General features: G+C 37.6%; 5 protein-coding genes across 13 annotated transcripts in view; 3 read left to right on the forward strand and 2 right to left on the reverse strand.

The window, feature by feature from the left end:
- rbks (ribokinase) overlaps positions 1-4,268 on the forward strand; it is a 37,343-nt gene extending 33,075 nt beyond the window's left edge. For both annotated transcript variants that reach the window (XM_027168411.2, XM_047821217.1), the window contains exon 9: positions 3,132-4,268. In XM_027168411.2, the coding sequence (XP_027024212.1) occupies positions 3,132-3,314 (183 nt within the window). In that variant the 3' untranslated portion in view covers positions 3,315-4,268. The remainder of the gene's footprint in view (positions 1-3,131) is intronic.
- Positions 4,269-5,597: 1,329 nt separating this feature from the next.
- On the reverse strand, positions 5,598-11,637 carry mrpl33 (mitochondrial ribosomal protein L33). Its single transcript, XM_027168388.2, has 4 exons — positions 11,500-11,637; positions 11,271-11,289; positions 9,522-9,628; positions 5,598-6,197 (listed from the first exon to the last, which is right to left on the reverse strand). The coding sequence occupies exons 1-4, from the start codon at positions 11,519-11,521 to the stop codon at positions 6,148-6,150; spliced, it is 198 nt and encodes a 65-aa protein (XP_027024189.1). The 5' UTR covers positions 11,522-11,637; the 3' UTR covers positions 5,598-6,147.
- Positions 11,638-23,754: 12,117 nt separating this feature from the next.
- si:dkey-16j16.4 lies at positions 23,755-49,719 on the forward strand. The gene is made up of 5 exons (XM_027168405.2): positions 23,755-24,508; positions 38,654-38,735; positions 39,961-40,403; positions 42,069-42,122; positions 47,386-49,719. Exons 1-5 carry the CDS (start codon positions 24,440-24,442, stop codon positions 47,509-47,511), a joined length of 774 nt encoding a protein of 257 aa, XP_027024206.1. The 5' UTR covers positions 23,755-24,439; the 3' UTR covers positions 47,512-49,719.
- Positions 49,720-54,646: 4,927 nt separating this feature from the next.
- Positions 54,647-64,855, reverse strand: LOC113656923 (solute carrier family 4 member 1 adaptor protein). The gene is made up of 14 exons (XM_027168399.2): positions 64,082-64,855; positions 63,760-63,973; positions 63,391-63,519; positions 63,235-63,295; positions 62,685-62,824; positions 61,797-61,957; positions 61,557-61,626; positions 61,107-61,296; positions 60,799-60,907; positions 60,427-60,697; positions 58,740-58,835; positions 58,610-58,662; positions 56,719-56,788; positions 54,647-55,062 (listed from the first exon to the last, which is right to left on the reverse strand). Exons 1-14 carry the CDS (start codon positions 64,853-64,855, stop codon positions 55,013-55,015), a joined length of 2,388 nt encoding a protein of 795 aa, XP_027024200.2. The 3' UTR covers positions 54,647-55,012.
- Positions 58,734-70,556, forward strand: supt7l (SPT7 like, STAGA complex subunit gamma). Of its 8 annotated transcripts, none has more exons than XM_047821622.1 (7): positions 58,734-58,860; positions 59,520-59,569; positions 64,808-64,874; positions 65,748-66,226; positions 67,305-67,629; positions 69,036-69,273; positions 70,173-70,556. In XM_047821622.1, exons 4-7 carry the CDS (start codon positions 65,796-65,798, stop codon positions 70,433-70,435), a joined length of 1,257 nt encoding a protein of 418 aa, XP_047677578.1. In that variant the 5' UTR covers positions 58,734-58,860; positions 59,520-59,569; positions 64,808-64,874; positions 65,748-65,795; the 3' UTR covers positions 70,436-70,556. The 8 variants fall into 8 exon arrangements, with proteins under 8 accessions (XP_047677578.1, XP_047677579.1, XP_047677577.1 ...); XM_047821618.1 differs by lacking the exons at positions 58,734-58,860; positions 59,520-59,569 and adding exons at positions 61,874-61,992; positions 65,207-65,262; XM_047821621.1 differs by lacking the exon at positions 59,520-59,569 and having other exon boundaries at positions 58,784-58,860.
- The last annotated feature ends 1,533 nt before the right edge of the window (positions 70,557-72,089 follow it).

Here is a 72,089-nt window from a genome sequence, read left to right on the forward strand (position 1 = left end):
TGGCTCCTTAAAAAATATATGGAAAACTTTTTTTTTCCCCTTAATTTTTGTTTGTTCAAAAATTAAAAATTTAAAATTACTCACTTTTTTCCACATTATCACTATTTACAAGAGTCTGGACAAAAAAATATTACATTTTAATTTACGTTATACTTTTAATATATACATTAGACTGGCATCTGTATGCAACCAGCAGAGAAAAAAAATAATAAAGATATAATAATAATACTTTTGTGTGAGACAGGTCATCTTATTTGAAACAGATAAATGCATGTTTGCATGGATTTGAAGTCACAAGGGTTAAATGGCACCGTAATGATGGGGTGAGTTTAAGCAACGATGAGGATGGTGTCAATGCAGTCGCATGGTGAGGACGGAGGCGGTGGTAGATGATGCAAGTGTTGAAGGTGTGCAATAACGCTGGGGGTCTAGGGAAGAGCCATACGTATGAATAATCAGATGAGCTTCTGAGAACTGGTGGTGGAGTCATCTGTGGTTAAAGCTCAGTAAATTACAACATTCCTCATCGCTTTCCCATCTGTACTCCTCCCAATCCAACCCCCATCCGACTCCTCCAGACAGCGTTCTACACACAACAGCCTATTATATTTTAACCATTTTAGAATGAATAGACTTTGGCTTTAGAGCTTAGTGCCTGATAAATTTTGAATGTGTGTCTGTTGGCATCCGATCCAGGCTTTTCTCTCTCCTCGGTGTTCGCGGTGCAACACTACAATCCTGATCACAATAAAGCTCTTACTGAACATCACTGAGGAATGTATGAAGGATAAAAATTGCCTTATCCTTACAAAGTGGCATTGTCTGTCAATCAGATAAGCTAAAATCCACTAAATATAACCTTCAGGCCCAGAGCAATAGTCATGCCCTCGACCTCAACAAGTCACACAGGGGTCTGAGGTCTGTCTTTGTTAGACACTGACCTGAGCGTCCTCTCTCCAGTTCAGCCTTATTGTTCACTTGTTCACATTTCCCAACACCAACCGAGATGAGAACAAATGACTCAACACAATTAACTTCCAGTCATCATCAAGTGCTGCCATTCACAGATGGTAATGCTAATTTACTCATTTTTTTCTTTAACGTCCTGTCTGTGTTTTAAAAACAAGAAAAACTTGTCACGATTAACTTTTAATTGAATAAAACTTTTCCAAGTACAGATTTGCTGTTAGCAATTTAGAATATCATGTAACAATTTTTTTTCTAACTTTAGCTTATAAAGTTAGCTTTAGCTAATAAATAGACAATTAGGCTATCCTTAAAAATATTTTGGTTTGCAGTAACAGAAAAAAAAAATAAAAAAAAATGTAGGTAGGTCTATATTTTTTTTTCAAGTTTCAATGTAAAAAAAAAAAAAAGTACAATTTTGGTGAGGATGATTACGTAGGTATGACTTTTAAAAAATTAGCATATCGTGACGTCACTGACTGGGTCTTCAACCCGTGCCTTCGGGCGCATTAAAACCTTATTTTGATGCTGGACACAGTTTTTCCAGAACTTTGTGCCAAGTTAAAGCGGTGTCGAGCTGTTTTAATGCATTTTTTAGATGTATTATGGTGTCCGAACTCGTTAATATAATTTTATTTCATGTATTAGTTGCTTGAAGAGTTAAAAAAAAATTTTTACAACCGGCAAGTCGGCCGGACTTAAAGCAAAAAAATAAATAAAATTGAGTCGGTACTAAATTGACAGGGTCGGTCGGGTTATGGCAAACAAGAATATTTTTAAGGATGGCCTTAAGCCGTTTTTTTTTTAAGGAAAACACGTGTTAATGATTCTACGGCTAGGTTTTTGCTTGGTGCTGTACTTTTAGCTCTGGCCAGTGCTAGCACAGCAACAAAGGTGTTTATTAAGTAAACAAAATCTCTAAGTGATGAGGCAGCTTTTGCTTCCAGCTTCTAAAAACAAAAGCTTTATGCTTCAAATATTATTTTCCGGTGACATTCTATGGCATATTAATGAGAAATCTAACATAGTAGTAGAGGAGACAGCAAACATAATTCACTGAAATCCACAGCAGTTATATAAAGTAGTTGCGCTGAGTAATGAGAGAAACTCGGCTCGGCTAATTAACGACGTACGAGATGATGAGCAGGAATGTTACTTTGGAAGCTGATCTGATTGATTGAGTGTACAGATGAGGAGGTGAAAGAGCACTAAAGCACTACTGCGTCACTTGAAGAAGAGATAAGGCACCATTGGTCACACAGTCATTAGCTAGCCAAAGAATTAACCCACAATTCTGTTATCATTTCATGTTCAAAATGATTAATTACTTTTTGAAAATTGTTTTCCTAGTAATTTAATACCATCCCAGTCAGGGAAGCACTTCCGGTCTCTGAAAGATAACACAGAGAGAATAAGGAGGAGGTTCTTCCTGCAGGCCATTCGGGCCCTCAAAAAGGACAACACCTAGAACTATTAATACATAGACTTAGAAATCCAGTCTTCAGATTTCTGTACACAACACCCACACTACTAAAACTCCATTTTTTTGCCATCTATCTTGCCCTGTGGTTTTCTGTGTCTATGTAATTAAACATTGTTTTCATGTAAACTGTGTTTCATGTCATCAGACATTCCTAAAAGCATTACTCTACTAACCGCTTCTACTAGCACTTTGCAACTGGTCCCACCATCTTTTCTGTGGTAACGAGGTGGTGGAATGAACTTCCCCTAGATGTCCAAACAGCTGAGTCACTGGCTGGCTTCAAACAATGGGTGAAGGCCTACCTCTTCCTGAGACACTTAAACTAGCACTTATTTTCCCTGTTTGTTTTATATATTTTTAAAAATGCTATAATTTGTCCCAACAGAGTTTTAGGCTGACATCCTTAATCTGTGACCCAGTGAACCAGTGTTGATGTGTTCACGCTTTGGAAAAGGGCGTCTGCCAAATGCTGTAAATTTAAATGTAAATGTTATAGGCGTTTCACTGTAAGTCCTACTGGGTACAGTTGTGTGTGTGTGTGTGAACAATAAAATATGATACGTAGTCTAATTGCCATTGAAAGTCACGTTAATCGTGGCGGTTGATACGCAAGACATGAACTAAGACACGTCCAAACGAACACGAAGCGTTAGATCTCACCACATATCACACTTGTGTGCAGGGTGCAGGAGACAGCTTCCTGGGTGCACTGGCCTTCTACATGGCCCAGTATCCGTCTATGCCTCTGGAGGAGATGAGCAGGAGAGCAAACCTGGTAGCTGCAGTGTCTGTGCAGAGCGACGGCACTCAAACATCTTATCCGTTCAAGAAGGACCTGGCAACAGAACTGTTTCTGAAAGAATAATCTCTTACCTCAAACATAGCTCCAACAGAATTGCTGTATATAAATTTATACCACAGCGCTGTTTAATTCTCAAATCTGATTGGTCAGAAAGTGGGCAATATTTAGGGAATAATAATAATATAATAATAAATGATATATATAAAAATATAATATAATAATAAAATATAATAATAAATGATTTGCAGGGACTCTTGTGTGTTCCACAGCATTACATCTAACAATATACTGGTAAATGTGCAATTTGTCATTCATTAATAAACTTAATATTGTAATCTTTGGCTGATTGCTCAGGTTTAAGAGGAATAACACTCTATACACTGTGGTGTTATAAACAGATAATCCATTTCAGGGTATTATGACCAACATGGATTATTCCATATATTTACTGCCATTCTTAATCCACAAACGCTTTTGGGAGATGTTGGACCAATTGGTGTTGGAGTTCAGTTAAGGTGAGACACATTAAGGGCCAGAGCATATGATTTACATCACGCCATCCGACGAGCCACAGTGCACCACTGATGTGGGCGGAGTCATCCTGGAAGAGGCCACACCTATGTCCATGTTTTATTACAGGATTGAGGTGAGCAGTTGTCAGAAGAACTCTGCATTTATATACAGTGATGGTAAAATAAATGACTTTGAATGAGTGTAACAGTACCTGTACTAAAAATCATTTAAAAATGTAATGTTTATGGAATGATTACATACAAAACTAAATTATTAAAGAAAAATAATTAAAGATATGTACCAACTGTGTAACTTTGTTATAATAATAGGAACAAATAACAGGACTTCCAGGGTCAACGGTCAGTGTTGTGTCGCTTTGATTAAAATGTTGGTTTTTGTCTCCAATGATATTAAAAACAGTTTTTAGTCAAGTGTGTGCTTCACTACTGTAAAACAAGCGGTGTGATGATATTCTGCCATTAAAGTAAAGCGTCTTCACTTCCATATGCTTTCATTTTGACATCAGCACTTTGGCGAGACAGTTTTTCCTCCTTCGAAATTCTTCACTTAAAATCTAATAACTAAAAGAGTTTTATAGTTTTATTACTTACTGCAATGAAATTCAGCAAATCAGAGTGACAGGTAACATCAGCTAGAGAATCTTATTCAAAACAACACACACACGTGTGTGTGTGTTGTTTTGAATAAGATTTTATATATATATATATATATATATATATATATATATATATATATATATATATATATATATATGTGTGTGTGTGTGTGTGTGTGTGTGTGTGTGTGTGTGTGTGTGTGTGTTCATAAGTTATGGGTGTAAATGACATCCTCTTTACTAGGAACCACGCTGGTGACATTTCTAACAAATATTTCATTCAATACTGCTGACATTACTCACTTGACTAAATGAAATAAATTAATCATAACTGAATCCACTCCTTGAGCCACAGCCAATGTTTCAGAAAATGATGGTGGAGAGAAAAAAGAGGACAAATCTGTTTTGTTTTTTTTTTCTGGAGAAAATGCCAGCATGTGGTGCAGATTGTGTAATTTTGGAACAAACCGTTCCTTATGGAGGGGTTAAATAGGTAACTATCATTCAGATATAAAGTAAATCATTTTACAATAAATACTATATTTACAACAAATGTGTATTTGCCATTTCCTGACTATTAAAAAGACTATTAAAAAAGCTTTGCATGAAATCAGACTGATATACAAGGTTTTATTGCCTATATTCATTTTTGTTGCTTAAAATATGTAATTAGGTTATTTTATAGGTAGAATGTTTATGTATTCGTATATTTTATAAAAGCAAAATAAATAAAAAATAATTTTCTCATATGTAGTGACATACGATCTCAGAAAAGTCAGTAATGTTGTACTTCAGTTAGACATTTTAATAATTTATTTAGGAGTTCTGTTAAATATTTTTTGTATGTAATATATTTTTAAATATCCAACTGATCAATTAAATTAAAACCTGGACAATATAATAATTAATTATCAAATCTAATTGTTAGGTACAATCTTAGTTAATTGTTTATAAATCAATTTTAAACGTATTAATAGGTCACAGAGATTACTACAAGTAATCATTTTTTCTGATGATGTATTAAAGCCTTTAACATATATTTATTATTATACTCAATGCTGATGTAAGAAATTATTTTTAGACTCACGTGATGACTTTAGGTCAGGAAAATATATTAAGAATAACTTCTAACACACACACACACACACACACACACACACACACACGCGCGCGCACTATGTACACACACACACTATGTACACACTCCTGGTTCAGCATTTTTTAAATACAAAGCTTTTATTATCTTAACTCACTAGCTAGGAAGGTTGCAAGACTTAAATACATAAAGTAACTTAAGTAACTTGAGATTTTTCTTTATATTCTTGAAAATTCAATTTAATTTTTTTTAACAGAAAAAGACTAAATTAACAGTGTCACCAGTCGATTTCATTGTTTTTAAATGTCTTTAAAAAGAATGTTTAATACACCTCTGTGATACAACCTTTTTTTTCTCTTTTCTTGTTAATTTTTACACAGTTATGTTTAGAATCCCCCCCCAAAAAACTGGAAAAAACAAACAAACTACTAAATATAAATGCTTAGCCAGTGCAGTATTTCTTCTCAGAGCGGTGCTTCTCACTCCGTCATAGGATTTGGACGTCTGGATCCACTGTTACATGTTGTCATGCTTCATGTAATGCTGATCTGTCAGAAGGGTTCAGTGTAGATCAGAGCTCTTACTCATAGCTGCATCAGAGCTACTTGCTATTTGAAACAGTTTATATTTAAATCCACCAGACTGAAATTCTTCAAGAGAAAAGTCCAGGTTTAAAGAGAGCGAATCTTCTTCTTCTCGAGGAACAGGACATGCTTGTTCACTGTGAATGGAAATAAAAACAATTATTATTAAAATGACATGAAAGCAGCTACATGGAAATGACTATTTATTTTTACACCACGTTTTGATTCACTAAAAGATTTGATCCAATAAAATGTTTTTAAAAACAAACTAGTTTATTTAAAGCAGAGACACTGAAACTATATCGAACAGCTCGACTTTGCCATATCTAAATATTTAGAGAAAGCCAAGTTACAAAAGGTGAGATTAATCATATGAGAGGATTTTACAGAGGAGGAAAACGTTATGAAAGATTAAAGAAAAAGAAAGATTAAAGTATTTAAATCTTAATTTAAAACAGTGAAACATATGGCCATGATTCACTCAACAGGGCTAGTAACTAGACGGGTATTTTCTGCTTAGTCTTCCAAAAAAAAACCCACAGGAGCAAAAAAAAAAACTTCTGAATTTTTCACATGCTACTTAAAAATCTGTAGGAGTTTAAAGTTTTAAAATTGTGAATCTTAAAAAAAAATCATTTGTTGAATAATTAAGAATGTTAATTAAAAAAATGTTCTTTTTTTTAGTACAGGATTAAATCTATTTATTTTTAAATAAAAAACAATTCATATGAACAATTGTATATTGCACTTTAAAAATATAAAATTTTTCCTGTTCTCTTTTATTGGGTTTTCTTTCAGTTCCACTGACTGTCATAAAGCCCTGAACACCCTGGATTTTAATGTTTTCTGTAAACAGCCATCATATTGAAATATTATAAAATCTGGCCAAACAACAGGTAGCAATTTAGCAGTGCGTAATCTTAATCCCAGTGAGTGTTACAGTAGCTATTCAGTACCAAAATAACTAAATATATATTAATGTTTCATGACCCTTGTATTTCATGTACATACTTAAAGCAAATATTTGTTGACATTAATAACACTTATTCCTAGTTCCTCCACAGTTATTGTGATAAATCTCTGCCCTTATCCTTAGTATTGATTCACTTGTAAGTACTAAGAAGCTAGTAAGTGACTGATTGCTGGTTATTGCTACTGGTAGTATTTATTACATTCATTCATTCATTCATTCATTCAATAACATTAATATTATATTCATTATAAAAACAATTATAAAAATATAATAATAATAATGAATATAAAATATTATTATTATTATTATTATTACTATTATTATTATTATTTCAATATTATTTCAATAATATTAACATCAAGCAATTAATTAATGAATGAAATTAATACAATTTAAATTATAGAATTAAAATACAAATATATAATAATAAGCTATTAATTGCTTGATGTTAACATTATTACATTAATTATTATTGTTGTTGTTGTTGTTATTGTTATTATTATTAATAATAATTAATTATTAATCCAAATGAGTTATATTGACAGAAAACTGATTTGGAGATTTTTTTTTACTAAATTCAAACATCCTGCGGCTTTAAATAAAGAGCCAGAAAAACAACACATTACCACAATAATCTATTGTTTACATGCAGACTGTAAAAAAAAGTACATTTACTCAGCTACTTTAATGATTAATGAATATTTCAATTTACTTGTATTTTACTTGAGGATTTCCTTTTAATGCAACTTTCTACAATTTCTTAGTCCCAATTTTTCATGGCCATCCTGTCCAGTGAAGTGTTCCCGTATTTTCTTGAGAAAATTTGAACTCTAGTTCTTAATCTATATAAACCATTAGATATACTGAGAAATTTTTACAAAGCTTAAACAGTCACAAAGCTGTAAACAGGACTGTTTTCCTGAATGCTGTGAAAGTTCTAGTTCAACGTAGTATAGAATATGACACACAGCTGTAGATGAAACACTAAATTAGATCAAATGAGCTTAACCGTAAGCAGTATAATGCAACATACACACGAATACAGCAGTAACATTAATCCAACATCATCAGATAATCTAATAGTTAATCACTGGGTATCATTGAATTACTAAACTATGACTACTGAGGCAACAATGTAGTGTATTATAGTCCTTTTTTAACTATTCCTATGGTGCTTATGTGTTAATTAAGGAACCATACTGTGAAGTGTTAGCATTAAATTACAATGATCTGTCATAACATTAAGAAGCCAGCTTTAATTACACCCTTGTTTACTTTGCATAGGGAATGCGTTTTACGTTTGAACATTTTATTAATTAAAATTAATTAGTTTGTTGGAAAAAACCTAGCATAAGGCCACAGCATACAGAGCATCTGATATTTTCTACACTTTCACCTACAGAGGTTGTTGAAACTCCAGAGGACTCCAGAGTGTCATGAGAGGTTTTTAAAATGCAAGCAACAACTCATAATAAATAACTAATAAGAATCTTGGTCATTGTGGGCAATTTAATGCAGTTTTGAGAAAACAGAAGATGCGAAACATTTATAAACATCATTATCTGATATCTGATTATCTGTTGCTATCTAAATGAATCACAGTATTCTAATATATATTTACAAAATATGTACACAGAATCTCTACCAGACTCCATTGAACGCCATTTAAATTTTTTTTTTGTAATTTTCTGAGTCAATATAGAATTATTATTATTATATAATAATTCTATAAATTATACGCATCATGCAACAGTTGTTGAAAACTATGTTCTAGAATTTTATTATCAACATAAAATAAAATTAAAGGATAAAATAATTTACATGTAGACATAATAGGTTTTTCTGTATATGTATTGGAAGATATTTATTTATTAATTTATTTATACAAATATATAAAATATAACATTTATAGGACATTGATTTCAGAAAACCAACTTCATTTTTAAATGATTTAATAATGAAAGGATTAAATGTGCCTGGTCTTTGGCCTGCCTTTCCATTTCAAAACATTAGCACATAAAATCTGTCTTTGATATTTGTGAAACAAGGGAATAAAAAAAAGGGTGTTATGGGTTCAGCTTGAGAACCTGTTTGTAAACCAAATGTCTCCATGTGGGTTTACTTTCTACACCCTAGATGATTTTTTCCCCCTTCTCCAACAGGTTTGAATCAATTTATAAATAAATCCTTGATCATGACAGGGCACACAAGATGTATTTTGTAGTGCTATTTTGAGCTGAAGATTTTCAGTTAAACCTGACTTTTATCCCTTATAAACGATATTTTTTTTTATCTCATTACAAGTCTTTTTAACCTCTTTCAGAGCCTCAATATAATATATTCTTATAACTGTAACACAACAACAAACAAATATGCCTCAGAACTACAAAACGCATCACAGTATAGTATATAAATAATTTTTAAAAATCCCACTATTAAATTTTCCTTTAAATACCTATCCCTCGTGTCACAACTTTTGTAATTGTACCTATAGGGTCGTGTTTCCTCAACACTAGTTTTTCTCGGAGTCGTCCTCTCTTGGTGTTGAAGCAGTAACCTGTCCCTGCAGCACTCATCATCTGCACCAAAACAGTCCTGAAATCCAAAAAGAATCCATAACTTTTAGAAGACCTACAACCTATTTGTCTCTACAGCATGAGACATAAAATGTCAACAGATCAGATCGATAGATAGATCAATAGAAAGATAGACAGATAGATCTTTATTGCATAGTACAAATACACAGCAACGAAATGCAGTCTGGCATCTACCAGAAGTGCAATAAGTAATGACAACTGTGCAAATAGACAAGTGCAGATATATATGTAGCATATGTACAGCATGTAGATAGATAGATAGATAGATAGATAGATAGATAGATAGATAGATAGATAGATAGATAGACAGACAGACAGACAGACAGACAGACAGACAGACAGACAGACAGACATGATATGGGGAAAGTCGTGGCCTAATGGTTAGAGTGTCTGACTCGTAAAACTAAGGTTGTGGGTTAAATGCGTAACCATATTTAGCTATAGGTCCGGTCACTATATATATGTAAACACAATGTACAGCAATGTGTGTGTGTGTGTGTGTGTGTGTGTGTGTGTGTGTGTGTGTGTGTGTGTGTGTGTGTGTAAACATATGTACAGTGAATAAATATAAAGGCTACAGCAGTGCAGAGATGTGTGGACATTGTAAAGTAACAACAAGTAGAAGGTTATAAGGTTTTGGCATTAAACAAATGTGCAAGCTGAATAAACAAGCCCACTAAATATTATATATATATATATATATATATATATATATATATATATATATATATAGATATAGATATAGATAGATAGATAGATAGATAGATAGATAGATAGATAGATAGATATATATAGATATATATATATTACACAGTACGGACCAAAAGCTTGAACACACCTTCTCATTCAAAGAGAACATTTAGTTCATAACAAAAAAGTGTGAAACAACTGAAAATATGAAAATATGTCATATTCTACGTTCTTCAAAGTAGCCACCTTTTGCTTTGATTACTGCTTTGCACACTCTTGGCAATTTCTTGATGAGCTTCAAGACGTAGTCACCTGAAATGGTCTTCCAACAGTCTTGAAGGAGTTCCCAGAGATGCTTAGCACTTGTTGGCCCTTTTGCCTTCACTCTGCGGTCCAGCTCACCCCAAACCATCTCGATCGGGTTCAGGTCCGGTGACTGTGGAGGCCAGGTCATCTGGCGCAGCACCCCATCACTCTCCTTCATGGTCAAATAGCCCTTACACAGCCTGGAGGTGTGTTTGGGGTCATTTTTTTTTCACACTTTTTTGTTATGTATATAATTCCACATGTGTTAATTGTTAATTCATAGTTTTGATGCCTTCAGTGTCATGAAAATAAAGAAAACTCTTTGAATGAGGTGTGTCCAAACTTTTGGTCTGTACTGTGTATGTATATATATATATATATATATATATATATATATATATATATATATATATATATATATATGAATGTAAAATATTAGTCAGAATGTACAGTGTGGTGTATATAGACAGACAGACAGACATAAATAAAGTGCAGATGTATGTAAGGCACAATAATATGTAGAGAATGATGAGAATAAAACCTCCTTGCTGATGTAAACAGTTTGTGATGCTTTACACAAGCAGCAATATAAATAATACTCAGACAAAATGTGTTGCTGTTTGTAAAAAACTGATATGACTTACTTCGATTTGGCCTTAGCGACTAAAAGTTTCGGGAAACAAACAAGAAAAGGTATGAGTTATTAAAGCTGGCATCACATAACACCACATAATAGATTATTTACATGTTTCATGCACGTGCGCAGTTACATATATAAAGCTGAAGGAGCTGAATTAGGATAATTAGGAGCTGAAATTTTAAGACCATCATGTATTTATATATGAGCAGCATTTAACTTTCGTTTTTACTCACGGTTCACGGCGGTGAGAAACATTTTATCTTAATATTTTGCAGAAATGTTTCGATAAAGTCACATTGAACTGAGGTGCAAGAACTTCCGCAAGCAATATCGAGAACTTCCGGGTTGTTTAGCTCACCCGTATTGCGACGCATTTTAACAAGTAAAAATGGTCGTGTCTTTTTTCTCTTACTACCCGTATTATGTATTCACGTCCTTGTGCACTGAGCGTGCTACGCGTTCACGTCGATTGGTCAGTTTGACAGGCTGTCAGAATTTTGTTGGCCAATCGGAGTTTAGGAGGCGGGGTTTGGATGAATAAAGAAGTTTCTGTCTACAACTAAACCTTAGGAGAAAAAAAATATATAAAAGTAATATTCGGGCTAAAATATCCTGTGAATACAGATTGTAATATAATATTTGTCATACAATTTTATATTATACAATTTTATATTTTATTAAATCCAGTATATACTTTTGAAGTTCAAAAAGGAATAGATTGTAGGTCAATTAGTTTATTATTATTATTATTATTATTATTATTATTATTATTATTATTATTATTATTATTATTATTATTATTATTATTCAAATTTTGCCTATTCACTTCAATTTGACCAAAATGTTTGTTTATTCCTACAATTTTTTAACTGAATTGTTACTATTACATTATTTTAATAATTTATTGTTCAGGTAGTGTGTTTCTCCATATATTGGGGAAAGTGTTTGCTTTATTCTGAAACTGAATAAATTACCCAAGAAGTAGATGCATACTAAAAGCACTATGACACCATTATGCATCATCATTATCATCATCATCATCATCTTCTTCAATAACTGCTTTCCTGATCAGGGTCATGGTGGATTCATGGATCACTTTAAACACCCTGGTTTGAAGTCCATTGCAGGCTGCCATGAGCTCGTGCGTTCACACCTGCAGACAAATTAAAGTCACCAATCCACCTACTGGCATATTTTTTAGAAATTGGAAGGAAACCAGAGAACCCAGAGGAATCCCTGCATTGGGAGAAATTGTGAAACTTTTCACAGATCTGGGGCTTGTCAAGATGTGACACAACAACACTCCCTGCTGTGCCTCTATACATTCAATATGCATCATAGAATCATACATTTCTTTAAATATAAGATCAGTAGATGATTTTATATTACAAAAGATGATGAAGACCCTGACTTATAAGTTAATTAATGAATCTACTACATTCAGTATTGGACAAGAAGGAGACTGGGGAAGAGTGAGTGGAAGTGATACTGCAAAAACATGCACAGCGTGCTCAGGAAATGAATTGTTGGACGGAGCACGAGGTGCCACCAGCTGGCAGGAAGTGTGTGAAATAGCCTGCGTCACTGAGGCCGAGACACAACACCCACGGCCTGCACTCTCCCATTCATGCTGCTAAATTAGGCCATGTTCTCCTGCCTCTTTCTCTCTACCACTGACATCAGCAGCACGTCATGAGGACTTGAGGTGTGATGGAAATTTGTAAAAAGTGCTGTAAAAAGGTCCAAGTATCTGCAAGTAGAATCATTTGTGCAATATCAAATATTCCCTTAGCCTTGCTTAAAAATAGACAAATGGAGAAATGGAAAAAAAAACAAAAAACAGACAGCTTTAGTGTCCATGATGGCATATGTTCTGGATGGCTAATAAGTAATGAAAACCCTACCAACTTCCTGTTTTTCTCAAGTTATTTCATTTATTTATATGTAAAAACAAAGGAAAACAAAAAAAAAAAAACAGGACAAATGAGTAAAATGGATAATGGAAAAATAGAGATGTTTTTGTTTTCTGGCAGAAATACGTATATATCCAGAGTCTGTTCTTAATATAAGCTGAATGGAAATGTGTATGAGGTGTCAGGCATTTCTCACACTTTTCTTGCTCTGAAATCCCACTCAGGCTGTTTGTGTGCTCGAGCTGGCCATGATGTCACATCCAAGTGCATCATGTTGCCATGGAGATGGTAATTCACATGGCCAGACGATTATGCTGTCACGGCCTCTCCTTGAGCTCTACATGTGCAACAGGTTTTTAAATTAGAGCTCTGGCATGTTTAGGGCTTATTAACTTATTGACAACCTGACTGTATGATTAGGCCATATTTCTGGTAGAGTTGACTAAGTCCTGACTGTTGTGGCTCTGGTACTTAAATCAGGCTATTTGTACAACAGTCGTAGTACAAGCTTGTCAAATACAACACTACAAAATGAGTCGGTTAAAACATCTTGCATTTTCTTTTTTTTACAGTATGCGTACATGTCGGGGTTTTTCAGCAAACCAATGGACGTCCTGCTGTGCTCAGCTCTTAAATTAACATTCATCGATGTGTTTTTGCACGGAAGCGCCTGAATTACAGGCTGTGCGAATCTGTGTTTTTCAGTAGAAAATAAAGGAGTGACGCCACCACTTGCCCATCTGGCCTCTACTTTGGGTAGCCTTTCTGTTCCGTGACGCAATATGGAGTGGGAGTGGATTGCCTTGTGCTCCCACAGAGAGGTGAGGAAAGAATAACGAGAGAGAGAGAGACAGAGAGAGAGAGAGAGAGAGAGAGAGAGAGAGAGAGAGAGAGAGAGAGAGATAGAGAGAGAGAGAGTGTGTGAGAGAGAGAGAGAGAGAGAGAGAGAGAGAGAGAGAGAGAGAGAGAGAGAGAGAGAGAGCACTGATCTCTGACATCCACCATGTAGAGGAAGAAGGGAAAAGGAGACCTAGAAAAAAGAAGTGAAAGAAGAGGAGGAATGGTCAATAGACCATAAAATGTAGGAGTGTGGTATAAACAAAGCATGAAAGGCAGGGACGGGAGAGGTGACGTTAGCATAGCTGGATCTAGGCATTGCAAACATAGCAGCTGCCTACACTAAAAGGATCTTCAAGGGTTCTTTGCACAGTTGAGGGTTCTATATTTTCTCAAGGGGTTGTGTTGAAGGATTCTTCTTAAGAGATTAGTGGTTCCACGCTGACTGACAAACCAAACTTTTAATGGTGTTAGCTGGAAGAGAGTAATGTTGGATTACAATATGGCACCCGGAATGTGAATGCACCTACTAATATTAGTATGACTACTAATACTAATGCTAATACTAATAATACAACTACTAATATTACATTAATTGCATTTGGTAGACATCCTTGACACTAATACTTCTATGGTGATGTAGCCTAGTGGATAAGATGTTGGACTACTGATCAGAAGGTCATGAGTTTGAATACCAGGTTCACCAAGCTGCCACTGCTGGGCAATTGAGCAAGGCCCTTAACCCTCAATTGCTCAGTTGTATAAAATGTATGTCACTCTGGGTAAGGGTGTCTGCCAAATGCCATGAATGGAAATGTCCTATGAATCCTGCCACTATGAACAAATCTAATACTCTCCATCTATTCCCTACAGCGTTTATCCTACTGGGTCACGTAGAACCTGGAGTCTATCCCAGGAGACTCAGTGCACAAGGCAGGGTACAGCCTACAAGGATGCCAGTCTATCACACACACTCACTTGGACAATTTAGAGATGCCACTTAGCATACAAATATGTCTTTGGACTGGCGAGGAAACTGGAGTGTCCAGAGGAAATGGCTAAGACAGGAGTCAGAGCCATACAATAACAATGAACACTTTATGTTCGTTGAACACAATGAACTATTACTATATTAAAAATACTAGTGCAATAATTACTGCTGCTGTTACTATTACAACACAAATATTATTAGAAATATAAATATACACATATTAGTACCAAAATTCCCAAAACAAAAAAATGTGTACATGTATTTTCTGTGGGGTTGTTTTAAATAAATGCGGTCGGCCATAACAGTTGTTTACAATCTGTTAAAATCTAGCTTAAATACAAGCAGCAAAGTCTGTGTCGTGTGTTTAGTGCAATTAGCCTGAGCTTTGATGTAAGAAAAAATGAGGTGGAACTACTATTCTGTTTTTACTGAAAATGACTAATTGAATACATCTCTCTCTCTCTCTCTCTCTCTCTCTCTCTCTCTCTCTCTCTCTCTCTCTCTCTCTCTCTCTCTCTCTCTCTCTCTCTGTGTGTGTGTGTGTGTGTGTGTGTGTGTGTGTGTGTGTGTGTGTGTGTGTGTGCTTGACAAGCAGTGCTATCTTTAGAAAGCCCACACTCCCGTTTCAAATCAGTAAATCTGGTGGTACGAAAACTGGTTGCTCCTGTTTGCATGGTGTTGTTGGTCACCTAGCAGCCACTGGCAGTGTTTTGCAGGAAATTTCACTCCCATACACAAGTGTCCTCCAATACACCAAGTCTACACAATAGTATAATCAGGTCCAGTCTGTTCATCATCTGTTTATTCAACTCTCTCTTATTCAGATGTGAAACACCTCACAGTGAGATCTTGGGATCATTTGTAGAAAAGAAGCTAGGACATACCGAAATTTTCCTTCTACACACCGAGACTGATTTGCAATGATGATGATATGAAGACGAATCACTTAGCATTGCTGTAGAAACTATAATAAAGCGGTCACACAATCAGTAAGTCAGTCTAACTCACAGGATGATGTGAACTTGTAATTTTTTATATTTGTTTTAAATCAATTATCATTAAAAAACAATGGATGGGAAATGGATTCCATGGTTATGTAGGTTTAACTCTAAGCTGAGGTTAGTGTCCGTGTTGAGTTTTTCATGCCCTTTCTATGTCTGCATGGGTTTCCTCCAACCTCATGGCACAACGATGATGACACCAAGTTATTTGTCACTGTTTTTTTTTTTGTTTTTTTTTGTCTCTGCCTTCTTTCTGACATCCTGTTTGTTGTTGCTCTGATCTGAATGTCTTGCATTTTGGATTATTGGATTTCATTAAACATCGCTCTAACCTGCATCTCTGTCCTTCTCAGCTTTACTGTTTTGACAAGTGTGTAAGTTTAGAGCAGATATACTGTATGCGCTGGAACAACTCTATATTAAATGATTAAAATAAAAGTGTCAGGATATTTATTTCCCTTCACTTTTCTGTTCTACAGTCAAACCCACTTCCATGCCATAAATTTACACGAATTGATTTAAATACTGCTGTTAAAATGTTACCAAAGTAAAAAGAGACATTATTCAGTCCCTCAGTGAGTGATATCATGCTATCTCTTTTCGTCCATTATTGCCTCAGCATTATGGTTGACCTTTCAAGGCTAAACTGACCTCATCTGTGTTTTACTCAGTTCACGTGATGTTTGTGCAGTTCATATTGCTTAATGTGTGTACAAGTGTGTAAGCATGTGTCATAATGGAACATATTGTCTTCCTGATTTGTTGTTATGTAGCAGAACAGAAGATAATAAATTGTCATGGGAATATTTTGATTTTAATTAGGCCCTATTTATACCCACAAGCTATTTACAACCAGATGATAAATCGGTCTCAAAGGAAAGAAAAGACATTTTTTTCTACCATTTCTCACATTTACTAATAGTTCCTCTTTTTAATGTCTTGATCGTTTAAAACAAAACTCAAATCAACATCTGATACCAAAATCAGCTTGCTTTGGTTTCCTGTTTGCTAACCCATGCCTTATATCCTGTACGGTTCCTGGATGATGTTTTATGTAAGCCGATGCTCTTTTTAGAGTGTTTGGGGAAAAAATAACCATCTGGCACTCTAAAAGAGGCGTCTGTAATGCTCAGTGCCCACGCTTTCCACCAGTGGGTCAGTGGGTGAGAGAGGGAGGGAGTCTGCAGGGAGGAGTGAGAGTGAACATGCAGCGGAGGAGGTAGGTGGCGTGGGCTCTGAGCACCTGGAGGGCCATCGGCCACCAGGACAAGTAGGCCGAGGAAAGTTTTCTGTTCACACGGAGGGCAAGAAGGTCACACTTTATATTATGTCATCAGGTTATTTTTTCCCACTTCGGAACTAAGGTGGCCTGGAGCAAAAGCATTCACATGGACTTCATAGATAGTGTGATATTTTTGTCTCTCACTGCACACTGCTCACTGACTGAGCAACTTTATTTGGCGAAAAGAGGTGTTATGCCACTTTTTTGTGCTAAAAAGCTCCCACCTGCTTGCAATCAAACAAGCTGATACTTGTGAAACAGATTTCCGATCTTTCAGACGTACAGGAATAACAGAAAAAGAATCTGTGAGATGCAGATGCTTACAGTACTTTAATAACGCATACACTTTTAAAAGAAATGGTTCTATATAGAACCCACAAAAAGGGTCTATCAATTGCTTCATATATGGATCCCTAAAAGATAAAACCATTTTGAAGGGTACATTGAAAAGAAAAGACAATAGAAGTCAAGTTAGATGGTTCTTTTAGAATCATTTAGGGTTTTTTTTTCAACTATTACTATAATTATTGTTGTTGTAATTTACAAAATTAGACAATAAAATACAATCAATTTAAAAACAATATGATAAAAACATTGTATGTGGTATTTATTACAGAAAAAATCCCCTCCCTTTTATCATTTCAGTTTGAATTATTTCCACAAATGTAATACCCTTTTTAGTGTTTTCTAAAATATGTCATTTCAAAACATCTCTCAGCATTATTTACATATAGAGAAAATTCAAAGAAGTCATGACACTGATTTCACCTTCTTTACACATTCTTCAAATTATAGAAATGTTTTATTATAAAAGGTTCATTGCTCTCCAATGGATTATTCATAGAACCATTTATTTAGGAAAATATTCTATTGGCCAAGTACAGAACCTCAGGGCTGTATAGAGACCCCAAGGAACCTCTTGTTGAAAGAGCATGTTGTGGAATTTGGGGATATATTTGGTTATACAGTATGTGGTTTGTCTACCATCTAACATGGTGTTTGTCAGTTTATTCGTCAATCTACTTCCTCCATGATTATAAATCTATACATTTTTAACATAATTTTTATTAAGCACAATGTTACTACATGTCTCAAATGTACTGAAAAGCACAACATGGTTAAATAAATAAATAAATAAACAAACAAACAAATAAAAAATAATAAATAAATAAACAAATAAATGTGTGAATTCATGGATGGCCTTTCAGCTGGGAACATATACCACATAACGCAACATCTGATTTAATATTGCAGCTGAATTGCAAATCCAAACAGGCTGAGGATGGAAATAGAAGACGGCTTTTTCTGTGCCTCAAAGTCTCAAACCCCCTGAAAAATTCAGTATTGGATTGAATTCTGTAATGCTGTAATGATCAGAGTTTATAATTCAGTTTTGGCCATTAAAGTAACTTAATTTTTTTTTTTGAGAGAGACCTGCCCAGAGTTAACACTGTCCAGAATGATTACTAAATAATCCTCAACATCATCAGCCACAATGTGAGCAGAATCATCACTAAATATGTTTAAAATGACTAACAACTACAGACGGTTATTTATGTTGTCTAATTTGTAAATTATGTTTGAAGGAACACTTTATTGGTTACTGGTTGTGTGCTTGAAAGGCACACAGCGCCACCTGGTGGTTGTTCTGTCTGAGAGCAAACCTGTTGAAATGCAGTTTATATTAGAGATCAAATTATTTACAGCTGTTGAGACTTTGTTTTAAGGTTCTGTCTGCTATTAGTACTTAGCCTAAATAGAACCTTATGTAATACTAAGCTTATGTTGTTATGTTGTTTTAATTTGTTAAATATAAAAAGGTTATCAATTAATAATGGTAGAAATTAAATGACTCTGCTACCATTATTTGTCATATAACCAGACCAAGAAAAACTCAGACCTTTTGCAGCCAAGGTCTCTTTTATGTATAGATAAAAAAAACTCCTGCTGGTCCCCAGACTAAATTTTAAAAACCGTTGCCCTGGTTTGTATAATTATTTAGACCCACACTGCCCTCTAGTGGTGATATTAGTACATATTTGCTGCACAATCATTATACACCAGTCACTTATTTTACCAATATTTCTTTTTTTTTAAATAGTGCATAAAATACTATGTACATTAAACTACACTACAAACTAAACTTGCTGAAAATCCCAAACATTTTTGGTTTGAGTTCTATTTCTTTATCTCTTCCAAAACACTATTGATTAATGCTATTCAGGATTAAGATGTTAAGATTATTAATGTTCTCATCTTTTTAATAGTAGATTAAAGAGATATTATTTTCTTAATAAAAAAGACGGGTGGAGATAGAGCGATGCCAAACTATTTTTGCTTCATTTAAATAATCTTTTATTTCACAATTCTTATTATTTTACTCCGACCTCTTTCAAAATAACTCACTGGCTCAAGATTAGCACATATATATATATATATATATATATATATATATATATATATATATATATATATATATATATATATATATATGTAGTATATATATCAGTATATATATATATATATATATATATATATATATATATATATATATATATATATATATATATATAAGAATATCAGTACGCCATTTGTGTCGTACTGATATTCCATTTGCAGATATGTATATAAAATAAAAATGAAAGACATTTTACAAATATTTAAACAGCAACTTTCATGATTCATGTTCATGATTCATGATAAATAATTAAAACATTAATACAACCTAACTTCCTGTCTGAGTCTATTAAAGCCAGTCTACTTTGAAAAATCATCACTAAAATGCATTGAAATCATTATTTTTACACTAATGTGTGAAACTATTTAACATCTCACACTCAAGTCATTCAATTTCTTTGAGTCATACATTACAGGATATGAAAAATATTCTTGCTATCTGTGCCGCACAACATTTCAATCAACCCTGTAAGCAGAACATACTCAACCTCATGAAATTCCACAAGTCACAGTTCAACAGGAATGCATTATCTGAACTTTCTGAAGATCATGTAAAGGACCAAAATATTCTCTGATTTATTTCCAATTAAAAATCTGTGAAGGTCATTTTGAAACTATAAGCTTGTTTTACATATTATGAATAAATTGAAATGTTCTTATTTCCCCTAATGCCATTAGTAAGTATGCTAATGAACCACATTTGATCTGTTTGATTTCATGCATAAAATGCAAAGCAAAATGCAGCCATTGTAATCAAAGACATCTTATAAGAAAATGGGCTATTCTTGACTGAGATATAGTAAAATATTTTTAGTAATAGTACATGACATATAAAGTCCTCTTAGACAAGTGGTGTCCAATCTTATCTGCAAAACGGCTGGTGTGGCTGCATTGTTTTATTACCAGTAAGCAGGAAGCACACTTAATTCTTATTCTATCTATGTAATCAGTTGATCTTGAGGTGCTTTCCAAACTCTGGAATGTTGGACACCTTATCAGGGATGTCAAGTGACATTGAGAGTGACAGTCACTCATGTCAGTCTTTTCTCACGCTCTCCCACCACACATTGTATTTGTCACACAGAAAAACTTACTATTTATCATATATTTAATATGCCGCAGCACCCAAAATGTATCTGTCCGCACCGCTGTCTCTACGGGACAGTGCCAAAAAACATCTGAGTAATGGAGGCCCCTTGTTCCTTTTTTCAAAGGTGACTGGATTGAACCAATTTGGAAGGTTATCAAAGATCGCAGCCTTGGTTTTAGTGCTTCCACATTCTAATGCTGATGCCCAGAGGGGATTTTCGATGGTCGGTTTGAACAAAACCTCAACACGAAACAGCTTGTCTTTGGACGGGACATTGTCCTCAATCATTACCCTAAAAATGTCTGGGCCTGACCCGAACTGTTTTAAATGGAAGCCAACATTACAAATGATAAAGGAGTCCAAAAAGGCAACAAACAATTACAATAAACAGCACCAATCATAATTTCTCATACACACACACACACACACACACACACACACACACACACACACACACACACACACACACACACACACACACACACACACACACACACACACACACACACACTGTATTTGGTTAAATTGTGCTCAGTGATCTTTATACCAAGCACAACACCTTCAGTGTCACGTTATATGTGTTTGAAATTATTTGCCGTTTATTTGGAAACAATGACAGACTGTTAGTGTTCAACCTGAGACAAAACCTTCTAAAATTCATACACTCAATTATAGAGTATACAGTGCATTCGTGTGGCTCTAGCTTGGTCACAATGAAAACCTGGAACTCACTAGTCTTTTATATATAAGAATGGATAAACTGGACATTTTTAATAGGTATTCATAATACAATGGTCTCTAGATGTTACAAACACTTGTACCTTAAATACAAATATACGTACATGTATCAGTCACCATTACTGTTAACATTTTTAGAAAAAACAAAGTTAATCATTTATAAAGTTAATCATTTTGCAATAGAATTCAAAGATGAATTGTAAGTTAAATCTCATTCATCATCAAAGTGTTGGGCTATTTTCAATGTAGTCATGAGTTTCCTACATTACCCACAATGCCACTTGCTGCATTCCAAATAGATTAAGTGCATTTTCCAGAGTTCTACATTCCAGTGCTTCCTCTTGAAAAAACATGTATATATAAAGCAAGGTTATATTTGTAAAAAGCAAAATAAAACATACATATACATAACTATTTTATTTACCTGAATTACTTCTGTTCAATTACTGATTAGAAGCAATGTATAAAATGGGTCATGTCCTGTATCTTCTTTATGCTTAGTTAAACAAAACTGAGGAATTGAAATGGAATTAGTGTTAAAACACCTTTTCACACGACAAAAACTACATTAAGTAAAAGTTTTGCAAAGTAGTAAATGACACAAAGGGAAACATTCACGACATTTTTGCTCTGACAACAGAAAAATACATCCATGACTAGGAATACTGAGTTGTTTGACCATTTCATTGCACCTTCCCATGTTAGGCTTTTTTTTTCTTTCTGAGTTCCAAGTACAATAGATTGCAGAATTAGCCTTCAGTTCATCTCTGTCTAAGAGTGATGCAACTGCACTTTAGTCTATCTAGCTTTCTGACCTCTTTATCTGTTCACTCAGCTCCTAAATCTTGTAGTTCACAGACTGCTAACTGAGTCAAACATTTACATACCTGTCATTTAGGTGACACCCTTATCCAGAGTGACTTACAATTTACAATTTATACAGCTGAGCAAATGAGAGTTGCTCATTGGCCCAGCAGTGGCAGCATGGTGAACCTGGGATTCGAACTCATGACCTTCTGATCAGTAGTCCAACAGCTTATCCACTAGGCTACCACATCCCCGTAATATAGCCATAATGTAGTTTAGTGTTGCATTTTGGTATTCTGAGTTAAGTATTTAAAAATGGTCAGTAAGAAAAGAAGCTGTTGTTTTGTTTTGGAGCTAACAGTGATGTCAGAGTGGCACATAATTGCTAAATTCTATACTATATGGCTAAAGGTTTGTGGACACCTGACTATCACACCCTTTGTGATGTGACCCATACTCAGAATTTGTTCTCTGCATTTAACCCATCCAAAGTGCACACACACAGGAGTGAACACACACCCGGAGCAGTGGGCAGCCATTTATGCTGTGGCGCCTGGGGAGCAGTTGGGTGGTTCGGTGCCTTGCTCAAGGGCACCTCAGTCGTGGCCGGCCAGAGATTCGAACCCCCAACCAGGAGTCAAACTCTCTAACCATTAGGCCACAACTTCCACTTTGCTGTAATAATCTCCACTGTAATAATCTCTAGTGATAAACCTTCCCCTTCTGGGAAGTTTTATCATTAGAGTTTTTGAAACATGGCTGTGAAGATTTGTGTTCATTCAGCCACGAGAGCATTAGTGATATCGGGCACTGATGGTTGGTTTGGGTGTCAAATGTGTTTCGGTGGTGTTCAGTTGGATTGCGGTGCAGGACATTCGTGTTCTTTCACTAAATCTGTGGTAAACCACGTTGTTGTCATGGAGTTGCTTTATGCATTGTGGCATTGTCATGCAGCAGCTGGTTGGAGCTTGACCCCTTAGATCCAGTGAAGGGAAACACACACACTGGCACCAGATAAGGCAAGAATCAAATATGGATGTGATGTTCAGGTGTAAACAAAGCTTGGGTCATATATTGTGACTACGCCAAGAAACAAATCAGCACCAGACTCATTAAACACGCCACAAACATTTCACTATATATTTATATATTGTAATTCAGAGTCCACTTTTCCTTTAAGAAGCCTCTCCATTACATTATAATGTTGGGATTGGGAGTTTCTCACGAGCCCTTTAAGAAAAACAACACGGTGACGTCACAGTGCCAGGAACCAATAGCGATTCAGGAACGGGTGAGCTGGAGAAAAGTAGTGTGTGTGTGTGTGTGTGTGTGTGTGTGTTTCTCCCGTAAGCGCCTCTGCCAGCGCGCGTGCGTGCGTGTGTGTGTGTGCGTGTGCGCATGGTTGTATGCATGTGCGTGTGTGAGAGAGCGAGAGCGCGCGTGCGTGCGTGAGTGAGTGAGAGTGTGTGTATATGTGTGTGGGTGTGGGTGTGTGTGCGCTCGTGTCACGTGAGGGAGTGATGTATGGATTGCGAGTGAAAAAAATAGAGCAAAATATGATCACAACTTTTTTCGGAAGTAGTTTTGTTTTCAGGGCAAATTTGAGCTTCGGATAGGTTGTTGCAAGGATCTTCAAACACACACACACACACACACACACACACACGCACACACGCACACACACACACACACACACGCACACACACGCACACACACACAGTCCGGCTTGTCACACAAGATCTCCTGCAAAAGTTTCCCATCGGATCTGGGGGTTGAAGATGTCCTGCTAAAAGGAGTTTCCAGCTCATTTCTTTGTGCTGCTGCTGAAGGCCATAAACAGGAAGAACAATCCGGGTTGTTGTGATCCATCTCTGCTCTGCTTTCTCTTTGGGTTTCCTTTTAATATCTCTGTTGCAAACTGATGATCATCTGGGTTCATAGATGATCTATGAGCTGAATGTCTACTCCATACTCCAAGCATGGACGTGTTGAGGCAGAAGTTTGAATAGGAGCTTAAAAACAAAACATAAAGAAAGAAAGAAATCAGGATCATCAGCATGCTGAAGACTTTAACCAAAAAGCTTAGAAGACATTCCCTCAATGAAATCCACCCTTTTCAGCTTAAGGTAAGTAAAAAAAATACAGATTGTTTTGAGCAATTACGATGCTTTGGCCTGACAATTTAACTTTCTGCAGTCTTTAACTGTAATCCATATAATCCATCCTTTTTATTATTGGGCATATTACTATTAAAAAAAAAGTGTACAATACTTTTTCAGTTACTTACTGAAACCATACACCTTCAAATAAACAAACTGCTTTTCCTTGCTTCTGTAGTGGTGCAATCAAGGCTGCACGTTTTTTGATGTATCCCTTTAAAAATATAAGCATTAAGGCCACATTAAAGATTTACTTTAAAAGGTAAAGCTCATATACCTTCCCACGTTAAAGAAACAACCCCTGAGAAACCCAGAAATGAAGACCGGTCTAAATGGGTACCTTTATTTTTGTTAAAACAAAAACAACTCTTTATCCAAATTGTCATTCAATTTGACATTATTTCTATGCGTAACCATTTAAATAGTTTGATAGTGATTCTATCACTGTAAGGAAATCACACACTCCACATTTAACACAATAGGATATCAGTTTGTAACTACAGCACAAACATTTAGGATTTTTTTCTCAGTTTAATAATAATAATAATAATAACAATAATAATAATAATAATAATAATAATAATATTGCTTTACACAGTGCAAGTAGCTACTTAAGCATTAAGCTTGATTTGGCACATTACACAATTGGTCTAGCTCCTAAAAAAACAGGTATCTGGAGACCCCTTCGACTATACCAGTAACCATCGAATGCACAAGCCTACACACATAGCACTATTTCAAACAGTTTATCTATTTATATCAAGCTATTCTAAATCCATCACCGTATTTGTGTAAAGAGCAAGCTCCGAGTGGGTTGTATTTTCTTTTGAGAGGTTATATTTTATTTCATCTTGCCTCCTGCTCGCTCTGATTCTGCGAGCTAATTCTGACGTCGGGATAGGGATGGAAATCTTTATGTCGACCCGCTTTCGGCGTGAACACTGGTGACTGGTGCACAAGGGAAACAGACCTTATTATGTTTGATGCTTTTAAAGAAAATGGCTGGCCTGGGGTTGGTACATTCTGCCTTTTCCAAAATGAAAGCCATGGCTCAGTTTTACCAAAAAAAAAGCCTTTTTAAATTTTACTCTTATCCATTTGCTCCACCCCTGAGTAAATAAATGACCTTCCAGGTAGATGTGGTTTGTGTATGCTCTGGTGTTGCTGGAAAAGTGAAACACATGCACTTCATGGCCGATTAGCTATGCGTGCCATCATGATGGAAAGTGGTAGGATGCAGCTGCTCAGGGCCTCTTCGGCCCATTGTAGGATGTGTTTGCACTCTTCGTGCCATCATGAGGGTGAGAAACATTGGCTAGCATTGTCATGCTTGAGCCTGCTTTGCCCTAAATGTCAATAGCTGCGTCATGTTTGAGGGTCATAGCTGTGACTATTAATGTTCTGCTTTTCTGCACAGATGCACATGATCCATATACTTTATTGATCAAGAACCTAGATAACTATTCTTTGGAAATAAACTCAGAGGAAATAGAACCATATAAGAAACAATAATGAATACATGCAATTTTGCCCACGGTCATTAAAAGTTAATGATGATTGATTGCGCTATGTGTGTGTGTGTTGGTGTGGTGGTGTTAGAACAGGTTCTGGTTTAGACTTTTAAGGGTGTGCCATGTGTACTAGATAGGTCTAGAAAATTTTCCAAAATTTTCCAGAGCGTGCCTGAGCACACCCAGACTAACTCAGAAAGAGCTTGGTGATAATGTGATGATTATAAAATAATGAAAAATACTTTTACAAGCTTTACAATGCTGTGACTTATTAGAACACCTGCAATCCTGATCACACTAACAGTCTGTACTGTATGATATTTATTATATTGTTCTTGGAGCTCAGTGTCACCATATGTAAAGCTCTGCATTTACAACATTTAGTCAGACTCCGTTATATAGAGCATCTTGCATTTTATTATTATTTTTCTTAAGGAACTGAGCAATTGATGGTTAAGGGCCTTGCTCAGGGGCCCAACAGTGGCAGCTTGGTGGTCCTGGGATTTGAACTCACAGCTAGACTTCCACATCCATTGTTCATCAAACAGACTGTTGTGCATCATCTAACTCTTGTGGTTTATTCCATAAATTCAGTGAAGTTGAAGAGTTAGAGCTGTGTATTTTCTTTTTTCTGGAGTGTTATTGGGGTATAAATTATACTGAAAATTGTACAAACACGGCCAAAACAGTGCTCTCTCTCTCTCTCTCTCTCTCTCTCTCTCTCTCTCTCTCTCTCTCTCTCTCTCTCTCTCTCTCTCTCTCTCGCACTCACACTCACACACACACACACACACACACACACACACCACACACACTGCATGGTAAACTGCATACTTTAATTGTAAACAGAAGATTATTCCACTTTATTACACACCACTTACTCTAATTAGTTCTTTCTCCACTAAATTCTAAGACAGGGACTTGATATGGTAAAGTTTGTGTTGAAAGGAGCCTCCAGTGTCAATGGTCTGTAAAAGCCATTTAAAAAAAAACTGTTCCTTTAATTTTTCACAGGAAAGCCTTCAGGGTGGAGTGCTTTGTGGTTTCACAGTAATGTGAAAGCCTGCTTCTATTTTTTTCCCCCTCATTTACATCTAATTTGTGAAAAGGCTTCCATAGAAACATTAGTTAACAATCTGTCCTAGCTTGTAATCTAGACTAGAGTATCGGTACATTATTATTCAGTTATAGCGGTTTAATAATGATTGGTTGAACTTATGAGATTATTTGCCTTCAAAGTAGATTCAGAGACAAAATAAATATCCAGAAAATATGATGTTCTGGTTTTTAGCTTTTTTTGTAGCCACAGTTACATAAAACGTCACATTAATGTCTGGTGAATGTCTCATAAATAGCTAAGACGAGTATCTTTAGTCATATTGCCATGCTGGAGTGTTGGATATTTGAAATATTTGATTGAACATGTCAAAGTTCATTTAATACGAGTTTAACTAACAATCACATTTGGGAATGCCAGCAGTATTAGCTCTTGCTTTGGAAATGTCTCTGTTTATATGTTGGAAATGCTGATTATTTGGGAGGGTTATAAAACAAAAACCAGTGAATGCTTGCCCTGCTTCAAGGATGACCCCTTGGCTTACACTAATGAATACAATTATGTTAATTGGAGTCCATGGTCATGCCAAGCATAGCTTTGGTGTTGTTAGTGGAGAGCTGACGAAGGCCACACGTCTCTGTGTGTATCGGATTTGATCCAGTGCACACGAATGAATTCCCTACCAAAGACTAGCTCTGTAATCATAATTTGTAGGAGTGTATCACACACATAACACATGCACTGCTGTGATCCTACATGCCAACGTTTACCCGTGGCACCAAATCGGAAAATGTAGAGCGCTTGAGCGTGGGAAATGAATTTAAAACATGTTTAAACATAGATATGATTTCTCATATTCATACTTTCACTAATTTGCTTTCTCTTTCTTGCTCTTGCGTTTTTTTTGCAAAGCAGACATGCTCGGATACATGTTTATCATTTGCCTTCCTGTGTTTGTTTGGGTCAGTGCACTCTAGTCATTACTGAGAAAACCCACAATGGATTTGGGACTTGCTTACTAGACAGAATATAAAGTCCAGATTTCCAAATTTCTTCCAGGCTTGACCTGACAAACATTAAACCTTCCCATGGACAGCATTCTGACCTTACAAAAGAAAGAAAGGACAATTTTGAATAGTCACATTTGAAGCATTTGCTCTCTGTGATGTTTAAACGAAGGCCATTAAACTATAATATGAACGTTAGGGACAATTTCAAGCTGGTGGATGATATTTTCGACGTTGCTGGGAAACTGGTTAAAGTGTCATGAAGCTTGTGAATAACTGGCAGGGCTTCCCACTTAAAATGAGTGTGTTCATTGTGCTGTGAATCCTACTGGCACGCAACATGCAATTTATGAAATGTTTGCTTTTACGCAGGCCAGGAGGAAAAGGATGGGACTTTCTAGCCAGTGATTATTACCATTCTGGTTAAGGAATGCTGGTTCGGAAAGTGAATCAAAGTCATATCCAGTCACAGGGGGAAAATGTTATTAGTAACGATCGAGAAGGAAATGTTGAGCTTATGTTGTGTTTAAGATAAATCTGGAGATTAACCCTGTATTAATGTTAATGTTATAACTAGAATTAATCTCTTGGTTATGCAGTTAAACTCTTTCGACCTGTTAAAGAAGATTTTTTAAATTATTTTTATTTATTTATCTGTGTCTCCACATAAGGATAGGTTCCCTTTTGATTTTTTGCCCCTCTCATAATGTCTCAGGTAGTTTTTCCTTGGCCTCATCATCTCAAGCTTGCTTGTAAAGGATCATTAAAATTTTATAATTTATAGTCTGTATTTTTTCAAATCAAATTGAATATTAATGATGAAAATTAAATGTAGACATGTTGCTTTAAATAACCAGACTCTTGTTAGTTACAATACAGTGTGAAACTGTAAATGCTGTAAATAGCGTGCTGAGAAGTGGAAAACAACCACCTTCCTTTTTTTTTTTGCTGGTTCACGCTTCTTTAATGAAAACATGTTCATTGTTTTATTCCAGTATTTACTCTTGATGTTATTGGAGCTAATGACGAGGTGGTATGATATCACAATGTTATCGCCCTGAAGTGGATTTTTCATATATACAGTATAAGATATTCATTCAAGTGTTTCATTTCCTTATACACCAAATCAGTATGTCACCACAATTCTTTTATTTATTGTATACATCATTCCATCGTTTTTATCTGTTTATAGTTGCATTTAATTATTATGGAATGTCTGTGGAACAAGTTGGTTCCTGTTATCACTTATGTTATAGCAGATATAATCAGCAGTTCCAACACCGGGCTCTTTTTTTCCCCCCTTTCTATCAAAGGTAAGCCAAAAGCATCTTTAGGTTTTCTTATTTCGGAAAACTTCAAGGAACAGCATGACCACTGAAAGCAGAGACTCCTTTGTTAAATGTAAAATAAAGGTCTCCTTACACACATCCTAAATAACCTTTGAATATATAGAGCTATACAAGTACCTGGGAATTAGATGGGTGTTTTAAATACAACAAATATGTGATTTGTATCAACCAATCAGAAAATATCAAGAATTCAGCAGTTTTGGGTAGAAGATTGAGCTGTGGCAGATTGTGAATATATGAACAGCTGACTTTATTGGTGCAGAGGAAGCCTGATTTTAGTGATAAACATCTTGACTTGTCGGCTGGTGATTTTAGTTTACACAAGACACTAAACAAGAGCTGCTGTATTCCATTTCTTGAACTCCTGATTATGAAGCATTGTCCTCTAAGTATGATTTGAATGTATGTTATAAGAATATGCCAATTATTAGACAATTATCAGAAGGTTTATTCCCAGGGGCTTGTACAGCAGACATCTAGCCTGAACACAATATAAACAAAACATTGTGATGAGACATTTGTTTAAGATTTATGGAAGGAGTCTCCAGTGTCAGCATCTTAGTTTAAAACATCAAGAAAACTGCAGGTTTAGGCATTTGCATTTTAATTTTTTAACTCAATTCATTCCTGTTGCCATGATCACACCAATCATCAACTCCTACAGACACACACACACATTTGCCTTAGTGGCAGAATTGCGTTTGATTCCAGAATGTTCAAAGCATTAATGTCTCTGACACAATTGTAGGTATATAATTCTCTCTCTTGTTTGCAAAATCGTTTACAATATAATGTGCTGAAGTCATCAGTGTTGTGTGTGTGTCTGTGTGTGTGTGTGTGTGTATGTGTGTGTGTGTTTTCAATATGACTGTTAACTGCCAAGCAGGAGCTGACCCTTGACCACTGTCACTTCAGTTACTCCTACTGTCCGCTGTTATCCTTTTTATCCCTACATCCACACGTCTAACTTTGTCCTGTTTAACCCATGACCATTTTTATTACATGAGACGAATCACTTTAAAAATCTAAACACTGTCTGCGTATTTGGCCCTCATTTTTCTCCAAACATAGCTAGGCAATAGAGTACACACAATACTGCACAGCTACATACATGAAGAGTGAGTTCTTTATTCTAGTACACAGAGTAACTGGGTAAAATCCTTTATTAACATATAGTCCTTCATATTATCACATTATAAGTCATTAAGCTACAGGAAAATACAGATTATGTATCCTGTTATCAGATGCTTATACCTCTTGTTCTGAGGTAGTTTAGTCACATTTAGGGCCTTTGTTTCTCGATCACCTCATGGTAGCTAGCTAGCTAGCGCTAGTTTTCTCATGTGTGCCTTTGAAGTTTTCTCTCTCTCTCAGTCTGTAGAGTAGAAAGCAGACAAACGTATTAAAATGACAGAACTGTATAGTATTAGTAGTAGTTTATCTTATAACATAAATGCAGATGATTATAAACATCCAAATCAAATCACACTGAAAAATACCTTCAAGGTTTAGTATTCAAAAGCATGCTAATGTAAACAGTGGAAATTCCAGAAGAAAATTAGCTTTAGTTATGAAGAATGAATCCAAAATGGCTTCCGGTTCACTATGTATCCTCACTACACTGGCTACCTAATTAAAAGTGGAAATTGTACATCCTTCCTCAGAATACTTAAGATGGATACGCTAAAATAATCAGACTGTCTGAACATAGACAATTAAACTCAAACTCTGAGGAGGAGGTAAACAGAGGAGAACACAAAACACTGTAATTATCCTAAATATGGATAACACAAATGAAAACCTCTTGTTATTTCCTACCGGTAAGAAAAAACAGAGAGCACGGAGAGCGCAGATAAAAATGAAAGCTTGATCCGAGCTATCCGATACCCATCCCAGCTATCTTCACGTCTCTATAGCTTGATACCAGGCTACTTACCCCACACAAGTTTCCTTCTTGGATCTCATTCTTTTGCACATTAGAGTGTGATATGTGAATGTGCTTTTACTGTGGATGTGTTATTTTAGACTTGGCAGGCTGCATAGTTCCTTGCGAAAACTTGTATTCATGTCTTTAGCTTTCTTTATTTTTTTCACAATTCCATTCTTTTACTGTTAGCAAACAACATCTCAAAACCAACCAACCATCAAAGCAGAGTGATGTTGAATTCACAAATGGGATTAATCGAAAGGTGTTGATTAATTTTTTTTTAACAACCGCTCTGACGGTAGTTTATATTATTGCAGTTTTTATATTATTGTGATCTGTGTGGCCAAAAGTTTGTTGACACCCCACCCGAGCATCCACATGTAGCTCTTCTTCAAACTTCTGCCAGACATTTGGTAGCACACAATTGTATAGAATGTCTTTGTATGCTGTAATATTACAATTATGCTTCACTTGAGCTAAGATCCACAAACATGTTCCATCATGACAATGCTTCTGTGCACAAAGTAAGCTCCATTAGGATTGCCAAGGTAGACCTCAACCCCACTGAACATTTTTGAGATCCCAGACTTCCTCACCTGACATCAGTGCCTAATCTTATTAATTCATCATCATTCACAACCACACTCCAAAATCTAGTTTAAAGCCTTCTTAGTACAGTAGCGAGTGTTATAAGAGCAAAAGAAGCAATAAATCTGCAGTAGGGTGTTAAAAAGCACATATGGTGTGATAGTTCGATGTCCACGAACCTTTGACCATTTAGTGTGTCGTGTCTATAATACATCTTACATTTATATAGGAAACAGGAAACATAAACAGAAGATGATGAAGTTTCATGTGAAGTGATGTTTATTTAGCATTTTGGAAAGAGTCTTCTGTTTCTGACATGAGAAAGTTTTCCAGACAGACTTGTTGGTAACATGTCAAGTTTTCCTAGTTACTTGTTGGTAACATGTCAAGCTGTATTTTTTCCCCCTGTCATATTAACTTTCAGCGATGCTCATGAAGGGATGACTGTTTCTTGGGAAAGACTTATTTCACAGATGCTTCACAGCATTAAACATAACTATGACCAGATCAAAAATTATGACATCTAATTTTATAATAAATTATTAATCAAATTTGGATTACATAACAGCACATCCATTTACACTGTTTCTCTTTGTTACGATGCGTTTATTTGCAACAAATGTTTACAAAAATTACAACAGTGAAATTATCCCCTTTGTTTCTGTCTGCCACATAGACGTTTGGAACAGAAAAAAGGGTTTTCAGTTGAACTCTAAAGACAGCTGTGGAAAAGGAAATTGGAAAAATCCAGTCCAGTATGAGCTAAAACAAGTTAAGGATTACCATGTGAGACACTCGGAGAGGTTGAGAACAGCCTCTTCTATGGCTTTCTGAATTTCTACAGCACACGTTAAGCTTAGCACAGGGTTCGAGCTGTGCAGAAAGAAGCAGAAAAAAAAAACATGTTTCACTTATTACTCCCTCCACCTCATTCCTGGATATTTATAAAGACCAAAAAAGTGTCTGTAGGAGTTTTTCCCTAGTGTGTGGCTGGCGTGATGCGCTGCAATGTGTATCAACAGATGTTTTCCCAGATATCGAACTTAAATGCTAGCATAGCAGTGCATCACATGATGCACGTGAAGCATTACACTAGATAATCTCTCTGTGCTTGTCAACAGTAACATGATTGCCATCACAGCAAATCAGCCCTCAGTGCAGTGAGCCAGTTCCCAGGCACGTACACACACCGTGACCTTGTGCAGAGTTCTTCTTACTGTGGGAAACCTTACACCCCCCACCACCCCACCCCGACAACCTCTCGTATGCTCTGCCTGTGCCACAGCACTCTTTTTCCACAGTCTGGAGATGAAATATAGACAGTGCAGATGTGTAGAGATTGGAAGAGCTCCTCTTTAAGTTAGTGGCTTTGATTCACCATTGAGTAAATGTGAATAAAATGGATGTTTGTATTAATTTGAAGGTGAGCTAAGCACTGTGTTTAAGAATAATAGAAAAAATGGGGAAAGGGTAATTACATAAGTTGTTAATTTTAAGCGAACTAAGCATATGGAGCAACTTGAAAGGTTAATAAAGGTTAAAGCTCTGACAATGTTTTTTTTTTTTTAAATATTTTTTATATTCTAATTTTTTTTGCATTTTGCCACATTGTACTTATTGTTTTTTCATGCATCGCTTACATTAATAAAGAGGAACTAAAGAAGAAAGAGGACACACCTTCATTCTCATGGTAATTTTCTGTTTAATCAGTCCATCCAGGATTTTCTAGCAGAATCTAGCAGAAACTGTGACATTCACAGGAACCTGCGATATTTTTGAAAATTACTGCAGAATTTCCAGATTTGGGCCAAAGGAGTAATTTGATAGCCACCATTCTCATTCAGCCTGAGTACTCTCCGATGTGTTTCCAACATGAGAAAAGTAATCACAGAAAGTAATTACACGTGTCTTTACAGGTAGTAGCTTGAAATTTTGGCAACTCAAGTAATTTTCTGAAAAAAATAAATAAATAAATTCTCCGCAAGTGGAATAAACAAATTTAAAAATCAAGCATTTTAACTGCAACAATCAGGAAAACCTCAGCATAATCATGAACGGACTGATTTACCTGTAATGTATTTGAAGTGATTTTTATAAGGTTATCGATGGGTATCTCAGTATATATACAACTAAAGCACATGAACTCCACCTTAAACACATTTACGGCAAGGAATTTTGTTCGACTGGAATTTTACAGATTGATTAAACAGCAAACTTTGCATATAAATCTAAAAAATTGATGTTTTACAACTGCTATAGTACTCACAAGTCATTTATTCAATACAGATAAACATGTTTATTACTTCTGCATTTTTGTGGGTTTTAGTTTACTAGGAAATTGTAACATTTAGATTGTGGTGACAGCTCAAGAAAATTCACGTCACAGTCTCTGTTACTGCTGACTTTTATAATACTCGATGTACTACAGACTATACATAAGGAATAAATACAGTTTAACAGGCTATATGTGAGGAATAAATGCAGTTATATGGAAATGTTCAAGTAAGGGTGTTTTGCAGCCCAATGTGAAGCAAAGTTACTCTTACCACCTAAAGTCTTTTAAGTTCATTAAGTCTTTTATGCCTATTGCACCATCATGTAGGTCATATACCACATACCCAAAGTCTCCATACACAGCGGACTATGTAATGTATGACAGCCCCGTGTCAGATGTGCTGTCCAAGTCTTTTTAAAATTGTTAATAAGTTTGGCAACAGTGTCATGTGAGTGTGTGATCATGCCATGTTTCCTGTTGCAGTCCATCCCAACCGTGCAACAGCTTCCTGATTCAGCCCTGAGAATAATTTCAGTAATTTATTTGGTCAGAGACATTCTTAATACTTCTTACTTTATAATCTGGTATAATTTCACATATAACTAAGTATGAAAGATGTTGGAAGACAATCAACAAGACACGATGAACAAGTATTCATTTCTCCAATGCGAAATGTTGTGGAACGTCACCTGTTCCCTAACCTGAAAATTTTTTTTCTCTCTTGAAGTTAATATGAAAAAAAAACGCTACTTTCCATGTTCCAGAGAAACTACAAATAAAATATTTATTATATGTATAAAATAAGATACATTTAACTCATTCTGGATAAGGCGTCTACCAAATGTTGTAAATGTAATTAAAAACATCACCATATATAGATAGAATTTTATCATGCAAGTCACTGTAGTTTACTTTAATTTATTACAATGTTCACATTCCATGCAAACCATTAAGTCTACAGTATTGTCAAAGCTGCTGATATAGCAAAAGAATCAACATCATCTGACCAATCAGAATGGAGAATTCTGAAAATGACTGAGTGTTTGATAAAGCAAGAGATCCGTCATATAGAATGTGATCTCTATAACCAACTCTAACAACTCAGGCGTGAATTTATAACCAAAGCAGCTTTTGAGTCATTTACTGATGAACTTAGGAGTGAAAGTTGCAGTTTACAAGGTCAACATAGTCATGGCTTGTTTTCTCCCATCTGGGGATTGTTTCCTGGGAAACTGGCCTCATGGCTTGGAGAGAATTTGCTTGTCAGTGGGTTGTGAATGTGTCCGACGTAGTGTTTGAGTCTTTACCTGAATGATGGGTTGCATTGATGTACAACTGAATGACACCTAGCTGAATATAGGTGAAATATATTTGGATTATGATTTGAAGTTTTTTCTGTAGCATGAATGGTGGGAGTTTTTTTCTCATTGTTTTTTTATTTGGTATTATATTATTATTAACTTGTAATATTGCACCATTTTTAGTGTGATAGTACTGTTTTTAGTGCAATCAAACCTCAAATCTCTCAGTTCTTTCTCGCACTTGTTTCTCATCATTTGGTGGAAACTTGGAAACTCACTCTTGCAACACTTAAATCTCCGTCACCCTTTTTCACGGCTTCGTGCTTGGATCGGCTTTTACCTCACTTGGCAGTTGCTTTTGATAAAAATGTCTGTCAAATATTTGAATGTAATCTTTGTTCTTCGTTAAGAGCTTGCTCAACGTCTCTACGTAGTATTTCCTTACAATTCTTTTCCTTCTTTCGGGTCTTTTACAGCTGTAGTGATTTAGATAGAAATGGGAATATTGTAGAAGAGTGTATTAGTTTTCAGATAGTGAGTGTCTTAAATAAACATCAACTTACCTTCTTCATGCTGTTGGATTTGTTCACAAAGTATTTCAAAATTCTACTTGTGCATCATTGTGTAAGTAAGGAAAGTAACATGATGGAGCTCTGGAATAATCAAGAGCAATAAACAGTCATTTCCTCATCAGCCTTCCTTCCTCCTCTCTCTCTCTCTCTCTCTCTCTCTCTCTCTCTCTCTCTCTCTCTCTCTCTATCTCAAGACAAAAAGCTTCAGCTTGTCATGTTACAAAGAAACCCAATATGCAAAGTTCTCTTTTCATATGGAGGAAAACGTACAACTCCGCGTTACAAGCACTGACACTGGAGACTCCTTCCATGAATCTTTAAGAAGTGTCAATTAATGTCAATTGAACGAAACGTTCCTGTATCAACATTGTACATTGCTCCTTGTTTATTAATAGTCATCTATTAGCTGGAACATTTGCTGTACAAGTCCCTGTGAATGAGTTGTTACTATAGAAACAGTAACGTATTAGAACAAGAACATTAACATCGTCAGACCAATCAGATTAGAGAATTCAAGAACATAGTTACCACATAGTGGTAAGCTGTTATTGTCTACACAGTGTACATAAGGAGGCATTTCAATGGAAGAGTGATAAGTGGTAAAGGCTTAAGACCGTTCCTCTGTCAGAGCTGACTCTCTTTAGGCCCCTGGACTTTGCTTGTTTCCTTACAATCCTTCAAGCACAAGAAAGACCCATTCTTGCACAAGAAAGACCCCAAGTTTCCCTGCTTTTCGCTCTCCCTCTCTGCTTCGTCTTTCTGAGTCTCTTTCTTTCCGGCATTTTCACCTCCTGTATGCTCAGCAAGAGGCTATAGAGAGAGGTGTGTGTGTGTGTGTGTGTGTGTGTGTGTGTGTGTGTGTGTGTGTGTGTGTGTGTGTGTGTGTGTGTGTGTGTGTGTGTGTGTGTGTGTGTGTGTCTGTATGCTTGCTTGAGAGCAGATGGCAGCTGGTTGGCTTGGATGAGGCAAGGTAATTACTCTGCACTGGGTTACTTAACTCTTTAGGAGCCGTCTGTTGTTTTTCTTGCCCCCTACTCTCTCACTCTCTCCCTTCTCTTTCACTCTCTCTGAGGGGGTTTTACTATTAAAGAAGCAGATTTGGCGGAGGAAAGGAACCTATCTTGCAGCACGTGTTTTTACAGCAGTTTAGCTGGGTGTGACTCTCCATCATTGCAAGAGTTCCTCATTTTGAATTTGTTGTTCGTGTTTTTTTTCTGACATTTAGTTGGCAAAACTGTCTGCAGCATATTTATTTATTTATTTGTTTATTTAAATATTTAAATATTTACTAATTTTCAGATTGAATTTGCCCCTTGAATTTTTTCTTTTTTGTGACCCCTCTTTTTTGGTGGACCTTTTTGTGGCCCTTTTTGTCCCCCCCCAAAAAGATAAAAAAAAAATTATTATTATTATTATTATTATTATTATTATTATATATTATAATAATATTATTATTAGCCAAAAATTTATCAAGAGTAACTCCACTGGGTATTATGGTGACGTGTAGCCCCGTCACGTGTAGCCCCGCCCCCAAAACAAGCAAAATCAAAAATTTGCACAACATGGACATGTGACATATCAAAACACTCAGCACAATGAGGGGAACTGCCCCACAGGTATTCTGCTCACGTCATGTGGGGCAGTTCATGTGGGGTCACATCATGTGGGGCAGTCACGTGACATCACGTGAAAATAAAAAATTTGCACAACATGGACATCTGACATATCAAAACACTCAGCACAATGAGGGGAACTGCCTCAAGGGTATTCGGATCACGTCACATGCTCATGTCCGCTCGCCTCAAAAATTAACACTGACCCTTATGTCCACTCGCCTCCAAAAAGCACCGGCCTTTGTGAATACTTGCACCATCAAAGCCAACATCAAGTTTGTTGCGACGAACTTTACAAATCTAGTTTGTCTTTACTCTATTACAAATGTATACTTTAAAGATTTAGTCCCACTATATGGTCTCACCAGGGAGTGTTTTTCTTCTTGCTACTGTTGACTCTTGGGTATCTAAATCTACAGCTGGATTTTAGTAAAGTTGTTTTGTGCAGTGTCTAATGTCAAAATTGCATTTCAAATAAAATGCAATTGAATTAGTCAACGTGAGCACATCACATTATTTTCAAGATTCTAAGGACTGCTCTCTGTGATACTGGTTAATGTGCGTCAAGCATGGAAATGCAGTGTAAATACAACACCAACGCTGCCATTTATTTATTTATTTATTTGTTTGTTTGTTTGTTTGTTTGTTTGTTTGTTTATTTATTTATTAAAAACCTCCTTTTTTAACTTTTATTAAAAAAATATCTGGATAATTTCCAGCTGGGTCCCTTAAGTCGTTTCCGATGTCATGAAAAGCTGTGCTATGTTTTCATGCAACAGAGTAGAGAAACAGATGTGAGGCTTTAAGAGGCATGGCATTTACCCACAAGCGCTTTTTGTGTTAGGATTGCATTATCATAACTTGCATATTGGACGAGTCATGAGGTCTGTGTGTGTTGCTTTACAAACACAGATTTCCTACCATGGCAGTGAGGACGGCGGAGAGAGCGAAGATTCTGAAGGAGAGAACCAAGAGTTGGCACAGATCGACCGAGGTGTGTATGTGTGTGTATGTGTGTGTGTGTTTGTGTATGCAAATGTCTGAATTTTTATAATTTTTCGTTTTTTTAAAAAACACACTCATACTTTTCTTTTTTCTTTGGGTACCACATCTAAACACATACTAGAGTGTGTGACATACAGACTTATTAAGGATTATTTTCATTTTGACCTCAGCTGAATTTGGTCCACATGCAGTGTTTTCAACATTACAGCATTATTCATAGGTACACATGTAGATGTAATGTACTCAGCAATACACTACATGCAAGACAAAAGCACATGTAAAGTGAAAACAACGCTCTTAAAAGTACATTCCCATAATAACACGTGCCATTGATGTCATGCTAACGCTCACTGTCCACTTTAATTGGAACTCTCTTTAACATCAAACCTCAGAAATGGGAAAATATCATCACTTTGACCCTGGTATATTTGTTGGTGCCATAGAAGGTGGTTTAAGTATCAGGAACTGGAGACCTGGGATTTTTACGCACATCAAACTGTATATGTTACACATTATGGGACAAAACAAAACTATTACAGGCAGTTATATGGCTGAAACACATCACTGGTGAGAGAAGCATCAAAGAATTACTAGACTGGTTTTAAACTGACAGGAAGTCTACAGTAACCCAACTAACCACTCTTTACATCCACAGTGAGCAAAAATGTAACTCAGAACATGCATCACATCAAACTCTGAACGGAAAACCTGGCTGGCTATTTTGAAGAAAGTGGCTAAAGTGTTTATTTTTTTCTGTAAAGCCAGGCCTAACTGTTAGCTGTTACTTGTATTTATGTGTTAGGTAAGCAGCAGGGGAAGAAGCTAACGCTAATGTTTACATTATTTAAGTTTTTATTTCCAGTTAATTCCATATCTCTGGTGTCGATAAAATTCATTAAAACGACTAGGATCCAAAGCAGTGTTGGATGTTTTGTGTTGGATTCATGTATGTGTTCAGCCAGCATTATTAAACATTCTGTACAAATTCTGTTTCTGTACAAATTCTAAAAAAATAAATAAATAAATAAAAATAAATAAATATTTAAAAGAGATACATCATGACCCCAATTGATTAGAAAAAATGATGCATAATTGAACGCATGTGAAAACTTTGAATGGTATCTTAAGGGTCATCAAGGTATGTATTGTGAAACTGTTTGGTTCTGAGAATAAAAATTAAAATCGGATTAACCGATGCTCGTTTTGTCTTCCAGAACGCCGCAGGAACTGTGTTTTAACTCCTCTGGCAACCAGTCAGCAGCCTAATCAGGGCTTACTTTCTCCCAGCCGTGTTTGCCGTGTGCGGTTGCTACTAGAGCCTTCCATGGAGCGCCATAGCTCTGAAGAGGAGCTTGAGCGTATAGCGGGCATCGCAAGCTCTGCCGGTGCCGATGCAGGATGCAGGTGGCACAGACACGGCGAGCTCAGCAGCACCTCCAGTGACGAGGAGGTGAAGGACCTGTGTGAGCCAGGTGCTTCCCCTAGCCCTGTGCTGTTCAGCTCGTCTCCACCTCGAGGCCTCAAACCCACACACACCTCTACACGAATACACAACAGACCCATAATCCTCAGCCACTTCGAACAGCCCACAGTGCCATACTGGAGACATCGGAGAGAACCCGGGCGTCCGAGTCTGGACCTAGAGAAGATGCAGCAGGTCTGACAGCACTTTTTATTGTTTACAGATTAACTTTGTCATTTCTGTGCATTGTTTATGCTGGAATTGCATTACAAACACTATACAGTAGATATATATTTGTCTTGTAACATGGAGGGATTAATAGTAAATGAGTTAGTTATTCATTTTTAAATGTGAAATTTTAAATTGTTCTTGTTTTTGAACGTATGCATATATATCAGTTTCCACTGCTGCTTATTACACTTCGTGATGTTTCAGAGTACAGCTCTTTGTATCCTGGATTTGAAAAGGTTCGCTCTCACTCACACACACACACACCCCAACATTCTCACATGAGGCCCTTGTGCCAGCCACCTCCAGAGAGAGGAACGGATGACAGATGTCACTTCACCCCTCCTTGTTCTGTTTCTGTCCCCCTGAAGCCAAGCTTGTGTATATATGTTTGTGTGTGTTGGAGGAGTAAAAAAGGACAGAGAAAAAGAAGAGGCAGACATGTTTAATATTATTTGGACAGACTGTCAGAGTTTTCCTAAGATGAAGAACAGGCTGTATGGGAGAATACAGTTGAGGGTTTTGAAGGAGGGAGGAATAGAGAGTGGTATCATACGGAGGGCCTCCATATGTCCCAAGGTTTCTGTGGTGAGGGCAGATTATAAGAGACAGCGGGGGCTTTGAGTGTGAGTTCATGAACGCCTGCTCAAGTGGAATAGGCGGTGTTGGATAGCTGCTGCTGAAGGAGCTGCCAAAAACTTTTCATTTTTTAACCCTTTGAAATTGCTTTCACATATTGTTTTCTTTCACCCATGCCAACTTTATTCATTCTGTATCCTTAGAGCATGGCATGAGTCATGATTTAACTGCCGGAAATTTATAAATTTATATTAGTGCTGAGCTTTGTATTTTACTGCTGGAACAGCTGTTCTGTGTTAGGATATTATTCCACATTGGGTCAGTCCAATTTCTCTATATTACAATAATCCATACAGACCAATCCTAAGGACATGCGCAGCTGCCCATGTGCAGCACACATGGCCGAGGTGTGTGTTTGGGCTTCAGAAATGGTTTAGATGACAGATGATGAAACCAGATTCGATAGTTAAGGGAGCTTTTCACATTTAATTATTGGGTAAAGCTAATCTTTTATCCAGATTGCCTTTCAGTTAAAGACTAAGGAGAAAAGTTGAGCAGTTGATGTTTAAGGGCCTTGCTTGTGGGACTTATTCATTTACAAGCATTTACTGTTAATATGATGATAAAAGCTATCACAGAATCCATGACGTGTCAGAAAAGTGTGACACATTTAATGCTTTTGTCATAGCGGCCAAACTCTAACATGTTTTTAGCGACAATTGCATAATGTAAAGCGTAATTTCATTGTTAGATTGCTCTGGTAAAAGTGGTAGTCTGTACATACGCCCAGCAGCATCTATAGACAGTAGACACTATACTATCTCCTGCATTGATTATGGAGTCATGAATTTTGACATTTTCTTTTGAGATTTTTCATGGTAACCTTCTCTACCCAAACAGCAGATTAGCAACAATGCTAATGTTTAAGATGATTTGGAGTACTGCTGAGGGCCATGACTGGTGATGCAGGAGAATATAGGACAGTCTACATGGGAATGTTGTAAGCCTGGATCTTATCAGTGTCATTATTTCTGCTTTGGTTTTGTGTTTCAGAAAATGCTCTTGAAAAAGAATTGTGGTGGGAAAACAAGGACAATCAAGATCCGGGTAAGTGTGCAATATGAATACAAAACGAATACAAGAGTCTGTGTGAACTAGTTTAAAGGCTAGTAATGATATTAAAGTGGGTATGGTTTAGCTGTATAATAATATACTGTAATATGACATCATGTTTTGAAAGTGCTGTTTTGGAAAATGGTTTCTGAAATATGCAGTTTTATAGTGTTAGATTAACATTCCTGCTAGCATTAGCAGTGAAGGATATGAACATTTAAAAAGATGGTTAAAAAATCCCCTCAGAAATCTGATCAGTTTAGCTCATGTTAGCTGATTGGATCTTCACAGAAATCCTGTCTGCATCGTTGTTGGATTGTGTTAATTGTGTTGAACTTATGAACACTTATGAACTTACAAACCTTTACAGAAATATTAAGTTAGTACATATGAGCTAGCATGAGCAATGCAATTTATGATCATTGATTTCTAATGCTGCATTCGTCTTGTTAGCTACCAGTTTCCTTTCCTGTTTATAGAGTGACATAAAATCAACATGGCACACTGAACAGTGTAAAGTCCCTCTTCTCTGCTATTAGCCTATAGCAATATTGGCTTTAAATCAATTAATTTAGAGAGTCAGTATGTGGTTAAATATATAACACTGCTATTTGCTAATGGCTGCTGGCTAGCCTGTTGCCCAGCTACTCGCTGTTGTCCACTACAAGAACGTTTGAAATTCATCGCATATCCAGTGTCTCAGGTTTTTACCGTAATAGTGTTGTTAATATAGCTTTTTATTAGCTTCATGTACACTGACAGAGCAAAACAAAAAACATGTCTTTGAGGAGACATCCATGTTTATCCCTCACATCACATGAAACAATTTTTTTTTCTTTTACAATTTACAAGAAAAACTTTACCCCTTACGAGCTTCCACAAACACAACATGACTTAAAAATCTAAGCATGAACACAGTCAACTTATATTAACTAGCCGATTAGAATTTGCAGGGAAACTTATAAATACGATTTAAAAATATCCTCAGAAATCTCATCATAAATACTTATCTTAGTGAGCCGGATATTGTTAGAAGTGATGATCAGATATCCAGTCAGGTCAACTATAGCTAGCTGGATAGCTGAAGCAGTGAAGTTATGAACATTTAAAAAAAGTATATCCCAAAATTTTCTCAGAAATCTTGAAAAACTAACTTATGGTCGCTATCTACCTAGAACTAGCAATGATAACAAAAATGTATAAATATGACAGAGAGTCAGTGCCTTGCGTATAATATTCACCCCATCACTTTTCCAATTATTACAACATAGAATTGAGACTTAATTACCATTTGATTTCAACAATATGTCCAAAATTTAAAAGTGCAGAATATGTTATTTGTTTTTGTAATTTTGACACAAAGGTTAATTAAACTTAAAGCATATGTATTCACACTACTGGGACAATAAATGGTAAAATCACCTTTGGGTGCATTTACATGTATAGCAAATTTGCACATCTGGATGCTGTTATTTTCGACCATTCTTCTTCTGAAACATCATAGAGACTGTAACCTGAGCTCAGTATTGAACCAGGGAGCCTCGAGCAGTGAGGTGGCAAGTTCCAGGTTGTAACACTACAAAATGTTGAAAAGTTTGAGGGGGTGAAAGCTTATGCAAGGCATTGTATTGGAATGTTAGTGAACTTCTATATTTATATTTATACATTTAAAAAACTTCCCTATGTAGCTTCAGTGACACACCTACTCTGACCCACTCTGAGTCATTTCTATATATGGACTCTGTAACACACCCACATTTCATTTTCTGTAATCCAATCTGCACATAGACCTTATTCCTTACTTAGAAAAAAACCCATCATGATCAATATAATTCATGTCCAGGACGTGTGTTTGAATTTCTGTTTTTTTTTTTTAGTCTGTGTGTAACTCGAAGCCATTTGTTTCTGCTAATTAGGTTAATACATAATTGTTGCTTAATAGGTTTTCTCCTCTGTGCATTCAAGAACCTGCAATCTGTCTACAAGGGATTGAATGTCCCTATTATTTGATTAAGGTAAAGAGGAGAAGAGGAGTGAGGCATGTCGAAAGCCCTGGTGTGTGTGCGTATGTGTACGGATGAAGTCATTTTCCTTTTATAGAGCACCTTCTGTTGCAGGATCTCCATGATCTGGAGAAAATCATAGAGAATAGGATAGAGACATTTTTTTTCCCCCTGCTTTTGACTATCTTGCCTTCTTGTTTTCAGCCAATGCTCTTTTTATATCTTGTCCTTTACCCTTCTCTGCAGTATAGATTGCACTAGTATCTGTATCTTTCATTCCCGGTCTCCTGCTTACTCTTGTACCTATTTATTTCTTACTTGTCACATATTCAGGCCTCTTCCGTCTTATTTCTTCTGGATCCCGTTTACGATAGATTCACCTGGTCTTCTTTTTTTCAGGCTGTGGTGAAGGTGAAAGTTGATAGAGGAGGGTGTAGTGGCTACCAAGGGTCCCATTAGACGCAATTGTCATTATCATGGGGGCTGAGTGTGTGCCTCTGGAGTTGTAAAATGGAGATCTAGGGAACATGAGGGAGACAAGGAAAGGAAAGAAGAAAAGAAAAGGGTCATCTGTGGTTGAAACTGGAGCACATAAACACTCTCTGTCAAGAATGATACTCAGCTTGATCAGATGTGAAGGGTAGTGGGGGTTAGCATTTTCCCATACTATGTTCTAGTTATAGAATAGGATGTTACTTAAAGAACATAGGTAGAAGGAAGCATAATGCTGAAAGTAGGTTGCTACATTTTCTCTGTATTTACAGCTATGCATGATCAAATCAGATCCAGTAGTATAAGCAAACACAGATTGAATGCATTCTGTTATAAGGTACATTTGCTTCCTCAAAAAAGGCCTTCAGTTGGTCTCGCATAGATTTTATTATTAAGAGCGAAACTTTTCCCACAGGCACGAAAAATGGTTATTTGAAAGGAAAAGAGTTTGGTTGTGTGCTGTATGAGTTCACACCACTTCTCTCTGCTAGTGGTTTTGGCTGATGCCATACTGAGACACTCATATGCAAAACATGTTAACTTTTACTTTCATTCCTTTTCACTGGAACTTGATCTGCCCACACCTCTTCTCTTAAGCCCTGTAATGTGTCTCTAAGACTCTCGAAGGCTGTTTCAGGCACGACATAAGGATTCGACCTTGCGTAGGTGTGTATATGTGATATGGGCTCGAATTTGTGTTCTCTCTGTTGCCACAAAGCTTAAAGCACACATCTGAATTTGATGTCTTTTTCTTCTATAGTTTATGATTGATCTTTACTCGACCTTAGAGAGCCAAACTTGTTGCTCCCATGCATAAAGCAATCTCCATCAAGACATGATGTGGTGTGGAAGAACAAGTGTTCTAATTGATCTTGAATGCTGATTTGCCCATTTAGCCACAAGCTAATTTAGGAAAGTCTTTATTATAGCCACATATAATTTACAGTGGAATTCTTTTCTTCACATATCCCAACTGAGGATGTTGGGGTCAGAGTGCAGGGGCAGCTATGATACAGAGCTCTGATACTTGCTCAAGCGCCCAACAGTGGCAGCTTGGCAGTGCTGGGGCTTGAACACTGATCCTCCAATCAACAACCCAGAGCCTTAAGCTCTTGAGCCACCACTGCCCCATTAGTTAGTGAAGTCAGGTACTGATGCTGAGTGAGGAGGTCTGGCACTTCATTCCAGAGGTGTTCAGTGGTGTTGCAGTCAAGGCTTTGTGCAAGCTGCTTGAATTCTTTAACTCCAAGCTTAACATATCATGACTTCATGTAGCTTACTTTGTGGAGAGTTGCATTGTCATATTGGAACAGGTTTGGGTCCAGTAAAAAAAACAAACTACAGCATACGAATACATCCTATACAATCGTGTGCTTGTGGCAACAGTTTGGAGAAGAACCACATATGGGTGTAATGGTCGGGTTTTCACAAACTTTTAGCCATATTGTGTACCTTTCAATTATACATCAGCTATTCTTCTAAATAGATTATGTTGTGGAAGGAGCCTGTTTAACAAAAAAAAAACAGTCAATCTGGCTAAATGTTTCTAAAACCCTGCTTAAGCCTGATTTCCTCCCACATTCACCTTCAATCTTTGATGAAATTGTTGGATAGGTATTTGTTATTGTGAAATGGACATAAGAATAATGAATTCCATTTGGATTACTGCTATCAAAATGTCCACAATGCTTCTGCTTGTGTGACTTCTTATTTTCACTTCTGTTTTAAAAGCTAAAACTATACATATGCTTAAAATATTGCCCCCCCCCCTCCTCCAACACATAAATAAATAAATGAATGAATAAATAAAACCAAACATATTTTAGAAATCATTCATCTGAATTTTGGTGCAGTTTTGCCTTGTTGAGGTTCATTTAGATCCCTGGTGAAAATTTCCTGCCTTGTGGTCAGAGAATATTATCCATAGGGGATTGTTCCTGATTTCAAAGAAGGAGCAAACATAACCCATGATCTCCAACACCAAAAATGGCTGGAGAAAGTATTGTATCAGGGCCAAATCACACAAATCCTTTCCTCTAAGGGAGAGAAGTAGTTCAGAGTTGCTAATACCAGAAACAGGTTTTTGGCCATGGAAAGGAGAAGCAGGAGTTTTATAGTGGGCTGCCGTGCTCAGATGAAAAGTGGTGAATGTACAAAGTATTTTTCCAATTACTGACTTTGCTGGCCAAAAGTGCATTTCACATAAAATAACTGAGGGTTTGCCTTTTCTGTTTAAAAAGGGGTACAGATTTAATTTGACCTTATTTGTCTACTTTGTCTTAGTAGTTTCAGTTTGTATTAGCATGAAATCTGTAATCACTACTCAAATACACAAAATTCCCTCTCGGTTCTTAGATATCCCGGCTGGTAAGGATTGGAGAAGATTGGAGTTGTTGAATATTTAGTCTAACAAAGTAATAAGCATTGTCCATGGTGACCTCCTGAGCAGCAGTGAATAGTTCATAATGGTCAGTGTATCGAATACTTATTTGTTCCACTGTATAGGACTGAAGGTCATACTTGTATTCTGAAAAACATTGAATAAAGAGTACATGTTTTCTTAGTAACCTGTAATGAAAGATAAGGCTCAGGATGAATAGTTTAGCTAATACCCAGGCTAGGTAATTATGGTTTAGCTAATGCTCAGGCTCAGGAAGGATTGTTTTAGCCATTAACTCAGAGGAAGGCGGTTTCCTTTTCTCTGCTGCTTGTTGTAACCTGTTTAGCTTTACTATATTATTCATTTCTTCTTTCCTTTACAGAACCTGACCGGCACTCGTCACCCTCCCAGATACTCTTATGATCCCTCCATTTTTGCCTTTCGCTCTCTGAGCACCGCCCCTCCGTGCAGTCCCCTGCTCTCCACCGAGGAGCCTCCATGTGCTTGAGGGAAGCCACTGGACTTTAAGATGAAACAGCACAGAATGTTGGACAGCACATACTATTTCTCATATTAGGACAAGGACAGTTTTATTATTCTTTTCTTTAGCAGGGTTTGAACCCAAACAAAGTGCCCAAGTTGACAAAACAAGAAGTCCCAAGATGTAGAGGAGCATCAGGGAATTGGGTGATGTTGTTTTACCCTTACTGGCTGACTGACCATATCTCAGGAAAATAATCCTTTAACACTTTCTACACACATACGGCCATGGTCGCTGTATTAGTACAGAGCCACAACAAAAAGATTAATTCTGCTGAAACTGCATTTTGAATAATTTTATGGTTCTTGAATAACCCCACACATCTGGCTATTTCCTGATATTCAGGTATAGTTATTCAATTGCCATTGTACTATGTGCATCTTGCAGAAAGGCTACACAGAGAGCTTTAGGCTGAAAAGGAAATGTGATGCAGCGTGATTTGTAATGTGAGGATGGATTTTATTGAAAGAATGGATTTTTTTCCCCCTTTGGCATAAAAGGTACAGTATTACTACAATTGTTACCAGAGAGGCTGAAAGTCTACACTTCCTTGCACTCGTAATAATCAAAAATTAATTAAATTCCTGTAAACTCAATATCAATGGGTTATCATTGTCTGCCATAGTGCTTGCCTGATTTGTACTGTTCACTGACAACAAGAAGGGGAATAAACAAGGAACCCTGGTACTTGTCCAGATTTAGTCAGACCAAAGCCGGTTTTACACTATGCGATTACAATGGCCTTTTTAATTACTTCATCTCATGCAATAGATGATCCTAATATATTTTTCCTGAACTATATACAAGACTGTGCAATAATGTGTATAAGTTAGTTTATATGCCCAAAGTCATTAAATAAAATAACTAGGTTCTGCTATGGGGGGGCACGGTGGCTTAGTGTTTAGCATGTTTGCCTCACACCTCCAGGGTTGGGGGTTTGTCTCCAGGGTTTCCTCCGGGTACTCCGGTTTCCTCCCCCGGTCCAAAGACATGCATGGTAGGTTGATTGGCATCTCTGGAAAATTGTCCATAGTGTGTGTGTGAGTGAATGAGAGTGTGTGTACTGCGATGGGTTGGCACTCCGTCCAGGTTGTATCCTGCCTCGATGCCCGATGACGCCTGAGATAGGCACAGGCTCCCCGTGACCCGAGAAGTTTGGATAAGCGGTAGAAAATGAATGAATGAATGAATGAATGAATGAACTAGGTTCTGCTTACATTATCAATCAGTATGATGAGAGCTCATGCAGAAAATGGGGTCATGGGTTTGGAAACATTATTCAGAGTAAGCTAGGGGTGATGGGGATACCTTTTCACATAGATTTCACCATTGCCACTAAAGTATTTGGAGCGTTCCTGTGAGTTACACATTAATATGTATTACCTGTTGGAGGGTTTTAGATGAGCTGCATTTCAGCACAGAGATTTTAATGCAAATAACTTGTATTGTCTGCCATCGTAGGTGACGACGGCACTAAATTTGGTCCTGCACTCAACTGATGACCAAAGGATTAATGTGATTTAATGTTTGTGTGCAACAGCACAATAGGCCAAAATTGTACAGCGTAAACCCGGCTTACACATGTGAATCTGTCTGATCCAGCGCAGGTTAAGGTCAGAGAATGTACTCCGTGTTATGTGCCTAATATTATGGAGATGCAGGATAGATGCACCTTTACCACGTTTGAATGTTTTGGACCACGTACCAAAGTCAATACTTAATACTCGTCATAATTCATCATTACCCCTTTCCTGGGTTAAGTCTAAATTCTCTATTGACATTACTCTTTCACTCTTGAATTGTTTTGGTAAAGAACAAACACAATGTTGGATATGAAATACGTTTTGAAACAGGTTTTGTTTCAAGTTTTTTGCATATGTAATTGTGTAGGTTTTAAATATGTTAACTATGTACTGTATTGATTTATACCTAGCTTTTCAATGAATGTAGCCTACTCTTGTAGTGGTCGATATAAGTGTAGGAGAGCTACAAGGAACGTTTTGTTACTGGTTCCACACTTTTAATCTAGTTACCCATTCAGATGTATCCACGCGGAATGAATATATACACCTGCCGGTCGAACAGTACCTACACATTTGTAACGTAAGAAGATTGTAGACTTTTTTTTTGCGCCATGTTCCAGTGAGATAAATAAATGTCTCTTGGCTCCAATAATTTGGATTTGTCATGATTCTTTTGTTGTTGATTCAAGATCATATTTTTTGAGTTCATTGAATGTTTCTCAAAACACATTCTTCATCTTTTCACCATATCTGATAACACTTTACCTTCATTTTGTAACATGAGTGCTATCTTTCCAGTGTGGGTTTCGTGCACAATTGAAGTTCCATGAGCTGAAGCAGTAGCCTTTGTGTAATTCAGTGCTCAAGAGCTGGTACAAAATGAGTGAAGACCCAGGATTTGGTACTAACAGGCTAATACTTGTATGCATCCCTCCTTTCTGTGCCCTTATCTGTAGTTCACAAGTGTACATTGTCATTATGGTTTGTATGGTTTTGTTTTTTTCATTGCGTGGGGTCCAAAAGTCTGATGCCGATACCAGGAACTGGTTTGTTTATTCAGTTTTGTGAAACTCATGCAACTGGGTCAAATGATTTCATGAACAACTCACTCTTACTGTAAGAAAGACACTTTTCTGCCAGGGAGGATGGTGTATAATGTATAAAAGAGCTCAGTCTAATTGTGTCTATATTAAGTGTTGATCATCATTCATTATCTTTTGAATAAAATAAAGGGCTGGATTAATTAGTATCGTCTGGTGTAGCCCGGTAGTACATTATGATGTGTCATTATTAGTACATTAGTACATTATTGTGTCATATAATACGTAAAAGCCTGGCAGCAATCAAAGGTCCAAACCCACCATCGAGCTGCTCACTGGTTCCGGCGTGGGCCAATTCCACCGGCCTGCTCCTGCCAGATCCCAAGCTGAGCGATAAGCTCTGTTTGTGTGTGTGAGTGTGTGTGAGTGAGAGTGTAGGTTGACGCCAATACACAGCAGTATTGCTAAGCCAGTGGAACCCAGTCGGGAGTGGCACAATTATAGTAGATGGATGATCAAAAGATAGATGTGAAGAATGTGGCTAGACGAGCCATCTTTCTCTGTTACAAGTGAAGCGTGTTTAAAATCGGCTGACTATTTTAGTTATGGGATCCTGACACTCATCCACTGCCAGCACATCCTTCACTTATTGCTATAGCTCATTAAATGCACTTTAACCACTAAGAGAGGTTTTTATTGTGTGAGAGCAGAGCAAGAACGCTCTGGGGAAAATAGATATTGATATCTTTCAGAATGTTTTAGTATTAGAATTGCAGCTGTTGGTGATCAGTGGTCAGTAAAGAATGGAAGAAATAGATAGATAGATAGAAGCCTTTATTTTGTCTCACATACATATGACAAAAGTGAAACTCTTTCTTTACATATCCCAAATTTGGAGGTGGGATTCAGAGCACAGGGTCAGCCATTATATACAGTGCCTCTGGAGCAGGGCCTCGGTCAAGGGCCCAACAGTGGAAGCTTGGCAGTGCTGGGGCTTGAACCCTGTTCCTTTGATCAACAATTCAGTGTCTTAATCACTTGAGCCACCACTTCTAGAGAATCAAATCTAAAAAAAATCCTGGGATGATGTATGGTGCAAACGTGTAGCAAGATGTGTAGTCAATGAGCATTGTTTTCAATATGGTTTACTCACAGATTCCTCTTTTTTTCTGAGAATGAATAAAAGAATGTCTACATATGTCTGTGAAAATGCTTACTGACTCGAAAACCACGAAGGCCGCAGTCTCAGTGCTTTTCAAGATACCGTAGTAAATTAGGCTGATGAAACAGGTTGAAGCAATTTGACACCTGATGGTATTTTAAGACAGGCTCTAAACAGTTGGCTGCCTCTCACAGACATTCAGAAAGGAATTTTCCTCCCGCAGCTCTATTATAAAGAAACCACTTTCTCGGGCTATGAGCTTACTGTCACAGTGCTGAGAAGTTTTGTTTTTACAGTGGAACCTACCAGGCAGAGAGAGCTAATCAGGTTCTGAACTTTGGGAGATAAATAAATAAGTGAATAACTGAAAAACATTTTTTTTTTCATGAGCTGAACTCAAATATCTTTTTCTGTGTCCACAAAAGGCCTTTCTCTGTCAAATTTTGTTCACAAATCTGTCTAAATCTCTGTTCGTGAGCACTTCTCCTTTGCCAAGAGAACCCATCCACCTCACAGACGTAGCACATTAAGATGCAGATTAGACAGCATGATTTTTGCACAAGTGTTCCTTAGGCTGGCCACAATAAAAGGCCACTCTAAAATGTGCAGTTTTACTGTATTGGGGAGGTCCGAAAACCAGTCAGTAACTGGTGTGACCATCATTTGCCTCATGCAATGCAACACATCTCCTTCGCATAGAGTCGATCAGGTTGTTGATTGTGGCCTGTGCGAAGTTGCTGGATATTGGCAGTAACTGGAACACGCTGTTGTATACGCCGATCCATTCATTCATTTTCTACCGCTTAGCCGAACTTCTCCATCTCAGATGTCATCGGGCATCAAGGCAGGATACACCCTGGACGGAGTCCCAACCCATCGCAGGGCACACACACTCTCATTCACTCACGCAATCACACAACATGGACAATTTTCCAGAGATGCCAATCGACCTACCATGCATGTCTTTGGACTGGGGGAGGAAACCGGAGTACCCGGAGGAAACCCCAGGGGCACAGGGAGAACATGCAAACTCCACACACACAAGGCGGAGGCGGGAATCGCCCCCTGGTGTGAGGCAAACCACCAGTCCTAACCCCTACGGCGATCCAGAGCAACCTAAATATGCTCAATGGGTGACATGTCCGGTGAGTAGTATGCCTGCCATGGAAGAACTGGGATGTTTTCATCTTCCAGGAATTATGTACAGATCCTTGCAACACGGAGCAACATGGGGTGATAGTCGTGGATGAATGGCACAACAATGGGCCTCAGGATCTCGTCATGTCATCTCTGTGCATTCAAAATGCCATCAATAACATACCTGCCCACACCATAACCCCACCACCATCATGGGCAACGCGATCCACAATGTTGACGTCAGCAAACCGCTCACCCACATGACGCCATACAAGCTGTCTGCCATCTGCCCTGTACAGTAAAAAAAAACAGGGTTCATCCATGAAGAGAACACATCTCCAGAGTGCCAGACGCCATCAAATGTGAGCATTTGCCCACTGAAGTCAGTTACGATGACGAACTCAGTCAGTTCGAGACCCCGATGAGGATGATTAGCATGCAGATGAGCTTCCCTGAGACAGTTCTGACAGTTTGTACAGAAATTCTTTCTTTATGCAAACCGATTGATGCAGCGCTTTCTGGGTGGCTGGTCTCAGACGATCTTGGAGGTGAAGATGCTGGATGTGGAGGTCCTGGCCTAGTGTGCTTACACATCTGCAGTGGTAAGGCTGGTTGGCTGTACTGCTTAAAATCTTAAAACGCCCTTTAGAGATGGCTTACGGTAGAGAAATGAGCATTCAATTCACAGGCAAAAGCTCTGGTGGACATTCCTGCCATCAGCATGCAAATTGCACGCTCCCTCAAAACTTGAGACACCTGTGGCATTGTGCTGTGATTAAAAACTGCACATTTTAGAGTGACCTTTTATTGTGGCCAGCCTAAGGCACACCTGTGCAATAATCATGTTGTCTAATCAGCATCTTGGTATGCCACATATGTGAGGTGGATGGGTTATCTCTGCTAAGGAGATGTGCTCACTAATACAGATTTAGACGGAGTTGTGAACAATATTTGAGAGAAATAGGCCTTTTGTGTACATAGAAAAAGTTTTTTGAGTTCAGCTCATGAAAAATTGTGGAAAATGTGTTGCGTTTATAATTTTGTTTAGTGTATTATACAGTTAAATGAAAACAAAAATCCTGTTTAATATAGATCAAAAATAAAGCCAGGATTTAGAATAAAACTACTGAATAATTATTTCTAAAAGGTATTTGTAATACATACTTTTGTAAAATTAAATTTCTAATTTATTGTTAATTTCTTTTTTACAGCTAATTTACTCCTTCATTCTGAATAAGTTCAGGTCAGAAGATAAACGTAAGATAGCACTCCTTTTTCAGTGACACATATTTGGATGATTGTCCAAACGGATACTACATGTAGCTCAGGGATTTTAGCAAGTGCGGTCTACTATATAATAAAATTTACGGTAATAATAATACCTATAATAATATAACTCTCACAGTATATATTGAGCCATTGATTTTATGAAAAGTAGTCATAAAAATACACTTTTTTTTACATCTTGTCCAGGACTAAAGGACAATTAAATAACGGTCTTAAAAAGTATTACTGGAGAGTTGTAAAGTCTGTGGGAGGCTTAATTTTTCCTTGGAAAAAACAACGCATATTCATGCCAACTCGCCCCCTTAACACTGAGTCACTCTTCATTAATATCAAATAGAGGGAACACATACACAGCGCACACACCCTTCCGCCGACATGTTCGTCAAACTTACACACACTTGTCACTTAATTCATGGACAGCTTGCTCTCAAAGCCAGGAGACAGAGCAAGCCTCCAGATGGCTGGTGAATACACTCACCCTCTCTCAGCTAAGGTAACACAAGCCGAACAAGGATCTAGCCTGAACGCTTGCAGTTTTGTCTGAACAGCTTAAAAACGTTGCAGAGGACGGCTTAACGTCTCAGCCAGGACAGCTAGTGTTACACGTATAGTGACCAGTATGGTGGATTGAGTTAGAAATGGACCACCACTTAAAACCGAGTGGGGAGTTATGAATAGGGTTAAAGTACCGTAATACACAGAAGGTTAGCTAGTAATGGAAACTCCACCCTGGAACACATGGAAAATATTTATACTGAAGTATCAGTAACAGGTTTAGTGATTGTGGGGCTAATTTGTTGCTTGATTCCTGTGAGAAGTTGGAGGATATTTGTCTGGCTGATCACAGGAGTTCAATGATCTCAAACATAACTGGCTCCACCTGTGGCACTGTGGATAACGTGCTGAAGTGAAAAATGGACCAAAAATTAAAAAACTAACAGGATGCCAATGAGCACATGATAATTATAACATTTAATATGCAAGTCATTCATAGTGGGTTTTTTCCCTTTAATTATCCAGTATGACTATCTAGCTGTGGGTGAACATATAGGATTCGGAATGCAGAAGATCTAAGTGCTCGTCATGTTCCCATCTCCACTGATTTAACGTCCTCCTTGGCTTCCTTTTCCAGACCCATTTGTGCTGTGCACTAAGAACACATTGTAAGTGCGAACACAGATGGAAGCCAAAAGAATGCAAGAAAATGCAAGTCTCAAGTGCTCAAGTCACCATAAACCATCCAGACATTTGAGGGAATGGAGTATTTTGTCAGCTGCCCTTACACCAATCACACTGACACCAATAAAACCTTCTGGCTCTCAGTAGCCGTATTTGTCGTTAAGATGGGTCCGTCCATCGCCGGTCTGACCTGTTCGAACAAAGCAGAGAAATGCGGTTTACACACGACAGCAGTATTCACAGACAAGTGTCTCACATTAATGCTTTAATTGCAAGCAAAACAAAACTGTGCAATGGAAGCGTCGCAAAGCATAACAATAGTCAATGGGCCTCATTTATCAATCGGTTAGTAAAGTGATGTCATGTTTTTGTTGGACAAACTGAACTTAAATTTCCTTGTACATTACCACAATCTTTTCTAAATTTCCTCCTACAGAAACTTGTTGATAAACATCAATCAAAAGCAAAATTTATGGCATAGCTGATCTGCATTTACTGACACCTACAAAACTCCTTAAAAGGTAAAGATCAGTGAGCTCAAAGAGCAGAAGTATGACAAGACAGCAAAAGTGGGCCTTTTAAGCCTGGTGCGTGCTAAATCTTCCAATAATACAGCTCAGCCATTGCAGATAACAGACAACTCTGGGACCTTTTATAAAGCATAAGTTTTTGCCCCTCCTAAATAAATGTGTAGTTTTATTAGCCTTTGCCACTAAAACAATTGAGTTTCACTAGATTTGTGTACAGTTTAAATAAATCAGGTATTTAAACTTGACACTATAAAAAAAGTGCAGTTTCTCACACCGATTATACATGTGAAACTTATCAAACCTGGCTTACATGAACAAGAGGTACCGAGCTTTAGTAGGATGGGAAGATTTTCTCTTCCTGAACTACCAAGAATTTTATGAAGTCATTCTTTGTGTAAACGTTCCTCTGAATAATTGACGGAAAAACATGCTCATAAAAGTCTGATAGGGACCTAGTGTTCCTTTATGATTTCTCCAATAGTCTTTCCACCCATCTGCAAAATGGTAATGCTTATCTTATTGTAAGCTCATGAAAGACCATGTAGGATTCAATAGTGTAGTGGAGGCCGTTAGTTTCTGTATTAAAACATCATTAAATGTCAACAAGATCAAGGAACTAAAATGTTCATACCAGCTGTCAAGTTCAAAAAGTTTTTTGGCTGGCTTCAGAAACAAGACTATCTTATCGTAACGCAATAGCTTTGGTCAGCGATTTAAACAAAAATGCATTGTGATTACTGGATTTCCCCTAATTACTAATTGCTGGTGGTTGCAGCTGTGTTAGACATTTACTTCCCTCTTTTTAAATCTCTTCCTGACATACTTGGGTCCGAAACATTGTCTAGGCTAGGCATAAATTGTGTCAAATCAGCATTTTAAGTGTTTTCTGATCCAAGAATGGAAAAAACAAACAAACAAACCACTATGCTGAGTATGAGGAGTATGATTGGGGCAGTCGTGGCCTAATGGTTAGAGTCTGACTCGTAATCCGACTGAGGTGCCCTTGAGCAAGGCAACAAACCCCCCCAACTGCTCCCCGGGAGCCGCAGCATAAATAGCTGCCCACTGCTCCAGGTGTGTGTTCACGGTGTGTGTGTGTGTTCACTGCTGTGTGTGTGCACTTTGGATTGGTCAAATGCAGAGAACGAATTCTGAGTATGGGTCATCGTACTTAGCCGTATGTCACTTCACTATTATTGCACTTGCTGAATGAAAACTAGTGAGTGAGCATTAATTAAAAGGAATGGTTTGGGATGGAATGAATTTATGTTTTTTTCCTGATTAGCAAAATCTTAAACCAGCGACTGCTACAGTACCTGCTGGAGGAACCCACACACAGTAATCAGGATCGTCCTCTGGGTACTGTTTGGACACGATGCTTGGAGGCTGGAGGAATACAAAAATACATCATTATGTGTAAATTATATTATACACTATATACTATTCAGTTAGCTCTAGAATTATCGGCACCTTTGCTAAAGCTATTGTATGTCTGCCTGATCTGACACTCCAAATATCTCATCTTTAATTGAAGTAGATTTAATCTATGAACATGATATGAACCTTTATCTAAACAAAAAACGTTGTGTGACCACCTTATCAACTACATCTGTAATAAGAGTGACAGCAGACGCCTTAAAGTAGACTTTCCAAATTGCTGGTTCTAGGCTCTCCTTTTAGATTTTCCCACATTTTTAATGGGATTTCAATCAGGGAACGTGTAATGTTTTTTTTCAGAATCTCAATTCTGTAGTCACTGGATGATTTTTGTATAGATTTGGATCACTGAGCCACTATATGGAGGCCATGATGTTATCAATGTTTCATGTTGTGAGAAGAAAAAGAAAAAGAAATAATACTGAATTTGTTTATACATATTGCAATATGATTTTTTTTTTTAGATAGGTACAGAACTTTCGTGCAAAGATGTGATGGTGTCTCAAAATATTAGATGTCCCAAAATATGGGCAAGATGCCAAGCTGCCACTGTTCAACTCCCTATGCTCTGACCCCAACTTCCCTTTTAAAAAATATACACTGAAAAAGTGCTATTACAAGAGCAATAGTTCGTTTAAAAGTAACCGCTTTTAACATATTTGTTAATAAATAATTGTAGGGAAGAGACCAGAGCAAATTCCAGTAGTTGTTGAATAATGGCATTCACAGAAAAGACAAATACTCTGTTGATATATTTATGAACAACAATGACTAAGACCAATAAGGTTCGCTGAGCCTTTAGAACAAAAACAGTCCTACATCATTCTCACACTGATCCTCCACAATTCTTAAGTCAGGATTAGGATTTTTTTTCTGCATACTGCCCCCCCCCCCCATTTTATATTTCTTGTCTCATCTTAACATAGAACCCATTTCCTGCATAATTTAACAAACTCTCAGTGTTTACATACATGTCTAGATGAAAGAAAAGGCTTTTCCTCCCAAATAGATTATTGGCATGAAGGTGTTGTCTAATTGTAAAGACATTAGTGACCACAAAATGCTTTATGCTCTTCTAGGCCACTTCATTACAAGTCTGGTTGTTTCAAACTTCATAAATATTATCAGGGCATTTCCAGATGTGTAGCTCATTTTATAGCCATTACCTAATTTATGACAATCAATACATTTGTGTCTCATTTGCTTTGTGTCATCTTGTCCCCACAGGTATTTATACAGCAGTGAAAGAGGAAGTCGGTCGATTCAGAGTTCCCGAACACAGGTGAACTTAAAGCGGAATATAAAACAGGAACATGATTGAGTTATAATTTAGTCAGAGGAATTTTTAGGGCTGCCAATAACGGTCATATGTGGTTACATTTGTGTTTTGTGTAATAAACAATGATATTTTTGCTAAATGTTGCTTTTTTTAACAAAGAATTTGTCAGTTAACAGTTTCCAAAAAAAATAAATATATATTTTCATAACCTTTCCACCCATTTTTACTAAGGGTGCAATTTTTTTAGGGCTTATCAGTGAAAACACTTCACATGTGTGTCATGAAATCACAATGTACTTTGAGCAATGCAATTTTTTTTTTTTGTGAGTCATCCTAAAGCAAACACTGCGCCAATGCACTCAAACACTCACAACACTATGTGTAGGCACAAGGCTTTAGGGAATCTATACTAAAATGTCTCTTGCCATAAACATGTTGAGAGGAGAAAACACACACACACACACACACACACACACACGCACACAACATACCCTGCTGGGACCAATCATCTTCCCACTCTTCTTCAGAGGAGGTTGGACTTCCCCTGGAAAGTTTCAAAAAAGTTCAGGATTTTTTGATGTTGCTCAACAAGACCATGTTCCATTTATGACACGATTGTACCTTGAGGTGCTGAGGAGGAGTCTTTAGAATGAGCCTTTTCTTTTCCATGTGAGGAAGGCCTCTTTACTGTTGGTCTCTCTGAGTCCTGGGTTTTCTCTTTAAAACACAAAATCAACCGATTGTGAGTACTGTAATGGCTTTCTATTTACATTTGGCACATGCCTAACAGTGCAGTCTTGTGGTCAAAGTCTGTTACAGCATCTTGAGCGTTCTGCTAAATAGCAACTACTACGATTAAAAATAGGCTGAGCTAACAAAATGTTTCAACACAGGCTTTGTTAAATATGCGACTAATTGAATTCCTGACAGAAGATGACTTCATAAAGACTTTACCCAGGCTTTACCCTGTATGTGTTGGAAAAGAAAAGCTTTTAACTTTTCAGCTGTGAGATTGGGAACTCTTTATTGCATAAAGACATTACCTGGGCTTCATTTTCAAGATTTTGGGTCTATAGTGTTCTATCGTATATAACGTTTAGATTACATGCTAATACTGTCTTTGTTCGGTGTTTCAACATCCTGCTATAAGATTGCACAGCATCTGTTAAAGCTATTTAAAAAGAAGTAGTGTTCACAAAACACACAAAACACACACCCCTTCAACTTATGTACACTCACTAAAGGGTCTTGGTAATATTATTTATCATCAATATAGACTTTGTTTATTAGCACTTAACACTGCAGCACAGAGTAGAATCCAAAAGTTCATGTCAGAGTAAGTGACACCTTCCCTAAACCTTTTCTTTCCTTTTTTTTATATTCCTGACCATGTGTTAACAGATATACTGTGGTTAACTGCAAAGTTTCATCTGAATCACTGCAAACCTGAGGTAAATACTATGATAATACTGATATTTATTTCCATGATGTAATGAGTCAATTTTTTTCTAATTATTTACATCCTTTCAGAACTTCTGCATAGACAAGACACATTTTCAAAAAGACATTACTGAATTTATGGGCTCTAAGGGTAGCTAGCACCATTGGCTAGGTAGCTAGAACTGGTCAACATTCTTAGCAAACTAGCTAAGAAAGCTACAGGAGACAAAAATAAAGACTTACAACTTCATAATCATTAAACATCACATAAAATATGAATTCGAACAAGTGAGGGAAAATGAATTTGAATACACATAAATTAGAAAAAAATATCCTATGGCTTAACTCGTATCAAATTAACAGTCTGTGTTTTTAATGCTAGAGATATCATACTAATTCTTAAAAAGCTGCCATCACCAGGCGTTTTTCATCGACGCACTGAGGTAACTTGGTGTAAAATGGGATATTTTGCATCATAGCATATAAAATAATGTTTTCATTATGAGTAAAGATTTAGAAATGATTTGATGTAGAAAATCAGATCGTTACGATAATCACAAATATTCAAAATATATAAATGTATGGAATGTTGGGACTACTGATCAGAAGGTTGTGAGTTCAAATCTCAGGACCACCAATCTGCCACTCTTGGGCTCCTGAGCAAAGCCATTAACCCTCAATTGCTCAGCTGTATAAATGAGATAAAATGTAAGCTGCTCTGGATAAGGACCTTTGCCAAATGCCATAAATATAAATAATATAAATCCTGTTTTTGACCCGCATTTCTTCTTATTGATTTATTTAGTGAGAGACTACTATAATGTAATAGGACTCATTAATCCAGCATCAGCTTTGGTTGCGCACTGACCTTTAGGGCTCCGTGAACAGGTTTCTCCTGAGTGTCTTCCGGCATCTGAGGTGTCATCGTGTTGTGTCTCATCAACATGCGATGGCTCCATATCAAACTCTGAAGCAGCTGTGCTCTCTTTCTCCTCATCTTTAAACTCTTTGTCCATGTCATATGTCTTCTGCTCTCCATCCTGTTGCTCATCCTCGTCATCTTCCTCCTCTCCGCCAGGCGGTAGCTCTTTCATGTTGAAGAGCTCAGGCGGCAGGTTGGGCCTTTTGGCTGGCAACGTCTGTTTGTAAACATGAGAAAGGAGAAATAATTGACAGACATGGTTCATCCTAGCAGTTTTATGTGTGATGATTTATGATGACAACGAGGATGGTGTCTCACCCCTATGGTCCCTGTCTTCAATTTAAATTTGCCTCCACCCTTCATAGCACCAAACAAAGGCAGGGCTAACTTCTTGGGTTTGTCAGGCTCTGATGGGTCATTTCCAGACCTGAGACGACAGAGGAACACACAGTTATGTAACTATTTTAATCTGTCATTCATTCCTCTTCCTGTACAGAATAATGGACAGTGGATCATCTCAAGAAAGTGGTTCTTGTATAGGACAATGCCTTTGCACATGCACAAACAAGTTCATGCACACATGCATTTACTTCTGTTTTCTGAGGACCTCGGTCTGTAAACCTCACCGGCTCTGCAACGAGGGCAGCTCTGTTGGTCTGGTTAAATCGATGAGCCTCTGCAGTCGCTGCACTTCCTTCTTCAGCTCAGCCACCTGGACATGCAGCTTCTTCCTTTGTACCACATCAACATCAGCCTGACTGCGCACACAACTCATAAACGCGTCCAGAGGGTCCTCTGTAGCCGAGCTGGAGCCCTCTAGTGATGTATTTATATATTAGTTAAATAATGCATATTAAATGTGCAAGCATTACATAAAACATACAAGCTGAAAGAAAGAAAGAATGAAAGAAAGAAAGAAAGAAAGAAAGAACAAAAAAGGTAGAGGAAGAAATAATGAGAGGGGGAACGGATAGTGTGTGTGTGTGTGTGTGTGTGTGTGAGAGAGCAAGAGAGAGAGAGAAACAGAACAAAAAAAAAGAAAGCCTGTCATCTCAGTCGCTCAGTCATCATCTCACCTTTCCCAGAAGAACTGAGTGTGTTCTCAGTCGTAGCCAGTTCTTTCTCCACTTCAGCAAGCTTAGCAACCTTGAAAATAATAAATGTGAAGATGACACAAAAAAAAAGAAAAAAGAAAAGAAAAGAGAAATCTAAGTTACTTACTAGTAACTACAATAATTGTAGTAGTAAAAAAAACTTTCACGCTAGAACTTGAGAGTGACTTTGCGAGAGCAGGGCATGTAATACATATTATATACCAGAGAGTCGTAGGTCTCTGGCCTCTCATGGATCTTGCCGGCTTTCTTCATGCGTTGTTTCCTCTTCCTTTCAACAGTACCCGTCCTGTCCAGAAAGGAGTCGTCATCGCTGTCGTAATAGTCTTCTTCCTCCCAGTTTTTCTTTTTACGCTTGCGAGAGACTGGAGTCAAGAGACCAAAGGAGGATTAAATTACGGTACGTTTGTGTGTGTACACCAAATACACTAATATCCTGCTCCTTGTGAAGTTTTATGATCAAGTCTCATTTTCACAGAGATTTAATACACAACTGCACTTAATAATTGCACCCACATCTACTTTATAGTGATTTGGAATGAAAAAAGAAAATTTATTTTGTTCAATACATAACATCTACTTCTACGACTAGTTCAGCTTTACACTAATCCAGGATATGGAGTTTGAGCCACAGTGACACCTCATAAAAAAAACTCAACAGCTTGTGCGGAGCTGGACTCAAATAAATATGAGCTTAAACTTGTTATAAGTGACGTTATTTATACCAATATATAATTTATTTTAATATAAGCTATTTGGTCAGTGAACAATATCTCCAAAACACAACAAGATACCACGTTCATAACTCATGTAAGAAACAAAAGGCTCAGGAAACTCCATTCTGATATTTAGCAAATATTATATTGTACATTTGCTAAATCTACCATTGGTATTTAATAACAGACAGATGTTTAGAATCATAAGGGCAGAACATTTACACCCTCTATTAAAAAAATATATAAAAATATTATATTATATAAATATTATATATATATATATATATATATATATATATATACTTAAATATATATATATATATATATATATATATATATATATATAAGCACAGGGCTGCTGCTACAATCCACTCACCTGCCTCCTGCCTCAGCAGACCTCGAACCTCCAGCATACGACACGCCTCCAAACAGCACTGTACAGCTGCCTCCTTCTTTCTACCAGAGTGTGTGACTTCAGCAATCAGTTGCCTACCCAGAGCATCGTCCACCGGCAACCTGCAAAATAAAAAGAATAAATAAAAGATTTACAAACCGTCATCTTGAAATGGGAGCCAAAAATATATTATTTACTGATTATTTTGTCAGCACGTGACATGTTTAAATTTACTTCTAAGATTTTCCCAAGCTGGCTATTTTAGTTATCCGATGTTGATGAAACAAGCTAGTTCCTCTTATTAATTAGGAACATCTTCCTGTGTAAGCTGTTAATATAGAGTAACATACAATAAAGGATTTGGATGAGCTCCTTAAAAATCAACCTCAAAATGATTCCTCTTGCAGCTGGAATTATAGTCAGAATTTCAGATCCAGAAAAGCAAGTCAGGTGTTCCGAATGTTCTCATCAGAATTCACAATTCAACAGCAGTGCGTTGTTACAGTAATACAAAGAGTATTGTATTATTTACTTGATTCGGCACAGCCAGGTTCCATGCCCTTTGTCGTCATACTCAAACTCCAATTCTTCTCCTGAAATCATAAAGAAAGATTATATTCATCTTCAGCTATACTAACTAAACTTTTTTCTAAACTAGCTACAACTAAGACTGTAACATAGCGTATACCTTCTCGATCATAGAACCCTTGCAAAGCCTTTTTGGGATCTTTTAGGTAGGCTGCTTCCTGGTCCTCTTGGAACTCTGTGGCAAATGGATTCTCCTCATTTTCATCCTCCTCTGGGGCTGCATCCTCTCCTGTTCATTCAAAAATATAAAACAAATAAAATCACACTGATCGGCCTTATCATTAAAACCATCGACAGGTGATGTGATGAACGGCACGATTCTCTTTGGGATGAAGGCAACTTGAGGTTAGTAGTAATGTGTGTAGTAACGAGCACAACACATGCTGTACACAGCTAAAATCAGTCTTTCTAGCATTAGATGAGCCTTCGAGAAGAATCTAACTTCATAAAGATTAGATAGTATTGTTACCCATTCCCCATGAGCAGCCACTGTCGTCCGCAGCACTTCTTCCACAAGCAACTCTCTCAACATTCTTCTCCTCCTTATCGTCATCGTCATCAATGTCATCGTCTGAGCCGTCGCCCATCATCCTCTTTTCTAGCTCTTCTTTCTGCTTCCTGGCCCGCTCTCTCAGCTCTGTAACCGTTAGCTCCGACTCAGCCTCTTCATCCGATTCAGGACCCTGGAGAGAGAGAGAGAGAGAGAGAGAGAGAGAGAGAGAGAGCAAACAGGAAGCATAAACAAACATCCTTCTACGACGGTGCAAACTTTAAAACCCAACGTTCCTAACCTGAAGGATAAAGAGCCTCGTGCTCCCCCCGAACTTCAGGACGTGGCCGACATGCAGCCTTATATACGTTTTTGGAGGGATCTTGTTCTTGTTTACAAAGGTGCCATGAGTACTCCCCAGATCGAACACGTAGAATCCAAGCTCCTCCCCAACAACACCGGTGTCTCCTGACTTCCCACGATACTGCACTACAGCATGATAGCGTGATATGGACGGATGCTCCAGAGAAATATCACACACAGGTAAGCGTCCCACCACAAAGTAACTCTGCTGAGTGAGAGGCACTGTGTCCAGTATGGCACCGTTCTTAAGCAACTCAAAAGTGTAAGGGACGCCTGGTACCCCTGCCCATAGAGGCTCTGTGTATGGAAGAGGAGGAAATTTACCACTTGGTGGCACTTTAACTGGTTTTTTGCATGAGATCTCAGGTTTTGGTGATACATGGACCTGCTTTTCTTTTGTAACAGGCTTCTCAGTTTGGGTTTGACTTCCAGAATGTTGTTTAAAGGGCTGATGAGGATTTTCTGTGGGTTCTTTAAAAGGTTCATCGCTGTCAGTTTCAGCTACGAGCTTCTGAACACATTTGTTTTTCTTCAACGCTACAGAAGGAGCGGCGAAAATGTCCGGTTTCTTGAACGGATCCTCGCTGATTGTGCATTCTTCTTTAGCGTCGTCGTTTTTGTGTCCTGGTGATTTTAGCGTCTCCATCTCTGCTTTGTTTTCCAGGTTTAAGCAACATTCAGTATCCAACGGTGCGTGCGCAGAATCCGCCATTTCTGTTTGGTGTGTCGATGTAAGTCTTCCGTGTTTATTCCCGACTGAAAGGCGACTGTGTTGTCATTTTTCATTGTTTATTTTAAGGAAATATCCCTTTCTAATTAAATTTTTTAATCTTGTTATTAAACAGGGGGCATTATTATCATATTATATTATTTAGGACAAAATAATTTTTCAACAGTAGCGGAACTAATCCGACAGCTCCGGCGTAGCGACACGGAAGCATTTATATTGGTCTGCATACACTACGCAAAGCCTGCGTCTGTTCAGAGTTATTAATTATATTTAAACCCAGAATTCTGCAATGTTTTAAAGTTTTACTGCGTTACATCGTTTTTATAAAACCAGATGGTGATTTACTCAATAAGCAGCTTTAAACCGCGAACATCTATATCATTGATGTTGTAAGTATGATTTCTGTAATATTATTATTATTATAGAGGATCATCTGGGAATTTATCATGAGACTTATTAAAAAATCTGAGGCCCTCCAACACACACACACACACACACACACACACACACACACACACACGCAAACACACATACATACACACGCACACACTGACACATACATACAGACATACACACACACACTCACACACACACACACGTTAACAAACACGCAAACACACATACATACACACGCACACACTGACACAGACATACACACACACACACGTTAACAAACACACACACACGTTAACAAACACGCACACACTGACACATACACACGCACACACTGACACATACACACGCACCGAATAAAATATCTGATTTTTGATAAATTATGGTAAGATAAACATGTCTGGTGTTTCACATGTCTGATTTGTGTCTGCCAACTGTATCTGTGTGTTGTAAATTAACTGCAGTACCAATTTCTTCTCAGATTATTTACTCCGGGAGTTCTGGCACCAGTTGAAGGAATCTAGTAAATATGATGCGCTACTGGGGTGAGCTCCCGGTGGCCTCTGCCCCACCGGGCCGCAGCTCCTTCGATCTCCTGCAGCGTGAATTTCGCCAAGTCGAGATGCAAGACCCTCCTCTGCACCAGCCTTCAGCACGGCGTCCTCGTCCCACCACCATGCTGGATGTTCCCTCTGAGCCCTGCAGCCTCACAATCCACACGGTGCAGCTGTGCCAGCATGCCAGACGACTCCGCAGCCTAATCACGGCTGCACAGCTTGGCCAGCAACCCTCGGGCTCTGGGTCTGAGGCTCAGGTTCTGATCAAACCTGAAGATATGGATTCACTACCACCACGTCCGGTCACACCGGCGGCACCGGATGATCTGCTGCCTCTGGACAGCAAAGCTCCTTGTGAGCTGTTTCAGCTGCGGCACAGTGACCCAGAGAGCGACTTCTACAAGTAAATACGATTTTGGTTCTGCAACATGTCCCATAGCATTTTTAAATACAAGAGAAAATAAAAAATACAAAAGATATCTGGTACGAGGTATAAGTTCCTATTTTATATTTAAAATATATAATATTAAATATTTTTAATATAAAAAACTTGCACTAGACAATAGAAATAACAATGAGTAAACCTTGTACTGGAAATCTAGATAAAGCCTTTTAATGCCTAATAAAACAGAAATTTTCTAATAAGGGAAGTCAGATGAAAACTCCTTTTGGTGCATATTAGTGTACTTCAGTCTTAATTTAAGGTGGGGTCTCCGTTGTTTGAAAGCCAATGATGACATATAAAATCACCAAAACAAACATGCCCCTAACCCAAATGGGTCCCACCCCTGTATCGATAGCTCCACCCACACATACATACGTAACCCAGGCAACTAATGGAAAGAAATGTGTCTTTATCATAGCTGAAGGGAAGAACAATACGATTGCAGATAAACAAACAAGCAAAAATGACACACAAGCATAATCATGTAAAGGACGGCATATATTAGTTCTATGTAACAAAGAAAAACCAACGTTACTCACCTATCGAGAAGGAAAAAAGCAACATTGGCGTCCCATCGCAGGCCTTCCTGCTTCTTCAATTCTCTCCAGCGCTGGAAAGCTGATCCTATATTAACACAGGTCCTACTTCTTGCCTAATTGTAAGCCTTTTTTCGTTTTCTTTTTGTTTTTATCCTCCAAGTCAATGTTAAAACCGATTTCGGCTAATGTCACACATGCACTCTGAACCCTCTCTCCGCCCATATTGACAAGACACCCTCCTTTCCGCTCATTGGCTACACGTTTGTTTTGTTTTTGTTTTGTTTGCCGGCCCAATGCAGTTTTCTAAAGCATTTCTCAAACAACGGAGACCCCACCTTTAACTGTTGATTTGTGCTTTCACAATATCACATCATTTTAGGAGCCGTTTTGCTACCTCAGAGACTCAATATCATAGAAACAATCAGACAGAATTAATCACGTTATGGGTTCATATTGCGTTCTTCTTTCCTTATTCATTCTGTCTCTTTCCTGTACAGGGGTGAAGGAGAGCCAGTGACGGAGTTGAGCTGGCCTTCATGCCGCCAGCTCCTTTACCAATCCGTTGCCACAGTGTTGGCACACGCAGGTTTTGAGTCAGCGATGGAGAGCGTGCTCGAGACCTTGACTGACCTGGTGCACGAGCATTACCTGCGTCTGACTCAGCTGCTGCGCGTGGCAGTGGACCGTGAAGCCCGTCTCGGCTCTACTCCTTTTCCTGATGTTGTGGAACAGGTCTTCCACGAGGTGGGCATCGGCAGCGTGTTGGCACTGCAGCGCTTCTGGCAGGTCCGCATTAAAGATTACCACAGCTACATGCTTCAGGTAAGCTTCTTAAAGGGCGGATTATACAAGTGTTGCTCGGTCTCCCTATAAAGGGAATTTCATCACACAGGAGTGGATTCAACTGATGTAGTATCACTTAAGTCAATTCTTAATACCTTACGTTGTGTCTAAGCCATAAAGAAAGACAGAAATAAAATGGCTTTTTATTTGTGTATAATTTAAACATACTGAAGCATTTTAACATCCAAAATGTAGATTGCTAGAGTTAAATTCGATTTCTTTATTTTTATGACTGCAAAGGTCTTGAATAAATTATAAAAAAAAAAAAAACTCACAAGGAATTAATAGTTAATTTAACAGTTTTTTCTGTTATGTAGATTAATAATGTGAAATAAATAATAATAAAAGGCGTGTGTGTGTGTATGTATGTATGTGTGTGTGTGTGTGTGTGTGTGTGTATGTATGTATGTTTGTGTGTGTGTATGTATGTGTGTGTGTGTGTGTGTGTGTGTGTGTGTGTGTGTGTGTGTGTGTGTGTGTGTGTGTATGTATGTATGCATAATGTATGTTATGTATGTATACAATGATCAGGTATAACATAATGTTGGTCACCCTTTTTCAGCCTGGGAACACCTCACAGGAGCTGCAGTTTTGCAGATGCTCCGACCCAGTAGTTTACCCATAACAAATCCTTTGAGTCTGACACATCGACTTTGAGGACAAAATGTTTACTTGCTGCCTAATATATCCATTGGCAGGTGCTGTGATGGAGATAATCAGTGTTATTCACTTCACCTGTCAGTGGTCATAATGTTATGCCTGATCGGTGTATGCGTGTGTTATATGTCCTGGTTTTCAAACTTATCGCAAAACTCTGGTTCCACGGACAGATTAACAGCATTCCATGATAGCTGGAATTCTGCAGTCAGGGTATTTTACTTTGGTATCTAACCACAATGAATTGTATAACCAGTCGTCCTTAACTTTGATTGATTTATTTATTTATTTTTGACAAATGTTAGTGTTTTGCCACCTCCACCCATCCCAAAAGCTAGATGGATAAATGTTAATTATCTAAACCAACATCAGTGTTTCAGACTACTCACTCAGTGGGATGGTTGATGAGATGAGTCTGACTCTATACATGAAATCGCTCCACACCTAATCAGCATTACAGCTCTGGTGACCATAACCCACTACTTCCTAAGCCCATGTGACTTCTCCCCATGTCACTAGTAGTTGAAGTATTTTTTACACACGTTCTAACTAAAAGATTTTCCATCAACCATCAGATTAAGAACTGCCGGATCATTGACAACGGTCAAGACAAAACTGTATTAAACACCGATTAAAACCAAAGAAAAAGATATATGGCCGTAGGCTGGACATTCTGTTATTATAAACTGACGACCACTTACCTGAATTGCTCTATTTTTGGTGTGTAGGTCAGCAAAGAGCTCTCAGACGAGTACGATAGACTGGTAAACCCTGAGAAGGCTCTGGAGGATTCCAAGCCGCTTAAAGTGAAGGAGGAACCTATTAGTGATCTTCCCTTCACTCTGAATGAGGAAGCTGAGGGGGAGTTGACTTCAGCTGATCAAGCGATGTCCACCGGAGTACCGGGGATGCCGAGTGACAGACTGGCTGGAGGACTGGAGGATGGACACTCGCCTCACACCTCCGGTACTTTAGTCTGTAATCAAATATAGCTCTTCTAGGACCTTTCATTTGGAATTATTTTACTTTACATCACCCTGTACATTGCATATCATATCCACTACAGCAGATAAAGGCTTAATGTTTTGTGTGAACATTTAATTCCCTGATCTCTGGAAATGGTTTCTATTCATCTGTCACAAGAAATGAGTAGCAGCAGTCTCTAATGTAAGAAGCAAATGTAGAGCTGTATATCCAGGCAGGATTAAAATTGGCACCATAGCCGGATTTGTTAAAAATCAGTAGGCAATTCAGGCTGGGACTTTCTCCAGGGACGAGACAAACGTTGACATTGTAGATTTTAGTCTTCTGAATATAAAATCACTGAGTAGACCCTGTAAAGAGAGCAATTTAGACAGGACTAAATGAACATGGAGACCTGGGAGGTAATTACACTATAGCTAGGTGCTACTCTGCGAGATCAGCCATTTGCTCATTTTTCTCTCTCATCTCTGCGGTGGTCTGAATATTATATTCACAGACACCTCTGTGATTTTGTAGGCAGCTGTAGTTTCTTGTATCCGTGTTAAATGCTTCCTGAATCACTAAACCAGAGCATGAGCTCGCAGGCTGGTAATGAATAAAGGAGCTGCAATCGTTTAGTTTGAGTAGAAATAAATGAACAGCTGGATTGCAGACAGCATCTGGAGAATTTAATGTTAGATGATGCTCAATCACCCACTCACTCACTCAGTTGCTGTGAGGTGACTGGTCTAGATTCTCACAAGAACTTACTAACCAATCGAAGGTGTTGTACATGTAGCACACACAAGATCCGTGAACAGCCCTATAACTGTAATTATGTCACTGCACAGGCCTAAACATCTAAATAAGATTTTTTATTTATTTTGTATTATATGTATCAGGTGCAGCAGGAAATGGCTCCCCCTTGTGGCAGCTGCAGCAGGTAAAGATGGAGCCACAGGACAGCGAGGAGGGTCAGGTTTCAGGCCACGGCGTTCTCACAAGCGACGTCTTCGAGGACGGCCCGATGTCCACCATGAGCGACGGAGGAACAGCTCCGTCTCCCGGCGACACGGACGCCAGCTACGGCTCTCAGTCTCCGGACTCACTGATAGGCACATCCCCTTTCAACCAGCGGCCGAAGAAACGATTGCGCAAAGTCTAAGCGCGTAAACAAGGACTTGTCGCACAGTCTAGATGATTGTGATAAGAGATATAGTTTGCTTTTGTGTTGTTTTTTTATTAGTGAAAATAAAAGGCGGTTACATTAAGACGACCAAAAGAGAGTCTAATCTAGCAAATGGCTTCCTGGTAAAATGTTTTATCTGCTTGCTGTGTCACGTGGACATATTGTTCGGTGTATGAAAAACAAGCATCTGTTTATTGTAATGGAGCGACACAGGAATCACCTCATGGGGAATAATTATAGACGGTGTTTGCTTCAGAATGTACAGGTACATCAATCAAGGGATAATGGCAAATTAATTACAGAGCACATAAATCTGCATATTAAACAGACAGGCTATTACAGTTCCTGTTCCAGCACTGAACATTTCCGATTGCCACAGTGGAAGCGGGCCTTTGTGTGCGAGACACCTGCACGAGGAATACCGCTGAGGCTAAACATACACCAGCATCCCGTGTTATCATCAATGATCAATTAGCACAGAAAATTACAGGTGCATTTTTAAAAATTAACCCGGTGTTGGTATCGGATGGATGAGCTCTCATGGGCTCGTGCTTGAATTTCTGTGAGATTTCTGCTGCAAGCTGTAGATGAAACAGTGACTCGCTATACTCACACATATACAGTACAGCTATACTATACGTCCATGTGAGCCCAGTATCGAAAGTTAAACTTTGATATGCTACCTTTATACTTCACCCTATTATTAAACCGTTTCTATCCGGATGGGCATGATCTCTACCAGGATGATCCCACCTCCATCCTCTGCACCCATTGAGTAGTTTGATATGAATGAAAAGAATTGAAATCATACGCTTCACTCAAAAGTGCTCAACATAACGAGCACTTGAACACTGGAGATTGCGAAGTGAAGGTTTAGGAAGGCTTCTCATCTCCATTATCAAAACACCAGCTGAGGAAATATTCTTGAAAAGATGATGAATGCTGCTCATCTCTCAGGTGCAGCTCCAAAATCTGGGCTAATTTGTACCTTAGCAAGACACTTAAAGTTTTCCCTTAATTTGTAGCTGTGTTCGATTTCTCTCGGTTTTGTTAACAGTTGTGAGAAAACAGGACATGTCAGTAAAGCCAGCATTGTCTGTCCATCTTAAACCGAATCTTGTTATGAAATAATGATAAAAATGTTATACTGTTACTAACAACTTGGCATAACCAGTAGGATTGTGTGTTTCAATACTTCAATACTTTTGTATTCTCATCTTAAAAAAGAGGAAAGAATATGCGCTTTTATACCATAATCAAACCCTGATTATAAAATCCCACAGTGTACAACATACAGTTATATTCCACTTAAACAGGCCATATAGTTAAATAGTGATATATGGTAACATTTAATCCAGGGACAACTCAAAATCAGTTCCTTGAGAGTTTTGATCGGCTCCAAATGGGCTTTTTTTTTACTTTCTATGAAATCGGATATATAAAACGGCTGCAGAAGCAGGATGTGTCAAATATCTTATAGTTGTATACTCTATATTCATCAACTTGTGTCATTTATGTCTTTGTCTGTCTCCTGTGTTCATGTAACGGCTGCTACTTTTGAGTTAATCAGGCTGAAAATGAGTTTGATTATGCTAGGATCCATACTAGCTTTGTGGCAAATTAGCAAAGC

This window comes from Tachysurus fulvidraco, chromosome 12 (assembly GCF_022655615.1).
Source record: "Tachysurus fulvidraco isolate hzauxx_2018 chromosome 12, HZAU_PFXX_2.0, whole genome shotgun sequence".
Lineage (NCBI taxonomy): Eukaryota > Metazoa > Chordata > Actinopteri > Siluriformes > Bagridae > Tachysurus > Tachysurus fulvidraco.

Bases quoted from the DNA above. Each gene is read 5' to 3' on its own strand.
- mrpl33 (XM_027168388.2), bottom strand. From the start codon at position 11,521: ATGTTTCTCACCGCCGTGAACC. The intron at 6,198-9,521 runs GTACAATTACAA...TTCCATTCACAG, and splicing joins GAGGAAACACGACCCTATAG to TGAACAAGCATGTCCTGTTC.
- si:dkey-16j16.4 (XM_027168405.2), top strand. From the start codon at position 24,440: ATGCTGAAGACTTTAACCAAAAAGCTTAGAAGACATTCCCTCAATGAA. The intron at 24,509-38,653 runs GTAAGTAAAAAA...TTACAAACACAG, and splicing joins TCCACCCTTTTCAGCTTAAG to ATTTCCTACCATGGCAGTGA. The intron at 42,123-47,385 runs GTAAGTGTGCAA...TTTCCTTTACAG, and splicing joins CAAGGACAATCAAGATCCGG to AACCTGACCGGCACTCGTCA.
- LOC113656923 (XM_027168399.2), bottom strand. From the start codon at position 64,855: ATGGCGGATTCTGCGCACGCACCGTTGGATACTGAATGTTGCTTAAAC. The intron at 62,825-63,234 runs GTAAATAATACA...TTTATTTTGCAG, and splicing joins ACCTGGCTGTGCCGAATCAA to GTTGCCGGTGGACGATGCTC. The intron at 60,698-60,798 runs GTGAGACACCAT...GTTTACAAACAG, and splicing joins TGAAGACAGGGACCATAGGG to ACGTTGCCAGCCAAAAGGCC.
- supt7l (XM_047821622.1), top strand. From the start codon at position 65,796: ATGATGCGCTACTGGGGTGAGCTCCCGGTGGCCTCTGCCCCACCGGGC. The intron at 67,630-69,035 runs GTAAGCTTCTTA...TTTGGTGTGTAG, and splicing joins ACCACAGCTACATGCTTCAG to GTCAGCAAAGAGCTCTCAGA. The intron at 69,274-70,172 runs GTACTTTAGTCT...TATATGTATCAG, and splicing joins ACACTCGCCTCACACCTCCG to GTGCAGCAGGAAATGGCTCC.